The sequence below is a fragment of the Eurosta solidaginis genome, chromosome 4 (assembly GCF_040869045.1).
Source record: "Eurosta solidaginis isolate ZX-2024a chromosome 4, ASM4086904v1, whole genome shotgun sequence".
Lineage (NCBI taxonomy): Eukaryota > Metazoa > Arthropoda > Insecta > Diptera > Tephritidae > Eurosta > Eurosta solidaginis.
Genome location: NC_090322.1, coordinates 73,888,299 through 73,940,158, shown reverse-complemented (window position 1 = coordinate 73,940,158; position 51,860 = coordinate 73,888,299). Strand labels below are relative to the sequence as shown.

Below are 51,860 nucleotides of genomic sequence, written 5' to 3'. Positions count from 1 at the left end.
CTTCATTTAAATAATTGTCTCTGCCCGCATACGGTAAATATTTTGGTTGAACATTATAATTTCCACAGATAACCCATAAGCGGCTGGAATTTTAAATAATGCTGGGAATACAGCAATGCAATAAGCAACACACATAAGCTCCCATTGGAAGAACACCAAAAACATACAAACATACGTATACCAAGCCATTGCGACCAAGCACAGCAGGCATTAAAGCGAACCGTCGGGGCGGACATCGCACAAAGAGAAACGAAAAAATGCAATGTACTAGGAAGCGGTCACGTTAGCATACCAACAACACAGCGTGGGTACTAGACACAAGTTACCTACGAAGGGCAACCAACTCTTCGACAACAACAAGACCCAATAAGCAAGCAGCAGAGGGAAAACAAAAATAACTATGCTAGCTAACTGGAGATGCGTACCAACGAACTCGCATGTTAGGGGGGCAGTACAAGAGGCATTTTTACATACGCAATAAATACTTATAATGCGATATATGGGTAGAATAATACAGTTAAATGTAAGATACCTTAAGTAAATACATATAATAAGTAAAATTTATTGCTGCAGGATAACTGTCCACCTGCGCGTGGACAAGTATAAAAGGGCGACAAATTTCGCGAATTGAGACAGTAGCCAGCTAGGTATAGTAGCCTGCTAACGCCTTGTTTAGCGGTGAATGGGACTCCTGGGATTTTTCCATCTCACGAGTTCTTTATTTTAGCAACTTTGGGGGTTTTTCCAACCCCATCGTTAGAGGGATTGTGGTGGTTTTTCCACCTCCGCAACCTTCAGAAAGAGCAGGGTATTCTTAAGCTATATACTCGGTGGGGGTTTTAGCAACTCCACCGACTGGGAGGAAGTGGTGGTTCTCCACCTCCACTTTCTTTACGAAGTAGTCTGAGATTTTTAGTTTAAGCGTAGTCCCGGTGGGGGTTTTCCCAACCCCATCGGCGTAGAACCGACGGTGGTTTCCCACCTCCGTCGCCATCGCTTTAAGGGTAGTTTGAATATTTTGGAATAAAGAGTTTATAACGTTTCTATTTTAACAACAAACCGGGATCTTTCTCTTTAAAAGGAGACGATAGGGATTCTTCTCTAATTCCACAGGGATCCTGGGTGGACTGAGCATACCCCGGCGCAAGGAAAAGTCCGTCACAGTTGCATGAGTTAGGGAGGTCCAAAACGTTTGAGATGGACATTAAGTTAACGTCCGAGAGGCCGGTAGTTAGAAAACCATACGGCATTCCAATCCCTAAACAGCGTGTCCTTGAAAATATATTCGGAGAGTTGTTGGATTTGGGAATCATTAGAAAATCAAATTCACTGTATGCATCACCAATCGTTTTGGTTCGAAAGCAGATTGGCGAAGACAGACTCTGCGTAGACTACCGTGGGCTGAATGCAGTGACTGAAAAGCAGCCGTGATTGATGGCTACAGTGGATGGGGTTCTGGCAACATTGTCTGGAAAGAAGTTTTATACCACATTGAACCTTATGTCTGTATATTACCAAATTGAGGTAGAGGAAAATTCTAAACAGTTTACAGCATTCGTAACGCCCAGTGGTCATTTTAAATTTAACAGGATGCCATTCGGCTTACGAAATGCTCCGTGCGCTTTCCAGAGAATGATGTCACAGTTAATTGAACATTTAAAGAAAGCTTTTGTCAGTTACGTAGATGAAGTAATAACCGCCACAGATTCTGAGGAAGAAAATTTACTCTATTTAGAAGAATTTTTGAAAATTATTCAGAATGAGGGTTTGACATTAAGGTTATCAAAGTGTTCTTTCTTGAAAAACGAAGCAACGTTCTTAGGGCATCAAATCGATATGAGTGGCATAAGGCCAGGAATTTTGAAAATGTCTGCCATAGAGGAGTACTCAACTCCACGCAATCCATTAGAAGTTCGTAGGTTCTTGGGATTAACTGGGTCTTTCCGGAAGTTTGTTCCTGGGTATGCGCACATCGCTAGGCCCCTCACCCATCTTACGAAGAAGACCGTCGAATTCGAATGGAATACAGACTGTGAAGAAGCATTTCGATTGTTAATCAACTTAATTACCAGAGCATCAGTGCTAACGATCTATAATATTACGAAAGAGCACGAACTTCATACCGATGCATCGAGTATTGGCATCGCAGCTATACTACTACAGAGAGAGGGTAACGATTTGAAGCCAGTAGCGTATTATAGTCGAGCATGTACTCCACAAGAAGCGAATTACCATGCGTATGAATTGGAGGTATTGGCAGTTGTAGAAGCTTGCGATAGATTTAGAATGTTAAGTGGAAAGAGAAATTCGATGCAAAGCATAAAAAGCCTGTGCCCTATGAGGAGCGATCTTTAGTCTTCATTGAAGCACCGCCAGAGAGTACAGGCGAATCTCGAAAATTGCAACCTAAGTATAAGAGTCCGTATGTCGTAAAGACAGTGTTGCGATTCGACCGATATGTTAACGAAGATTTGGAGGGCATGCAGCGTTCTCAACGAAAATGCAGTACCATTGCAACATCAGACAAGATGAAGCCCTGGTGTGCCCTGTTTCCAGAAATTGATGAGGATGGTGATCCTGAAGGTGATTACGAACCAGGGTAACTCGGGACGAGTTAATGTCAGGAGAGGCCGAGCTGTCATCGTGCACTTTCATGTTCATTGGCAGCCCTGCCCTCTCACTTCTATTATTATGTACTCATTCATTATTTATATTCATTCTCTCTTTACTTTGTACTGAAATATTATTCCGAGCTTAAGTTGTATCATTTTATGAAATGTAAATGAAGTCATTCGTTAAACTGATTTCAATAAAGTTGGCCATCCAAAACTGTCGTAGTGAAATACAATAAAATCATATAAAAGTTATATGAATCGATTCGTAGGGATCAGCCACAGTGCATAGGCCTATTTTTGTTAATAAATATTATTATATTTGTTTATAGTTAATAGAAAATGTTTTTTGCAAGTTCAAACAATCTCTCCAAATATCGAAAGTTACTTTCGTGTACAAAAGCGCACCATCTGTAGGACCAATTATGTAAGTGCTCTAATTTGAAATTCAAAGACACAAACCTATTATGTAACCCCGCTCAATTCGAAATTCGGAAAGTTTCGTAGACGTGTTGCTCAAATGTTTCACCTACATACAAGCATGGTTTCCTCATTGTTGCCACTTACTTATAGTGGTCTGTTCCAAAATCCTGAAAAAATTGTTCCAAAATAATTTGTAGCGCACAAAAAAACCTTAAATAGAATTAATTTTTCACCGGCCCATTTTTCGTGGCAAATTTTACTTACACGTAAATACATAGGTATTTATTTAACAGATTCTTTGTTTTTTATTTTAGGTGCTTTCAAAAAAACATGAAATCACAAATAATGATTTAACTTTTGTTGAAAGTAACTAAATTTATTGAAGGTTCGATTCGAGCTCAAGGCCAGAACAATAATTTTTTGCTAATGATAATTATTCTTATTTTTTAAGTTTTCTATAATTTAAAAATAGTATTTTGTTTTTTAATAGAAAGTAGAAAATTTTTCAGACACCCTGCCATAGCTGCGCAGATAGATCCATTTCGAAGGGTGCTAAGCCTTCATCATCAGTACGCTTTTAGGAACGCTGCGCTAACCATTTGCGCAACCACCGCTGTAGAGCTATGGCAGGTTGTCTGAAAAATTTTCTACTTACTGTTAAAAAAACAAAATACAATTTTTCAATTATAGAAAAATTAAAAAAAACAACGATTATCATTAGAAAAAAATTATTGTTCTGGCCTTGAGCTCGAATCGAACCTTGGATTAATTTTAGTTACTTTCAACAAAAGTTAACTCATTATTTGTGATTTCAAGCAACTAAAATAAAAAACAAAAAATCTGTTAAATAAAGACCTATGTGGATGGCACAAATCCCCAACTGAACCCTCGAAGAGGGTGCCGACTGGAAATGGACACCACAGTATTGAGCCTGTGCGATGTCAGGACGGTGTCCAGCTAAGATCAGGAATCAGGGCTGTGTGCCTAACCCATTAATGGCCTGGTTATACGGAAATGATTCTTGACCATGGTTTCTGGGGTATCTTTCTCTCTTTCAAATACTTTTTTTCTCTTTTCTTTCTTTCCTGTTTCATTTCCTTCTCGGGGGCTGGATCAAGGAGTTATGCGTTTCCGTGCCGAGGATCAGCCAGGCTGGGGGCCCCTAAATAGCCCAGTCGCGAACGGAGCCCTCCTGACACCAGGTCGCACAGGGTTGTACGAAGACCTTACCCTGGTATTGCGGATCTCTGCCCGGGTGGACGTTCCTTTTCTCCGCCACTCGTGGGAACATGAACAAAAAGAATACAACAAAACAAAAAGAGACCGGCCCTCTTCAAAGGCCGGGAGGGCTTCTGTCCACCACAACGGAGACCAGTTCGATGCAGGGTCATTCTATCCGCCAGACGATGGCTAAAAAAGGGGACGGTTCAGGACCAGTGGCGATGCCGGGTCAGAACCCTGTACCCAACAAAACCTGCGGCAGTGAGGGAGGGCAAAGGGGTGTTCTCCGGGATACTCCTGGTACGAGCAGAGACGCAGTAGGTGTGCAAAATGCAGCCTCAGTTGAAGCTGGTGCACAGGCCCCGCGTGGTTCACCCCCGAAGCCCACCGCCTTCACAAAGCCGAATGAGCGGCACACTCCAGTGAAGTTGGATACAAACACAGGAGAGCGGCTGCAAAGATTCTAACCAGATCCGCACGAATGCAGGCCTCGTGAGTAGAGCGGAAGGCTACAACGTGGGGGAAATCCTGGCAGAAATCAAGTGGGCGAAAGAGGTGATACCGGACTTTCGTCTTGCAGAAGGGCGGGAGCCACAAGCGGCAACCAAAAGGGCAAGGTCGGCAGAAGTAGTGCCTGCCAAATCAAAGATGCCTAAGGTGCATGGGCTCTCTTTTGCAGAAGTGGTCAAGGACAAAATCCTGCTAGGGGTCCTTGACGACAATCAGGAAGACGGCGCAGTCAAGAAAGACAAATGGAAATGGGTGAAGAGCGAGCTTTCAAACATTACCCTGGACGTGCTTATGCATGCGGAGACGAAAGGTCCGCATCTATCTACAAATGGCGATAGAATCCGTGGGTGAAATCTACCCTTGAGCGAAGCTCAGAGCGGTTTACTTCAAGGATATACCGTCACGGCCACAAGCAAGGGTGTGGCTACCGGCAAAACCAGCTGAACCAGAGAGGATACTGAATATGATAAGGATCCTCAACCCGACGCTGCCGGCCGCCAACAGTAGGGTTGTCAACGTGGAGAAAGGGGACAGAGCCACACGTCAGGGTGCCCTCCTACTGAATGAGGAATCGCTATCGGTATTGAAGAAACCCGGAGGCGAGATTAACTATGCCCTAGACACCGTCACTATAAAGGTCAATAGTAATGACGTCAACGCTAGAAATTTAGCAGCCGAGGTGGAGCCAGAAAAAGAGGGCGAGGAGGATGTAGATATGAAGGCAGATGGGGGTGATCCGGATGCGTTGGACGTCTACCGCATCCATAGGTATAGGCGGGTTACACCTGAAATACACGGAGGATGAGCTGATGTTGGAAGATGCAGCTAACTCCACGCTCAAGGGGGGAGCGATAGTGTGCGATGTCGGTGCGGGTCCTCCAGATAAACCTGCGCCACAGTAAAGCAGCCTCCGATGCACTGCTGCTCCGACTGGCATCCAAAGATGCAGCTGATATTGTCCTAATCCAGTATCCGTTGGTGGTAGGATAAAACATTTGCGGACTCAAGTCCACCGGCTACACATTGGTAAGTTGTGGCACCTCGGGAAAGCCTAGATCGTGTATACTTGTTAGTAGAAAACTTAATGTTTTGTTTCTTCCTCAATTCAGTGATGAAGACACAACAACGATCAGCCTGAGCTTAAGTGTGGGTCAAATCGGACTATCATCAATTTATCTAACCCATGACAAGACGGTGCCGACGTTGACCGTCAGGAAGCTGGTGGAAGATACATCAGGTGCACTGATACTTGGAGGAGATGTAAACGCGCACCACTCCACCTGGTGGAACGAAAGGGGTGAGTTACTATTTGATTTCATCCTAAACTATAGATTAACCATAAGCAATAGGGGAACCGAACCAACCTTTATTACAAAAACAAGAAGGGAAGTTCTCGATGTCACCCTAGTCTCGGAAGTTGCGGAGGAGTTGGTCAAAAACTGGAGGGTCCTTGATGACCGCTCATTCTCTGACCATCGTTACATCCAATTCGACGTAGACTTTGTGAAAAAGCAGAGCGCTGCCACCAGAAATATTAAAAATACAAAGTGGCAAGACTACAATAGGAAACTAGTTAAGATATTGCCACTTGAGAGCGTACTTGAAACGCCAGGTAGCATACCAGAACTGGAAAGACTGGCAAATAACTTCACGGGGGCATGCCGCAATGCACTAGATAAAGTCTGTCCCAAGAGAATTCAAAGAGGTAAAAAGAAGCCACCATGGTGGAATTCACAAATCGAAGACCTTCGCAGGCCAAACAGGACCGCTTTCGATGCAGCTAAAGCCTCTGGCGATGAGCAGCATTGGGAAGTATACAAAGAACATCTTAGGAATTATAAGTTTGAGCAAAGGAAAGCCAGCGAGATTTCTGTAGCAGCATGGAAACAGTATCTGAAGGGGAGAGGCTCAGGAAAGTACTTTCCAGATCGGCTAATACGACCCCAGGATGCTTGCAAAGGCCTGATGCTTCGTGGACCGAAACTGGGGAGGAAACCCCGGATCTACTGCTGAATACACACTTTCCAGGTGCAACTAGGAACGAACCAGGGGATGCACAAAGCTTGACACAAGCAACAGTGCAACCTATACTGCACAACCTAATTACAAGATAAGATATCTTGGGCCATCCATTCTTTTCAACAATTCAAAACTCCAGAGCCGGACGGAGTTACACCTATACAACGTGCCACGCTAAGCCTAATGACTTCAGACCCATCAGTCTATCTTCGTTTCAACTAAAGGTGATGGAGAGGCTGATGGAAACATATATCAGGGAAGCAGTGAATAATCAAGTCTCTGAAGCACAACACGACTATATGAAGGGTAAATCAACGGAAAAGGCATTGCACGAAATTACATCGTGGATAGAGAGATAGTTCTCCTTCAAGGAATACTGCTTGGCAGCTTTCCTAGACATAGAAGGAGCGTTCAATAACATTAAACCCGACTCAATCATTAAGGGACTGACTAATCTGAGCATCGAATCTCAGCTGGTGGGTCTTGTGTCCCAATTGCTGCTATGCAGGGTAGTACAGGCAGAACTTCCAGGGGTATCGGTGAGCAGGTTCGTGAGTAGGGGAACTCCCCAAGGTGGAGTCATATCCCTCTGCTGCATCTACTCCGTGAATGCCCAGCGCTCGGTAGAAGAAGGTAACGTTTTATGGGCATTTCTCGTAGATCTGACTGATAAAGCTGAAGTCAACACACGACGCTTAGTTAGCTTCACAAACTCAACGAAGTGGTTTGATTTGGAGAGTAGGAACAAATCCGTGTGGTTTTACAATGGGCCTATAAAGGCCTAAGTGTGCCGCTCCGATGTGGACGGCAGCCACTTAAACCTAACCTAACCTAACCTAAAAAAACAAAATACAATTTTTTAATTATAGAAAAATTAAAAAATAACAATAATTATCATTAGAAAATAATTATTGTTCTGGCCTTGAGCTCGAATCTAACCTTGAATCATTTATGAATAGGCCGATAAATACAAAACCAATTAGTAACTAAATTTATTTATAACAATTAATGGCGAATTCGCCCGAAAATGTTTTTGCATTTGCAGATTTTAGTTGCTTTAAAAAAAAACACTAAATGACAAATAGTGAGTTAACTTTTGTTGAAACGAACTAAATTTATTTATAAAAATTAATGGCAAATTTTCCCGAAAATGTTTTTGCATTTATAGATTTAATCCTCATTTTAGAAAAAGTACGTCTTATACAGAACAAAAAAAAAAAATTAATAAATTTGCTCCAAAAATATAACAATTACATTTTTTATATTGTCTTTTATGGTAATTTATTTTATTATTTCTTATTTTATTTTATTACATATTTTATTATTTCAACTTAGTTTATTATTATTTAAATGAAACTTGACTGAATCGGAAAATTTCACATTGTATAAGTTATGATACCTTAATATGCCATGAATTTGTACACCCACATATAATCTATGTACCTACATATTTACGTTACTTGGTAATTCTTAATTTAGTGCTTACATATGCACATATAATACACGCACGTATGTACGTACAAGCTTTGCATACCAACTCTTCATAGCAAGCAAAACAACAACAACTAAGTCACGAGTGCACCTGAAAATTTGGTTGATCAAAAAGTACTTAACCAAAACTTCCGATTAGCACAACAACAATGCTTAACAAGAGCACGAGCCACCTGAAGAGTTGGTACGCAAAAAAGTACTTAAGGTGTGACATTTTGCATAGTTCTTAAGTTCTGTAAAATGTGTAACAAGTGATAATTAAATAAAACTGAAAACAACATAAGCCAGCAACCAAAGAGATCAGACTTTGCGAATTAATAAACAGAGATCAAAAACTGTCGTTTAAACAAAGAGATCAAATTGCTCGAAGCAATAAATAGCGATCGGAAATTGTCGTTGATACAAAGAAATCAAAAATTTACTATAGCAAGGCGGCTTATGTTATCTGGCGCCCAACAACAATTAAATGCATACAGTTATGATAAAAAAAACACATGTAAAATTACGTGGAAACTCTATACTCGAACTGTACAAAATAATTGGCCGAACAAAGACGCCAAAGTATAAGTGCAAATAAGTTTATTTGTATGCGAACATTCCTATGGTTAAACCAAAGACCTTAAACAAAAATACAAAAAAATTATTATATAAAAAATTAATTATATTAATTATATTAAAAAATTGTATTAATACTTTGCAAGTGGGAAGATTTAATAAAAACATTGGAAAAATTAACGCTAGTAGCGAACTCTACGAAATTAAATGTGAATATTTTCGAATATAAAACCCGCAAATTTTATGTGAGTGAGAAGATAAAAAATGCTTCAAAACCATTAAACGTACTTTACAAACACAAATGTGAATAATTTTTTTTAGAAAGCGTATGCAAAGAAAATTTGTGTAATATCAAACCTAAGACAATTCGACAAAACCATCAAAGTAATCGTTTACTAAACGAAGTCTATAAAAATAACTATAAACGTAAAGATTCGCGTTGTGTTGTGTGCAAAGATAATTTTGCACGTGCGAATATAAACTTCTTGTGAAGAAACATTTTTTGAGAAATAAGTCATATGCTAATTAATGCATGAAACATTTTTAATGTGAAAATACTTCCAAAAATACAACTTTATATTGAATGGAGTTTACTTTCATACCGAGTGTAAAGCAAAAAGACTTAAGAGCGAACTAACAAACAAATCGGAAAAAACAAGTAAAACGAAATAGTTACGTACTAAAGCCGAATATTAAAAATGCTTCAAAATTAATTTACGATGTTTTACTATTGTGCCGAAATCAACTCAGCTGCCTGAAAACTTTGCAAACAAATTACTTCGAAAATATACAAAACAACTACAACAAAAAACCACAAGCGATACATACTGTAAAGGTACAGCACCTAAAAACTACCGTTACACATCAGCAGAAACTTCAACTCATTAGAGACGCAGCCATATGTTTGCGGAATAAACACATCATCGACATCAACATCGGATTCAACATTTTTTTAAAGCATACAAACCTGTAAGTGTATAATAAGACTTAATAGTAGTAGTGTATTAGAGTTATTTATCGAAGCATAAAGCACCAAAATGGTGGACAGAAATGCAGATCTTAGCTTAGTAGAAACCGCAGTAGAGACTGTTCAGAGCGACCCCGAAACGAAAATTTTAGAGCTAACGCAAGCTATTCAAAATATTCTACCACAAAAAACGGAAATTTATACCCCAGTGACAATAGTTCCAGGGACCCAAAATACGCATTCAGACCTAAGTCTAATCAAGTCCTTACCCGAATTTAAAGGTGTTATGACGGAATATCCGGCATGGAGGGCAGCGGCTAGATTTGCAATTAGCTTTTATAACGAAGGGTCAGAAGCCTATTATATTGCAATGGGAATATTACGTAAAAAAATATCATCCGTTGCTAATGAAAACCTGAGCGCTTTCAACACACCACTTAACTTTAAAGCTATAATTTCGAGATTAGACCAATTATATGCAGATAAGCGTCCTCTACATATATTAGAGAATCAAATCAACACTTTGCGACAGGGACGGTTGTCTATCCATGAGTACTACGACACTGTAGACAAACAACTTACATTAATCATAAACAAGAACATCATGCATATAGTAACAACGAACAACTTTCTAACGCATTTAACGAAAGAGCTAGAGAAAATGCTATTAGTGTTTTTATTTCTGGTTTAAGACGACCACTTTGCGATACACTTTTCTCAGCCAATCCTTCTGATCTTCCTACTGCACTCGCTGTAGCAGAGGAACTGCAGCACAACCGGCAGAGATGCGAATTCGCAGAGACGTATGCAGCAGCTAGACTGCCACAAATCCAACGACCTACTACGTTATTACCACGATTCAATAATGTCACCTTACATCCTGGTCAGCTATCTCAAAGTTATCCTACTCAAAATACCGTACCAATGGATGTAGATCCCGGAAATTAAACGAGTTCGCAGTTTCCGACAAATACCCTATTCCAGACACTTCGGTGATCCTATCCAATTTAGGAAAATCACTTTGGATCTCAAATCAGGGTTTCACCAAATACGTTTACTTGAAAAAGATAGGTGCGGCTTTCAGCATAAATAACGGCAAATACGAATTTTGTCGGCTACCTTTTTGGCTAAAAAATGCTCCGAGCATTTTCCAAAGAGCAATCGACGACATTTTACGGGAAGATATCGGGAAGATTTGTCATGTGTTCGTCGATGATATTATCATCTCGAGCATATTGATTCAATATTAAAAAAGATAGCAGACGCAGGAATGCGAGTATCTTTGGAAAAATCCAAGTTCTTCCAAAAAGAATTAGAATTTCTAGGATTTACCGTTTCAGAGAAAGGGATTCGCACCTCGCCTAGCAAAGTAGAAGCTATTTTAAACTATCAACAACCGAAATCTTTAAGATCACTGCGTTCATTTCTAGGACTCGCTAGCTATTATAGGTGGTTCATTAGGGACTTTGCCGACATTTCCAAGCCCCTAACAAAATATTTGAGAAGAGAGAACGGTCATGTTAGAAGCAACTATTCAAAGAAAATTAATATATCACTCGACGTGGATGCAATAACAGCAATTAACAAACTAAAACATATATTATCCTCAGAAGATGTTCTTCTTCAACATCCGGACTATACAAAACCATTCGAAATAACGACCGATGCTTCGTCAGTCGCACTTGGTGCCGTGCTTTCACAGAATGGCAAACCCATTACCATGATTTCCCGGACGTTGTCCAAAAGTGAAGAAAATTACGCCACAAATGAGCGCGAGCTCCTTGCGATTGTTTGGGCATTTCAACAACTTAGACATTACCTTTACGGTAAGAAAAATATACACATATATACGGCCACCAACCGCTCACATTTGCAATTTCTGAAAAAAATCCCAACTCGAAAATATAACGGTGGTCAGCATTTATCAATTCTTTCGCCCCAAAATATTTTTACAAGCCAGGCAAAGAGAACAAAGTAGCCGATGCGCTTTCTCGGCATTATATCCACAACCACGACGAATTAACGGAAACCGCGCACAGCGAAATTTCTCTTTCCGATACCATAAAAACTATAAAAAATCCAGTCAATTAGTTCAGAGCTCAGCTCGTTCTTGTGACTTCAGATTTCAACAGAAAATCGACAAAACTTTTATTCCAAAAACAAATGAGACACACTATACATTTTAACGATGCAGAGTTGTTATTGCTAACACTTCGCGAAAAAATAAACCCAAATGTTGTAAACGGAATTTCTTGTGATCTCGAAACGAAGGCCAGAGTTCAGTCCTTGCTTTTGTCAAATTTTCCTGGTGTTAAATTCGTACACACGGAAAAATTGGTCATAGACCTTATCAGAAGAGAGTATCAAATCGAAGCGGCTACTGCAGAACACAGCAGAGCTCACCGTTCAGTTCAAGAAAGCTATAAAGAACTCATCTCGGAATACTTCTTCCCAGATATGAAGAAAATATTAGCAACAATCGGTAAAAACTGTAGAATTTGTATGGAAAACAAGTATAATAGGCACCCTGCGAAACCCGAGGTTGGGAAAACTCCTATTCCAGATTATCCTGGCCAAATTTTACATATAGACATTTTCTCCGTAGACAAGTATCATTTTTTTCACTTGCATCGACAAATTGTCTAAGTTCACTGTAGTAATTCCCATTCTATCCCGATCAACGCTAGATGTTAAAAATGCATTGCTAATAGCATTAAATAAGTTCAAAAGAACCACTGTTGTAATATGCGATAACGAGAAATCGTTTCATTCAAACATAGTAACAAATTTGTTAAAAGACCATTTCAACATAGAGCAGTTTTTTATACCAGCGTTACACAGTAGCAGTAACGGACAGATAGAAAGAGTACATTCTACAATTACGGAGATAGCCAGATGCACCAAAGCACAAGAAAATTTGACTGACATACAAGAACTGATTTTATTAGCAAGAAACCAGTACAATAATACTATTCTTTCAACGTTAAATGAAAGTCCTATAAACGTGCTCAATAATTTTTCAAAAGAATTTCTGAAGTCAATTAAAGACAAACTTTGTGCAGCACAAGATAAAGTAATAAGTAAGTCTAAAGGAAGCCAAAGAATATTCTGCGAAGGTGAAAAAGTTTATGTTAAACGAAACAAGCGTTTAGGCAATAAACTGAGCAAAATTTATGAAGAAAATACCCTAGAAAAAGATTTGGGTACAACTGTAATAAGAGCTTGATAATGTAACCACCATATTATATACGATTTACAATATTACAAAAATAATCGAACGCGTTTCCACCAAATGTGAACTGGCCTATACACACACATAATTTTACTAACTTACTTGACTTGTACGCTACGTGGCAAACACCACATGTTAAACTTAGAGAATTAAAGTACTATATTAAAATAACAATCGTTGTTGTCTTTAATCACTCAACATAGCACTTAACACAACCACTTGTTACATGGTGTCAGAAGTGGTGAAGTCAGCATAACGTACAAGGATTACAAAGATAAAGTTTGATATTTTTCAATATGGCCACCGAACGGGCGCTGAAAGAGTTGGACTGCACTAATATTTCGAAGGAATGGCCGGCATGGTAAAGCGAATTTCTTATGTACATGTTATCCACAGATAAAATAGGCGAGGCCGAGGAAAAAAAGATTGCAACATTCTTGTGGTTGGCCGGGCGTCAGGCCCGAGAAATATATAACACTCTTTACCCAAATGATGGAACCGCTACTAGCATATTGGGAAACCAAAATAGCAGGAGGGGACGAAAGTAATTGTGACTCAAGCGACACTGTCAGAAACAGAAAATTAGAATATATTTTGAAGGAGTTTGATAAATTCTGCATTCCCAAAAGTAATCCAACACTGGAGTCCTTCAAGCTAAACAACATTGTACAAAAGGAAGGTCAACCGTTTTCAGAATTTGAAACCGACCTTCGCAAGCAGCTCCAGTTGTGCAATTTTAGCTGCCGTTGTGAGTGCGGAAAAGTATTAAAATATGAAGAACGCATACTTAAAGATCGTATAATCATCGGAGTTCGAGATATGAAGCTGCAGTTAAAGTTATTAGAGGGTAGCAATGAATCGTTACAACGAATCATCGACTATTGTAAAGCATTTGAAGCATCAACTGCCAGTAAGGCGCTGTTAACGAAAACCGCACAACCCATTGTAAATAGCGTCATTGAAGAGGAAACATCAGCTGACAGCGTTAATGCAGTTGTTCTCCGATGTTACAACTGTGGTCAAGTTTTTACATCAACGCATTTGCGCGTATGCAAAGCAAATAATGTCATTTGTCGGGCATGTGGACGAAAAGGCCATTTTGAACGTTATTGTAAATCCAAGGGAAAACAAGCAGATGGAAAAGATGGAAAGGATAACAACTTTAAGAAGCAAGACGATAATCGGAAAACGGATAACAACAAATTGAAATATCAGCAACACTCTATTAACTGGGCCAGTTCAGGTAATGTTAAAATCATTGGTGGAAATGTGAGTAGTTGTAGTAATGTAGACAATTTTTTTAGAATAAATTCGAACGAAAGTGGGTATCAGAAAAAGCGTTGGTACAAAGAATACAAAGTGGGAAATAAAACAATTAGATTTAAGCTTGATACTGAATACTGTGAATTGTATTCCAGTCAAAACATTCAAACGTCTTAATATTGAATTGAACAATAAAAATAACCTTTTAGTATCTGATTACAATGGAAATAGAGTTAAAGTTTTTGGTACTGTGAATTTGAAATGTATAGAAAAAAAATCAAGAAATGTATGGTGTTCTCGCTTTGTTGTTGTAGATGATATGTGCGAACCGATACTGGGCCTGGAAGCGTGCGAAAAATTTGGGTTAATAGCAAGAGTGGACGTTAATTCTGTGACCATCTTACCTAAAACAAAAGAAGCCTTTGTAAAAGAAAATCGTGATATTTTCGGGGGTATAGGGAAGTTTCCTGGAACCTTTTCAATTAGGTTGAAAAATGATTCAAACCCTGTGTTGCACTATAAAAAACGTATACCTTTGCAATTGATTGATAAATTAAGAGAAGAACTTAACGTGTTAGTGAAGAATGGGATAATTTCTGAGGTTGACTATCCAACACAGTGGGTAAATAATTTACAGATAGTAGAGAATCCTAATGGCAAACTGCGAATTTGTCTCGATCCGAAGCCTTTGAATGCGTGTATCGAACGCGAACATTTTCTCATTCCTACAATTGATGATTTTACCTCACGATTAGCAAAGAAACGAGTTTTCATAGTTCTTGACTTAAGTAGTGGGTTCTGGCACATGGAGTTGGATGCTTCCTTCTTCTAAGCTCACTACTTTTATGACCCCGTTTGGTCGATTTAAGTTCAATCGTGTTCCGTTTGGTCTCAACTGTGCCCCTGAGATGTTCCAGCGTAAGATGGTGGAAATATTTGGAGACATATCAGGAGTAATCATTTATTTTGATGACCTAGCAATAGTGGCGGAAACCGAAACGGAGCACGATCGGATTTTGGCGACTGTGATGGATCGAGCAAGGAAAAACGGAATCAAGCTCAATGCCACTAAAATTCAATACCGGAAATCTGAAGTAAAATTTATAGGTCATATTTTGTCTGAAGGTACTGTTAGGCCAGATAGTAAATATAGAGAAGCAATTTTAAACATGCAGAAACCAAGAAACAAGCAAGACGTAATGCGTCTCTTGGGTTTATTTAAGTATCTAGCTAATTCATACCAAATTTGTCACAACGCTTAGCTGCACTACGGAGCTTGACACGCAACGACGTTGAATTTGATTGGACGGATGAACATGAGCAAGAAATGAAAAGTTTGTTGCAAACTATAACATCTGACCCTGTCCTAACAGTATACGATGCTGACAAGCCGGTGATAGTGCAGACAGATGCATCCAACAATGGATGTGTATTAATACAAAATGGGCATCCGGTAGCGTTTGCCTCTCGTACCCTGAGCAACAGTGAACAGAAATGGGCGTAGATTGAAAAGGAATTGTTAGCCATAGTTTTTGCATGTCAGAGATTTCACTTCTTCTTATATGGGCGGGAGTTTACTATCGAAAGTGATCATAAGCCACTTGAAACTTTGGTGAAGCATGATATTGATGACGTGAGTGCAAGACTGCAAAGGATGTTCATGTTCCTTCTAAAATACCCAAAAATGGTAGTGGTTTATAAACCTGGAAAGCAAATGCTGGTTGCCGACTGCTTGTCACGGGCGCAATTACCAGAAGCGCTGGAAAACGCAGATCTATCGGGGATAATACATTCAGTTATTAAATCAGCTTGTCTATCACAAGCCAACTATGATTTATATCGGCGGGTTATAGAGAGGGATCAGCAATATTTGAAAATATGGCGGTGGGTTGAAAACGGCTGGCCAAACTTCAATCTTTTGGATGATTTGAGTAGGTTATTTCATAAATTTAAAAATGAGCTTCATTTTGAAATTGGTCTCCTTTTTCGAGACCATCGATTGGTTGTGCCAACGGAATTACAAGACACGATTAAAACCTGGCTGCACGCAAATAACCTCGGTATAGAGAAAACTCTGGCTAGGGCTAGGATGCACTACTACTGGCCGAAAATGAATGAACACATAAAAGCTCTAGTTGAGTCTTGTAATATATGCGAGAAGTTTAGGAGGAATAATCAAAAGGAGGAGTTAGTTCAGGAAGACCCACCACAATATCCTTTTCAAGTTGTTGCCTTAGACCTTTTTGAAAAAATATTTTTTTTATATATGCGAACCTCAATCAATCAAAATCATTCGGAAATAAATTATCCATCAAATGTTTATTGGAGAATAATTTATCTACGAATAAACTATCTTTGAATGATTTTGTTACGATGAAATTTCGTTTAAATAATTATCTAAGTAAAACATTTTCCAAATAGTAATCATTAAATCTGTAATGCAAAACCTTAGTATATATCTATCAATAAGCCATCTATTTACATACATATATTGGTTTGCATAACTGAAACAACTATATGTAAAATGTCAGTGAAGGCAAAATTAAATTTTAGTTATAAGAAAACTACCGGTCCGAGGACGTCCCGAATTTAAAACGGGGAGGAGTTATGATACCTTAATATGCCATGAATTTGTACACCCACATATAATCTATGTACCTACATATTTACGTTACTTGGTAATTCTTAATTTAGTGCTTACATATGCACATGTAATACACGCACGTATGTACGTACAAGCTTTGCATACCAACTCTTCATAGCAAGCAAAACAACAACAACTAAGTCACGAGTGCACCTGAAAAATTGGTCGATCAAAAAGTACTTAACCAAAACTGCCGATTAGCACAACAACAATGCTTAAAAAGAACACGAGCCACCTGAAGAGTTGGTTCGCAAAAACGTACTTAAGGTGTCACATTTTGCATAGTTCTTAAGTTCTGTGAAATGTGTAACAAGTGATAATTAAATAAAAGTGAAAACAACATAAGCCAGCAACCAAAGATCTCAGACTTTGCGAATTAATAAACAGAGATCAAAAACTGTCGTTTAAACAAAGAGATCAAATTGCTCGAAGCAATAAATAGCGATCGAAAATTGTCGCTGATACAAAGAGATCAAAAATTTACTATAGCAAGACGGCTTATGTTATCTTATATTAAACGAAAAACGTCCCAAAAATTATTTTGGTTTTAGATCAAAACGGCAACCGGCATCATAGCGGCTTTTTTCCCATTTCAATACTATAAATGCTCGCAGCTGCCACTTGCCTGAATATTTTTGTACCAAAAAAACGCAATATACCCTACTATCTATATATTAATGCGCTAACAAATTTTCCATACAATCAATTGACAGACTGTTTTGCATACTTAGCATACGTAAAATTATATAAAAGTTATATGAATCAATTCGTATGGATCAGCCGCAGTGCATAGACCTATTTTTGTTAACAAATATTACTCTGTTCGTTTATAATTAATAGAAAAAGTGTTTTGCAAATTCGAACAATCTCTCCAAATATCAAAATTTACTTTCGTGCACAAGAGCGCACCATCTGTAGGATCGACACATTTTCATGGCGTCTTTCCGTAATTCAAATACTCAAACCAATTGGAAATTCTAAAATACAAACCCATTGTATGTGTAACTCCACTCAATTCGGAACTCGGAGTAGTCGTGTTGCTCAAATGTTTCACCTGCATACATACTATGCATACGCACCAGACGGTGGAAGAATAAAACACGGTTTCCCATTGTTGCCACTAACGTATAGTGGGCCCTACCAAAATCCTAAAAAATTGTTCCAAAATAATTTGTGGCGTACAAAAAAACCTTAAATAGAATTAGTTTTTGACCGGCCAATTTTTGTGGCAAATTTCACTTACACGTAAAAGCATAGGTCTTTATTTAACAGATTCTTAGTTTTTTATTTTAGTCGCTTTCAAATAAACTTGAAATGACAAATAATGAGTTAATTTTTGTTGAAAGTAACTAAATTTATTTATAAAAATTAATGGCAAATTTGCCCGAAAATGTTTTTGCATTTGCAGATTTAATCTTCATTTTAGATAAAGTATGTCTTATACAGAACAAAAAAAAAAAATTTATAAATTTGCTCCACAAATATAACATTACATTTTTTATATTGTCTTTTATGGTAATTTATTCTATTATTTCTTATTTTATTTTATTATATATTCTATTATTTCAACTTAGTTTATTATTATTTAAATGAAACTTGACTGAATCGGAAAATTTCTCATTGTATACTAAACGAAAAAAAACGTCCCAAAAAGTTTTTGTTTTTAAGTCAAAACGGCAACCGGCATCATAGCGGCTTTTTCCCATTTCAAAACTATAAATGCTCGGAGCTGCCACTTGCTTGAATATTTTTGTACCAAAAAAAAAAAAAAATTGCAATGTACCCTACTATATTTATTAAGAGTCTCACATTGTTGGATTATATGCCTATTATATCGGATGCTTAGATCCCATAACTCTAATTTGTCTATGTTGCTTAAAGTTATGAAATTAATTTTATTTTAGTAAATATGTTTGCGTGAATAATTTTTTATTTTGCTTTGTTATATCTTGGTATTATATCGTTCACAGACGATATTTTATGGTAGATATGGTTATATATATTCATGAAATGGAGAGTTTACAAATTTAATATAAATTAATTACGTACATAGATCTCAACTGGAATCGCAACATAAAATATCCGAGAATTAGAATTTCCAATTTTCAATGATAACATTAAAAACCGGTAAAAGTCTATAAGGAACTGCCATTCACACCACTTAATGTTTTTTTCACTTTAAGTATTTTATTTGTTTTTCTTTCGTTTAAATTTTTAGTAAACTCTGCTTTCTTTCCCTTTATATAATTTTGTATATTTTTATTTAATTTTTTATGAAGGTATCCTCAATTCTTTTCGAAATTTTCGTTTTGTGTCACACTTACATATTACATATGTACTTGTACAAAATTAGACTCGGTAAAGCGCCAATTGCATACCTAACGGGTGGTGTGAAATAGGCCAAATTCCTTTAGCACATTTTTAGTTTTTAACTAAAAGTTCGTGTTTTTTGAATTACTACACTATTCATTATTTCGACAAATTAGTTAAACTAAATTTAAATTTACAAGAAATACCTGAGAAACCCAAGCAAGGCCCTAAGCCAATAACAATCGAGGAGTACAGAAAGAGAAATAAAAAATTAAAAAAATAAATGTAAGGCGCGATAACCTCCGAAGAGATCTAAGGCCGAGCTTCTCTTCCAATTTGCGTCGTACTCCTCTTGATTTTCTCTACAAATTGGCCGGACGGGACCTACATGTTTTATGCCGACTCCGAACGGCATCTGCAAGGCAGATGAGTTTTCACTGAGAGCTTTTCATGGCACAAATACACTCGGAGCGTTTGCCAAACACTGCCGAGGGGCGACCCCGCTTAGAAAAAGTTTCTTTTAATTGAAAAACCTTATTTCTAAAATTTTGATGTTGCTTTGCCTGGGGTTCGAACCCAGGGCATACGGTGTGGTAGGCCGAGCACGCTACCATCACACCACGGTGGCCGCCGAAAGAGAAATAGGATTCAAAAAATTGAGGAACCTAAAGTTCCAAAGCCGGTCAAATTGAAAAGAAAAAGTGGAGGAAAGCAATTTGGCATTCGAAAAACAATAGCCAAGATCTATGAAAAAATAAATTTAAGCACTAATCAGGCAGAAAAAAATTGAACTAAAACAAGAAATTAAGGGATTAAGGAATAATAATTATAAAAATAAAAAACCGAATCCGGCAATGTAAACATTAGGGTGTTGAAAAAATAAATAAAATACAATTTTGTAAAACTACTGATTTAAAATTATGGAAAGACCAAGGAAAATTAAAACTTATGTAAAAGGCCCACTTTAGGACCTTAAAAATGAAATTAAAATTGTAGATGAGGAAAAAACTCTAGTTTGGTTGAAAAGTCATTGGAAACTTATTGAGATGCCTGGGGAACCAACAATATGGAATGTTAGAAACCATAGTACAGATCTACAAGTAGGATATGTAGCAGCACGCACATACACAGCCACACTCACCTGATAAAATGCTTGTTCTTGTTCGTTTTTTTTTTTTGTAGATGCTATTTGGCTCTGTTGTACTTCTTAGGTCCAAGAAAAGTGTAATAGCTGCTAACGAAAACTGCGTAAAAATTTTATCGTAAAATTACATAGAAATATCCTTATTAACTTTCAATCGAGCACTTAATTACATCTCTTTGAAATCCATATGTTTTGGATAATTTTAATTAACAAATTGTGATACTTTATTACCGGGGACGATTGCTAAAACACGACCAAAACCGTCGGGGAGGTATTAATAGACGCGTTTTTTGCCTCGCTTCCAATAATTCGTATTCTTTCCGCCTTTGGACTATTGATAACAGGACAAAACGCGTCTTTTCATTTCTTTTTGCACATTTTTGGACGGGTTATTGCAGTAGTAAAAACTTAGCACCCGTGTTTGTAGGATTCATATAGGTGCACTACATTTTCATACTAAATTCGTTCAAAAAAATTTACCATCATAGCAACCCATATCTGATATTCCGCTCCTTTTTTTTTGTTTCCCTGCGTCGCTTTCCACTACAGCAACCCCGGTAATTTTGACACTTCGTTCAGTGTCAAACGCATGTTCCACGCAGGTTCCACTGAGTTCCACAATAGTTTGACACTGCCGAAGTGTCAAACGGCAGTGCGTTAGAAAGAGAAAGGAATTGTTTCCCTCTCATACATATCATACTTGTAAACCTGTACTATGTTAGAAACCCACACGCAACAGCAGCTGAAGAGTTATATAGGTGGGAAGTCAAATTTATGGGAAGAACAGATTAAAATATTGAAAAAAAATTGTTAATGAAAGAAAAAAACAAACAAAAAATTTTTTTTCTTCATATTTTTTACGATGGGAGGTCAAGAATAAAAAATAGAAAAACCAACGGCGAACATTGTAAACTCAGTCCAAGTAGTAGACCATACTGAGGCACTAGATACTGTTAACATATTAGCAAAACTAAGGAGTGCTGCCATCTCTAAGCCGATGCTAAGCAGTGACGTGAATTCACATCCATAGATCAATCATTATGTATCTACATAAACGAAACAATAATTGCGTTTACACATATGTACCATGTACGTATACGAGCAGCGGAGAGGCAATGCACAAACACATGCATATATCTGAGATACTCCTATAAGTATGCAATAAGAAAAACTATAAAATTGTGCAATTGCAGTTACAGCTGAGAAGTTTGAGAGCTGCTGGACTAGTAGATTCTGGAAGCGCCTAGAACATGCGAAGGTTGAAATCAAAGAGTATAAAAGGCGGCAATTGTAGAGGCGCTGGAATTCAGTTTGATTTGAGTTGTCAAGCAGTTTCGACTAAGACGCTATCTAGCGAGCAAGAGCAGTATTATTTTGAATAGTAGAGTTTCATTTGAGCTATCAATCAGTTTGGTTATTAAGCAAGCTATTCGTTGCACAGTTTGAGTGTTATTGTGAAGTACTTTAATAAAGGCCATTTTGCATTATTACAAATTGGCGTTATTTATTCAACAGTTTAGTGCAGAGCCGGCCACACAAATACTAAAACAATTGCACAAGTGTGTGTAAAAATTGAGTGACAACTCCCCACAGTGTGCTAAAAGAAAATATGGACTGTGAAGTTCGAAATTAAAAAGGACTCTGGTTATTTGATTTCAAGCTAATCCTAACAATATTAACTTATATTCATATAACTAAGAACGCGGAGGTCGAGCTAGCCAGATAAAACTTTTTTATAAAATAAGGTATGGTGTTTCTTCAATGCAAAATTTACTTTAAAAAATCACTTATTCATTAAGAAAGAACTATAAAACAAAGTAAATGTAAAGATAGAAATATATATTTTCAAAACACAAAGTTATTCAATAAAAAAAAAAATGTATAAAAATTAATAAAACTAAGTAGAACCTATAAAAAGTTATATTAAATTGTCAATATTTATTAATAATTAATTTGTTGGGAATGGGCTTTTTTGACCAATCGTTTTTTAATTGCAAATAAAGATATTTATTTCAATTTTTCCACCTAACGTTTCGCTAGACTTCCTAGCATCTTCAGATGTGATCTAATTTATTAACAACAATAAAGATAAAAATATTACATTAATTTGTGGTATAAAGATTACATTAATTTATATATATTAATTTACTTTATATATGTAACAAGAACAACACCAAAATTGATTTGCATACGTACAAACATAGACAACACTTACGTAATGTATTTTAACACTGGTATCAGTGTCATACTGATTCTTAACTATAAACATAAAAGGTAAACATCTGCTTTATTCTCAGACTTTCCAATGTATTTCTGGCTCTCCCGTGTTTGTTCCTATCTATTATTTTTGTATTTGCCAGATCAGCTGAGTGTCCACTTGTTGTGATATGCTGCGCTAAGGCGATGGTGGTTTTTTTATTTTGTATATCAGCTTCGTATCAATATATTAATTAATAATATTAATATTTAAATTGTCAATATTAATATGTATGTTCAAAGGAATTTAATAATACTAACTAAAACGTATTAAAAGTCACTAACATTGCAGCATATTGTTTTTAGTATATGCCCAAAAAGTAGCATGGACTTTTCCTTTTGCATTCACTGTTGATTTTAGTGAGTGAAAAGCGAAAGCAAACGATCGTGATCGCACATCGTTAGTGTCTGTGTGAAAATACGAACTCAAATTGCACAAGGTGCAACTTTTGGCCGGCTCTGGTTTAGTGATTCCAACTTAGCAGAAGATTGCAAATAAGAGGATTTGCAAGTAAATTCGTTACAATTGGTGTCAGAAGAGGAATTGTTGAATAAATTCCGGAGGACAACAAGGACATGGCAAGGTTCAGTGAACTGAAGATCCAGCAACTGAAGAAGGAGTTGGAGAGTCGTGGATTGAATACAAGCGGCGTTAAACTCGAACTTCAGGGACGGCTACGAGAGGCAATGGAAGCAGAAGGAATTGATTTGGACGAGTATGTCTTTTATCCTGATGGGGACGAGACAACAACAAAAATTGAAGAGAAAAACGAAACATCGCAGACAGTTACGAACACAGACTTGAACATGATATTGGCTGCAATAGCTGCTCAAACATCGACAGTAACATCAATGTCGTCGCAAATATCATCCCAACTAGAATCACAGGAGGTACGCATTTCAGAAATGGCGTCGCAAGTAACATCACAATTAGAAGAACAGAAAACGTATATGTCATCACAGATGGAATCCCAAGAGAAACGAATAACATCGAAGATTGAAGCACAGGAAACACAAATTTCTACACAATACATATATGGCATCCCAACTGGAAGAGCAAAAGGCATATATGGCATCCCAACTGGAATCACAAGAGACACGTATCTCAGAGACATCGTCAGAAATAACATCTAAAATTGAAGCACAAGACGCACGAATATCCGAAATGTCGGCACAAATTTCAGCACAGGTATCATTGCAGATCTCTGCACAACTCGAAGCGCGTATGGACGAGAAAATAATGCAGTTTGAAGAAAAATTCTAGGCGGAGGTGGATGCTTTGAGAGGTCGTATACAGGAGTTGCAACTAATTCGCCCAGTTGTTTCAGCAAGCAATACGAAGGTAAAAACTCCATCTTTTGACGGCTCTGTTCCTTTCCAGGTCTTTAAGCTACAGTTTGAGTAGCGTTAAAAGGACCAGCTGGGGAAATCTTACAGACCATCCCAGAGTACGAGCGGAACAACTACGAAACATTGATGAGCGCTTTAGAGAGAAGTTACGGAAGCACGCATAGGAAACAGGTTTTCCAAATTGAGTTGCAAAACCTCTACCAAAAAGCAAATGAGACATTGCAGGAGTTTGCTTCAGATATTGAAAGATTGGCTCATCTTGCAAATGCCGACGCACCCGTGGAATACACTGAAAGGGTAAAAATCCAGAGCTTCATAAATGACATACGAGATGTGGAAACGAAGCGGGCTACATATGCGAATCCAAAACTAACATTTGTTGAAACGGTATCGCATGCACTGACTCAGGAAACAGCCTCACTTTTGAGTAAGCCAGCGTACAAAGCCCATCGCGTGGAAGTGGAAAAGCCAGACTGGGTAGACGCAATTTTGGAAGCATTGAAGGGTACGCAGCAGAAGAATAATGATGCAGCCAAATGCTTTAAATGTGGAAAGCCAGGGCATATTGCGCGTTATTGCAACACCAACCCTAACAGTTCCAACAATGTGGGTGGTCGTAAAGGCAGAGCAGAAGGCGATGAGCAAATCTTCAAGACAAATCAATCGTTAAACTAAAGCGAGTCAGCAGCAAGGGGCGACAGCTGACTCCGTCAATTGAATGCCCCATAATCTCTATCTCACAAATTGGAAGAAGGTAGAGCAATCTTACTGTCGGAGGACATGTGGATGGAAAGGAACGTTTACTGACTGTAGATACGGGTGCATCTCATTCCATCATTCGAGCGGATTTAGTCAACAAGAAGATAAGACCATTGCATGGAGCAATATTGCGTACAGCCACTGGAGAAGACAGCACGGTTCTAGGAGAAGTATCATGTGAAGTCGCAATTGGAAACGTCACGGTAGTACGGAATTTTATAGTGGCAGAAATTGTTGATGAAATCATAATTGGAGTGGACTTCTTAATCGACCAGGGCATCCAGATCGACATGCAAAGCAAGACGATGCGATATAAAAACATGGATGTAGCACTTAATTTCGGCTACGAGAGAGGCTACAGCAGTAAACGAGTGCTGGTGGAAGAGAGTCAGCAAATACCACCAAAATCCGAAGCAGTCATCTGGGCAAAGGTTGATGGAGATTGTGCGACAAACAAATTGTGGGTTGTCGAAGCAGCAAACAAATCAGCACCGAACATACTTGTAGGAAAAACCCTGGCTATGACAAAACAAGATGGACGTATTCCAGTAAGAGTACTCAATGAGTTCAAGTCACTACTCAAACTGACCAAAGGAGCTATTTTGGGAAGACGCCAAGAGGCTGAAGTAATTATTAACTGTGAACAGCTCCAGGAATACGTTTCATCTAGTAACACTGACCTTTCAAATGACATCACGGAATGGACGGAGGGGCTAGAGGAAGATTATCAGAGTAAGGCAAAGCAACTGTTCCTAAAGTACGCCAACATATTTGACCAGGATGGTTCCAAACCAGGACGCACCAATGTTTTGAAACATCAAATTGACACTGGAGACGCGAGGCCGATACGTCAAGCTCCACGTAGTGTTCCACTGGCGAAGCGGGATGTGGTGAGTCAAATTATACAAGAAATGAGCGACAGCGGCGTCATCGAACCACCAGCTAGTCCCTGGAGCTCACCGGTAGTACTTGTAAAGAAGAAGGATGGAAAAATGAGGTTTTGCGTGGACTACCGGAAGTTGAATGACGTTACGAAAAAGGATAGCTACCCATTGCCAAGAATTGACGACACTCTGGACTCGCTCTCTGGTACGAAATGGTTTTCCACACTGGACTTGAAAAGCGGCTACTGGCAAGTGGAGTTGAAGGAGGATGTAAAGTGGCATTTCGATGCCACTCATTTTTGGGCAACTAGCCCACGCACACACACACACAACACTATTTTAACATTTTATTTAAAACACAGTTTTTGGTTTTTAATACGATTAAATATCGTTTTAAGTTTTTATTTTAACAATTAGTTTTTGTCTTTTTAGTTTGTTTCACTTTAATTTAACTTAGCGTTTTGTTCTAACGCGGCGGCCGGCTTACTTCAAACTCTCCTCAATAATGAAAAACTGGTGACGCTTCCAAAGCAGCTTTGCCGGTATGCAAAAGTGCATAACGGTAAAATCGTATGATGCTATAGCTAGTAACGGGAGATTCAGCCAATGGGGTTGAATCTCCGCGTCATTCCACTCTAACATTTTAAGTGATGCCAAGTGTTAATATGAGTGTTGCATCTTTTTATTTATTAGAGGGGGAGTTGCCAGACTTAAAAGCAGTAACCCAATTTGACACTACATCATCCCCCTTTAGAAAAGAAGAATTTGGCAAGGTGATCAGTCTTGCCATATTCTTCTTTAGGCTATATCAAAAAGAGTTAAAATTGAAATTTGCAAAAAGGAATATGTAGGAAAAGTTAATTTTTAGATTTTGATAATTTAGTTTAGTTTGAAGTGAGCCGATATTTTATCTTGTATGGTAAGCTTATTGTATAAGCTACTACTATTACTACTACTTAACGTAAGGTGACATATATTTAGTAAATTAGCCCGTATCGAAACTAACATTAAAATTTTGTTTTTTTGTTTTTTTTTTTACATTCCTTGGCGCATTCTTCAAATATATTTATATTTAAAGATTAATTAGTAAAATTTAAAAGTACTATAAATTTTAATAAAATTTTTGGATACGGTTTTTATGTACAGTTTTTTCAATTTTATTAATTTCATCGTAAATTGTTACATTTGGTCCGTCGATATTCTTTATTATGTAGGGACCTTGATATATATTTCTATGTTTATTTCTCGGTTCTGTTTCTACTAAAACCCTATCAATAATTTTAATTTCTAAAGGCTTAGCCGTTTTATCGTATAATTCTTTATTTCTAATTTTATGTTTATTAATCAAATTTGTTGCCATTTTATGAGATTTTTGCATTCTATATTTTAGCTCTTTTGTATAATTTTCTACATTATATATCGGATCGATTTGTTCCTTTTGTAATTCATGTGGCAATGTAGATTTTCTGCCAAATATTAATTCGAAAGGAGTAAATTTATTATCAAAAACCGAACTACTTGTAGTATTATGTAAAAATGTAAAGTATTTCAAATACGTATCCCAATCTGAATACGTTTCATCTAGATATGCACTTAAATATTCGTTAAAGACTCTATGGTTTCTTTCAACGGTACCAACAGTTTCGTGGTGATAAGCTGTTGAGAAATCATGATTAATTTTTAAAAGTTTTGTTAATTCCGAGAATAATTCATTTTTGTATTCCGTCCCTAAATCGGATCTAATGGCTTTCATTGTACCATATGTTAGTATAAAGGTTTCAAAAATGGCACATGCGATAGTTTTTGCTGATTTATCTGGTACAGTTACTGTTACCAGGTATTTAGAAAAGTCACAAATCATAGTAACAGCGAACTTGTTACCATAGTTTCATTCTGGAAGTGGACCTATTGTGTCGATAATCACTATGTCAAATGGTTTATAGGGTGTTGGAGTAAGGACAAGATTTTCTTTTGTTTTGGGTCTTACTTTATTTAAAAGACATTTATTGCAATTTTTCACAAATTTCGCTATATAACGTGTCATGTTTTTCCAGTAATATTTAGTTCTTAATTTGGCATATAACCTTTTTGTTCCGCAATGACCTCCTAACAGTGGATCTTCGTGATAAATTGTCATAAGTTTTTGCTTCTGTTCATTGTCTGTTACGGTCTCTATAGGGTCCGTCAATATTATTTGTAATGATTTTAAAATTTCATTTCCGCGGATTTTAAAATTCGTAATTGAAAAATTATTGAAAAAGATATCATTTTTTGGCCATTCTAATTGTTTAATATTGTGATTGTCGGCTGCTTTTTCCAGCCTCGAAAGTAACTCATCTAAATTCGTTATTTCGTTAACAGTCACGAGATTAAGTAAATTATATTTTTTATGTTTTAAATGCGCATAAATTTGTAAATTGGAGATCTCCTTATTTTTATTATATTTTATATTTGATTTTACTGGCGGTATCTTTTTTGAAAAATCGTATGAAAATTTATCATATACTTGTACTTTATTATCATTAGAAGTCGTATCATTTAAACTTATTTTTTCGTTTTGTAATTCTTGTTTAGTCTGTGATCGCGTTTTAACGGCTAAAACGTGTTTTGTCGAATCTTTAATCTCGTCTATACTTATACGCGAAAGAGCATCAGCCACGACATTCGATCGAAAATGTTTTATAGCAAAATGTATTGCTAAAAGTTCTAATTCTATGATTGCCTTTTTTTGTTCGGCTTTATTGAAAGATTTTGATGCAAAGCAAATCGGTAAATCATTATCTCCATGCTTTTGGCTTAATATAGCGCCACAACCACTTTTAGATGCATCTACAGTGATAATAAATTCTTTTGAAAAATCAGGGTATTGTAATAATTGAGGAGACATTAATGATAATCTTAATTTTTCGAAAGCATTTTCGCAAGCATCATCCCAAACAAATTCAACTTTTTTCTATTTAGACGATTTAAAGGGGCTGCCAGTGACGCAAAGTTAGGTATAAAACGCCTATAATAATTTGCAAATGCAACGAATCGCCGAACAGCGTCTTTGTCTTTTGGCTTATTGTATTTTTTAATTGCGTCTATTTTTGAGTCATCTGGCAGTAGGCCTTTTGAGGTGCATTTATGGCCTAAAAAAGTTACTTCAGAACGAAGGAAATTGCATTTGTTGGGGTTTAATTTTAAATTGAATTTTCTACAAATTTCGAAAACTTTTTCTAAATTTTTGAGGTGATGTGTCTCGCTACCTCCAATGACGATAACATCGTCAATGTACATAAAAGCTTGATTTGGCGAAATGCATGAAAATGCTAATGACATCATACGTGAAAAAGAGTTTGGTGCTATATTTAAACCGAAAGGTAAAACTTTCCAACGAAAAGCTCCTCGATCTGTACTGAAAGATGTAACGTCTCTAGAATTGACATGAAGTGGTATTTGGTGAAAACCAGAAAAAAGATCTAAAGTCGAAAAATATTTGGCTCTGCCAAGATTGTCGAGTATGTCGTCTACGCGTGCCAACGGAAATTTGTCTGCGATAAGCTTTCTGTTGACTGCTCTGAAATCAACGCACATACGATAAGACTTTTGGCCTGAAGGATCTTTTTTCGGCACCAAAATTAAAGGACTGTTATAATTAGAAAAGCTGGATTCTATTAAATCAATTCGCAATAAATTTTCGACTTGTTTATTAATTTCTTCACGTTGTGTATATGGTAAACGATAATTTTTTATATAGACTGGATTTTTATCAGTTAAACGTAGCTTTTGTTCGTAAAAATTATATAAAGTCATACGATCAGTTTTTAAAGCGAATACATCGGCATATTTTAAGCATAAATCTAGTAATTGTTTTTGAGCATAACACGGCATTTGATTTTTCAAAATTTTCGTTAATTCCTCTAAGCGTTTTTGATCTTTTGAAGTTTCATTGATTTTGTAGACATTGTAGTTGGTGATATCTTCCGTTACGATATTGCAATTGTTGACATGTTTTACTTCGTTGGTAACATTTAAAATTTTTAGAACTGGATTATTTGTGTCAACAATGCACTTTGCCGTAAAAACACCACTACAGATTTCTTGCGAGTCTACAAAAACAGGATTATCGCATTTTGGTAATTTAAATAACCGATAAACTTCACATCTCGGAGGAATAACTAAATAATCGGTACTTGTGCCGTGCAAAATTGGAATATTTAGTGTTTTTAAGCCGGTATTAATAGTTATGCTATCGCTTGCATAATTAATAATGCATTTATTTAATTTTAAAAAGTCTTTGCCGAGTATTCCGTCTGAAGGTATATAGAAATCGTCGTTAACTACATGTAAGGTATGCGGTATTAAAAATTTATATGCAAATAAGTTGGTTTTTAAGGTTCCTAAAGTTGAAATTGTTTCAGGTGTTACGCCTGTTATGTTGGTTATTTCGTTACTATTAAAGTTACAATTTTGAGATAAACTTGAAATTTTGATTAAAGAAATATCTGCTTGAAAATCTACTAGAAAAGTACATGGTTTGTAGGAATCGCTACATTGAAGTTCAATAAAATCCGAATAATTAAGGTTCAAGCAGTAGATGGATTTTAATATTTTTGGAGAAGATTCGTTTAATTGTCTAAATCGTGATCCCGATCCCCCAGTGTTCGCTCCTGAGGGTCGTTCACGTTTAAAGCACGTACATTGGCATTACTTCGCGAATTTGAACGTCTATTATTATTATTAGCATTATTGTTACTACTACTAGGCTGATTGTTTCTATTAGTGCTATATCTGTCATTATTACCTCTATTAGAATTATTGTACCCGTAATTATTATTGTTGTAGTTATTTCTATTGTTGTTATTGAATCTTGCATTTGGATTGTTATACCTATTATTGAAATTATTACCCCTATAATTTCCTCATTTTTACGTTCGACTATCATTTTTGCAACTACGTCTTTTGAATCACTGAAGGTAGTTGAAGCCAGGATGGATTTGACCAACTCTGAACGAGTGTTCAACCTGCACACATTCACTACGGCCATTTCATGTGCCTTGGCTTGTGTCATACCTTCAATAATCAAAGAACGTTCCAATGCGTCGGATAGTTCTTCAACGCGCTTAGCAAAGTCCGAGTAGTTATTATTGATGACATGTAAGGACGCGATTTTACCAGAAACAACTTTCGAGTTGTCCGGTTTTATTCTATTTCTCAAGGCAGTCTTTATGTCATCGACTGAATTTATTACGGTTGGTAATGCTTCGCGTGCTTTTCCCTCAAGTTTGGATTTCAAAAATGCAATAAAAGTGCTATTTAAATTTTCATCTGAGAAGACTTCAATTAATTTTATTTTGTCGATAAAAGATGCTAATGCCAGTGGATCGCCGCTGTAGTTGTCCCTAATAATTGAGGCGCAACTGGTAATGAACACCTTTTTCTGTTCTGAGGTTGCCATGATTGAAATATTGTTATTCGATTGTAAATCTGAAGAATTATTTGTTGAAGGCAAAGTAGAAGAATTTGAAGTAGAGTGAGAATTGGAAGAGTAAGCTCCTGACTGAAAATTGGAAGTGCTAGTTAGTAGGTTGTCTGAATTATTAGACGAATTTGCTGAAGGCTGAGTGTTTATAATATTAGTTACTGACTGAAAATTTGAATTATTATTTTCTGCGATATCTGAGTCATTAAATCCTAAAATATCTTCTTGACGAACGTTCACTAGTTCCTTTAGAGCTTGATTTATCGCTGGAATTGCCCTCAGAATCGGACATGTGTTTGAAACAGGGTAATTTTATTGAAAATTATTATTTTAAAAGAAAAACAATTTTGTAAATCAGGTAAATATTTTGTAAGTGCGAGTATTATTTGTAGATCCGGTTTGTAGCGTTGAGTATTTTTTGTTTGAATATACGGTAGTGTTTACGGCCACACCCCTTTATATCGGAATTACAGAAAAGGTATTTTGTCTCATGGACGCACCGCTTTATATCAAAAGATCTTCTATTATATCACGGACTTTTAATAAAATTTCAAAACTGTTTCTAGAAACCGAGAAAATATTTTAATTTTCCATATCAAATTCACTTATTTTATATATATATATATAAAGGCAAAAATTTCATTTAATGGCATATCAGAAAATTAGGGGAGATCAGGATTTTGTGCAAATGGTCATTGTGGTTACAAACTGGTGTAGTACTGTTACAAGAAACGCGAAAAATTTATATGGCTATGCATTAGCAACATCAAAACCGCAACTGCTCAAAACTCAGAACTGCCCTAATGTAATTTTAATTACTTAAATTTTTATTTATTTTTTTCGTGTTTACAAAATATGTTACATTCCAGCAGTAATTCGCTGTGATAAACGATAAATTCAGTAAATTCAATTTTAATACATTTTAATTTAAATTTAATTTAAATTGTTATAAGTATTTAAGCTGTGCATTGTAAATTGTAAATGTTTACAAAAATTATGAAAACTATTTTCTAACTTTTTCTGACTTGGAAATTTCTAAAATTTGGAAATGGCAATAATTCAATTAAATACAAAAATTCATTATTTAAAAAGCATTAGAAAAATATTTGCATAAAACTGTAGGAAAAGCTTTAATTTAGCAAAAAATTTTCAAGAGAACGAGAAATTCTAATATTAAATTTTTAATATATTTTGAGTTTTTCCAAAAGCATTTTGTATTGAGGGTAAATATTCAAATAGAAAAGTTTATCGCTTTAAAATGCATGCGAAAAATATGTATAAAAAATCTTTATTTTAGAAAAAATTTTTTTCGCTTACGATTAAAATAAGATATGTTTTTAAAATAGAATACATACTTTGCATTAACTTCACTTCGCCAGTTGTGTTGGTATAAGATGTGCTGAGTGCTGGTTAAAAATTCCGTTGATAAATCTGGTCTGGAAAGCTCCTTCTCCTAGTTCCTCGTGGTTCATCTCCAAATTCATATGTTCACCATTACCTTGCCTTTGATTGTAACATAGCTGATGCGTAGTGTGATGATATTTTTAAATGTAATTTTCATGCCATCGTATGTATTTCATATGACTCCAAGGAATTGAGAACGCAACCGCGTCGGTATTATTACAAGTGGTGATTTTTGTTGATGTTGATATTTTTTCTTTTTGAAAAATTTTAGAATTCCATGTATGTGTTTCGTAGATTTGTTTTATAAGTGTTTAATAACATTTTTTTCTTTCAAATTAATTTAGTTTTTACTTAGTTCATATAATTCTGAATTTTTTGTATTGTTTCCAGTTTTTAAATTTTTGTAAATTTTAAATTTTACATATGTACCTTTTTTTCTTAATTTATATTTTGTAGTTTTATTTTAATTCATAGATTTTGTTGATTAAACCATATTTTAGGTTTTTTTTTTTTGATCTTCTTTTTCACGCTTGAATTTGTTTAAAAACTATGTTTATATGTATGTTGCGTCATAAAACACCACCACTTTGTGTATTCTTGGCACCGTTACTAACGCTAGTCTGGGAAGACTGCGTTTTTGGCAAAGCATAGAAAATTTTAAAAACGTTTTATATGCGTTCCGAGTTTAAAACAACGTGTAACATGATCACATTTTTCTCGCAATTAAATTTCTTCGTTGGTGAACGCATGTCACGGTCGCCATGTAAAGTGGCATTTCGATGCCACTCATTTTTGGGCAACTAGCCCACGCACACACACACAACACTATTTTAACCTTTTATTTAAAACACAGTTTTTGGTTTTTAATACGATTAAATATCGTTTTAAGTTTTTATTTTAACAATTAGTTTTTGTCTTTTTAGTTTGTTTCACTTTAATTTAACTTAGCGTTTTGATCTAACGCGGCGGCCGGTTTACTTCAAACTCTCCTCAATAATGAAAAACTGCTGACGCTTCAAAAGCGGCTTTGCCGGTATGCAAAAGTGCATAACGGGAAAATCGTATGATGCTATAGCTAGTAACGGGAGATTCAGCCAATGGGGTTGAATCTCCGCGTCATTCCACTCTAACATTTTAAGTGATGCCAAGTGTTAATATGAGTGTTGCATCTTTTTATTTATTAGAGGGGGAGTTGCCAGACTTAAAAGCAGTAACCCAATTTGACACTACAAGGAAGACAAAGAAAAAATAGCCCTCAGCGTCGGAGATGGTCTTTGGCAATTTACAATAATGCCCTTTGGACTATGTAATGCACCAGCTACTTTCGAGAGACTCATGGATAAGGTATTGAAAGGACTACATTGGAAAACATGCTTGGTATACCTGGACGACATCATCGTATTGGGCAAGAATTTTGATGAACATCTTAAAAACTTAAATGAAGTTTTCCAGAGAATAGCTGGCGCTGGTCTGAAGTTAAGTCCCAAAAAGTGTGCGCTGTTTAAAAAGGAAGTAAATTATTTGGGTCACAAGGTAACGACAGAAGGTATCCATACAGCGAATGAAAAGATAGAGGTAGTAAAGGATTGGCCAAGACCACAGAATCTGCATGAATTGAGAAGTTTCCTTGGGCTGTGCACATATTACCGCCGATTTGTACCAAATTTTGCCAGCATAGCCCATAGTCTCCACGAGCTAACAAGAAAAAATAAAGCTTTCGAATGGAAGAAGGAGCAAGAAGTAGCTTTCCAAACATTGAAAGAGCGTTTGTGCACTTCCCCAATGTTGGCATATCCAATTCCAGGAGCAACGTTTATTCTAGATACAGATGCGAGCGGATATGCTATAGGAGGCGTTTTATCACAACTGGTCGATGGACAAGAGAAGGTAGTTGCATATTACAGCCGTTCGATTGGAAAACCAGAGAGGAACTACTGCGTTACGTGGAGAGAGCTGTTGGCATTGGTAGAGTGCATTAAACATTTTCACAAATACCTCTACGGCCAGCAATTCCGTGTCAGGACAGATCACGCAGCTTTAAAATGGCTTCTGCAGTTCCGTAATCCGGAAGGACAATTGGCACGGTGGATCGAGCGACTACAAAGCTATGACTTTTCCATTGAGCATCGAAAAGGTAGTACCCAAGGAAATGCCGATGCAATGTCACGAAGACCATGTAGTTTGGAATGCAAGCACTGTTCAAAAGCCGAGGCTAAAGAAGACATTATAGATGTCCGGCTAATGACTATAACATGTGTAGATGAATAGGACAAGGAACAGCTAAGAAAGTGTCAGCTAGAAGATACAGATCTGTCACGATCATGCAAGGACTCGAACGAAACGAAAGACCAAACAGAGAAGAGATGTCAGCAGAGAGTCCCATTGCGAAGTCATATTGGGCACAGTGGAACAGTTTAGAATTGATATCCGGTTGCCTTCATCGAGTATGGGAGAGTGAGGATGGTAAATGCAAGAAGAAGCTGATAGTTGTTCCCAGAAAGAGGATTCCTGACGTGCTCAGCGAGCTGCATAATGGTCCAAGCGGAGGCCATCTTGGAATCACGAAGACGCTCGAGAAGCTGAAACAGAGATTCTATTGGGTTGGTTGCCGTCAGTTGGTCCCTGAGCGGACTGCGAACTGCGAGGTTTGCAGCAGAGCATAAGGGGCCAGAACCCGAAGTCATGACCAGATGAAGCAATATAACTCAGGTGCGCCATTTGAAATGATCGCTATGGATGTCGCCGGTCCATTTCCTACTAGCAACGGCGGAAACAAATATGTACTGATAGTTATGGATTATTTCAGCAAATGGTCAGAGGTATACCCAATCCCAAATCAAGAAGCGGAAACGGTAGAAGAAGTGTTTATAAACAATTGGGTTGCAAGGTATGTTGTACTAATGGAGTTACATTCTGATCAAGGCAGACATTTCGAATCAGCTGTGTTCCAGGAAATGTGTAATCATTGGGCATTCGAAAAACACGAACAACTGCATTGCATCCTCAATCCGATGGTATGATAGAACGATTCAATAGAACATTGGAGGAACAATTAAGGAAAGTAGTAGACAAGTACCATAAAGAGTGGGATACCCGCATACCATTATTCTTGATGGCTTACCGATTAGCAGTGCATGAGACAACGGGCCAAACCCCTGCAAAAGTAATTTTTGGCAATGACCTTAGACTGCCAGCTGATTTGAAATTTGGGATAGATACCAATGCGGAGAGAAATGTCAAGAAATCCACTAGTGATTTGGAAGAAGAGCTAAGAGAAATACATGATCTGATAAGGCAACGAACAAAGATTATGAGTGACAAGATGAAAGCCAGATACGATAAAGCAATTAATTCGGAAGGTTTTCAGGAAGATTTGGTGCTGTTATATAACCCACAACGGAAAAAAGGTTTGTCCCCGAAATTGTAGTGTAACTGGGAAGGCCCATACAAAGTTGCAAAACGGATCAACGGTGTAGTGTACCGCATACAAACCATCGGTAAACCACGAACCAAAATGAAAGTGGTCCATTTAGAAAGGCTGGCAACGTTTAGATCGGGAGATTTGTCTAATCGGGACGATCAGACTTAGGTGGAGGGCAGTGTTACGAATATTAGCAAAACTAAGGAGTGCTGCCGTCTCTAAGCAGATGCTAAGCAGTGACGTGAATTCACATCCATAGATCGATTATTATGTATCTACATCAGGGCTATTCATTTCATAGCACAATTGTGCCCTCTCAATTCACAAGTATATGATTCGCTCTGTCGTCGTTAATTGAGGTAGTCGTCGCTTGGCACTTGGTGTAGCAACATCGGTGATGGGTATTGGCTGATCAGTATCAAAATATGTACGAAAAATTATGCGCTATACATATGCTTGTTCTTAACTCGTTGCTTGCTAGTAAGCGACTAAATGCAAAATCGATTCACCCGCACGATCATCGCGACGATTGCGCTCTCACTAATACAGGTGCACTTTCAGTTTTGAATAGCCCTGATCTACATAAAGGAAACAATAATTGCGTCTACACATATGTACCATGTACGTATACGAGCAGCGGAGAGTCAATGCACAAACACATGCATATATCTGAGATACTCCTATAAGTATGCAATGAGAAAAAAAAAAAATTTTGCAATTGTAGTTACAGCTGAGAAGTTTGAGAGCTGCTGGACTAGTAGATTCTGGAAGCGCCTAGAACATGCGAAGGTTGAAACCAAAGAGTATAAAAGGCGGCAATTGTAGAAGCGCTGGAATTCAGTTTGATTTGAGTTGTCAAGCAGTTTCGACTAAGACGCTATCTAGCGAGCAAGAGCAGTATTATTTTGAATAGCAGAGTTTCATTTGAGCTATCAATCAGTTTGGTTATTAAGCAAGCTATTCGTTGCACAGTTTGAGTGTTATTGTGAAGTACTTTAATAAAGGCCATTTTGCATTATTACAAATTGGAGTTATTTATTCAACAGTTTAGTGATTCAAACTTAGCAGAGGATTGCAAATAAGAGGATTTGCAAGTAAATTCGTTACAATACTATTAAGATCATGCTTCTAATCATCTGTGTAGTTACTTACATCAGTTTGTTGCTGAACTCAACCCATAATAAATTCCTAAAAAAGCGATATGCCAGCCGCGCCGACGGTTTACATAAGGTTTAACTAAATTTTAACTGCCATCCCCAATGGGCAAATGGGAACATATCGTTAAACTACTCATAGAAGAAAAAACGATAGGAGAAAAATCTTACAAATATATTAATAAAAATACAAAAGTAAAGGCAGAAACAGTAGTAAAGCATCTTAAAATAATAGTTGAAACATTTAACAGAATAGGAAAAACAATCCAACAGTTAAACGGTAAACTAGACGGCAATCGAAAAGACCAAGCATATCAAATTTTTGCCAGCATTAGAGATAAATTGGTGTCCTCACTGGCAAGACATGATATAGAATTCATAGTACCAACGAGTTTCAAGAAGGAAATAGAAATAGACTTTAGCACATTCCATGGCGGCCACCGTGGTGTGATGGTAGCGTGCTCCGCCTATCACACCGTATGCCCTGGGTTCAACTCCCGGGTAAAGCAACATCAAAATTTTAGAAATAAGGTTTTTCAATTAAAAAGACAATTTTTCTAAGCGGGGTCGCCCCTCGGCAGTGACTGGCAAGCGCTCCGGGTGTATTTCTGCCATGAAAAGCTCTCAGTGAAAACTCATCTGCCTTGCAGATGCCGTTCGGAGTCGGCATAAAACATGTAGGTCCCGTCCGGCCAATTTGTAGGGAAAATCAAGAGGAGCACGACGCAAATTGGAAGAGAAGCTCGGCCTTAGATCTCTTCGGAGGTTATCGCGCCTTACATTTTTTTTTTTTTATTTAGCACATTCCTGCCGGAGGCAGCCTCCGATTTAGAAGAGGAACCAGGAGTAGAGCAAAAAGAAGAAGAAAAACAGGAAAAAAAGGAAATTTTAACAGAGACACCAAACTACCAAACAAGAAAAGACAAAATGGCACAAACCACAGTGGAATTCTTAAAAACGGCTTCGTCAATTCTACCTGAGTTTGATGGTAAACATGAGAACTTACATAGCTCCTTAGACGCACTAGATATCCTAGAACAAATTAAGGATACTCACGAGACCATAGCAGTCTCCATGATAAAAACTAAGCTCAAGGGAACAGCTAGAAACCTTTGAGCACTGCAAATTTAATACAAGCAATAAGGCAAAAGTTGAGCTCAGTAATTAAAGGTGAATCTGTAGAAGTTTTGACGGCAAACCTCCTAAACGTCGAACAGCGCAGTAAAACAGCTAACCAGTACACTGCTGAAATCGAAAAATTAACAAAATCGTTGGAAGGTGCTTACATATCTGACGGTCTGGCAACTGATGTGGCAACCAAATATGCCACACAATCAGCTGTAAAAGCCATGTGTAAGAACTCGGCTAACGAAAGAGTTAAACTGATAATGCAAGCAGGAACGTTCACATCTATGAACGAGGCTATTTCAAAATTCACGAACAGCTGTACTGAAGTCACGGGTAACCCAAATACAGTGTTACGCTGACGCGCTCACAAGGTAATTACCGAGGTAACTTCCGAAGAAGCAAAACCAAACCAAAGATATTACGGTAATACTAACAGATATAATAATAACAATAGTAATAGACAAAATAAAAATTTCACAAGGCGCAATTTTTGAGGTCTGTCAAGATCATCCAATCAGAGTAACACGAGCAATCTCCGTAGTATAAACCAACAGGAAAACCAGCTAACTCCACTCCAACAGTAAATTCTAACGGTAATAAAATATGCATTCAACTTGCATCTAAACAGCTACATATCTTCCAATACTACCCTAGATAAGTCAACTTCAACGTTCCTGATATATATAGGAGCGGATATCTCAATAATAAAGAAGGGCCAAATTTACAGTAATGTCACAATAAATAACTCACAGATCACAGATTTAAAAGGTATTGGCCGAGGCATAACAAGCACACTTGGAACAGTAAAAGCAGATCTAACAGATGATAGTCTTTTAATAGGACACAAATTTCACATAGTAGAAAACAATTTCCCAATCCCATGTGATGGAATTTTGGGACTCGACTTCATTAAAAAATATAATTGCATTTTAGATTATAATAAAAACGGGGACAGCCTAATACTACGACCATACGATTACCCAGAAGATATAGTTATACAAATGACAAATAAACCAACAATCAATAGCATTACAATACCCGCAAGAGCCGAAGTTATTAGACAGGTTCATATCAATAGTCAAAATAAGGAACTATTAGTACCACATCAAGAATTGACTGATGGCATGTTTGTAGCCAACACGATGGTAAACTCAAATCAAGCTTTAATAAGAATAATAAGTACAACAGATAACATGCAATCATTCAAGATTATGACATCAAAACAGAAAGTTTAGAGGATTATATAATAATTGAAAATACACCTCACTGTTACGATAATAATAGAGAAAAGTTAGAAAGACTGAATAAAAATTTTCCGCCATTCGCTAGTAAATGACTCAACACATTGTGCTCAGAATTCGTTGATATATTCTCATTAGAAACAGAACCAATCACGACCAACAGCTTTTACAAACAAAAGTTGCATCTGAAAGATAACACTCCTGTGTATATTAAAAATTATAGACTACCCCAAGCACATAAGAATAAAATAAATAAACAAGTAAAAAAACTAATTCAAGATGATATTGTTGAACCATCAACCTCAATTGACAGCTGATAAATTCCCTTTGCCTAGAATAGATGATATTCTAGATCAATTGGGAAGAGCGAAATATTTCTCATGCCTAGATTTAATGTCAGGATTTCACCAAATAGAACTCAGCCCAGAGTCAAGGGATATCACATCCTTTACGGCAGATAACGGTACTTATCGTTTCAAAAGATTACCTTATGGCCTCAAAGTAGCTCCAAACTCATTCCAGAGGATGATGACATTTGCATTCGCAGGTCTAAAACCATCAGAAGCATTCTTATACATGGACGATTTAGTCGTATTAGGATGCTCCGAAAAAATTTACGGGATGTATTCTCCACATGCAGAAAATATAATTTAAAATTATATCCGGACAAATGTCTATTTTTCAGTCAAGAAGTTACTTATCTGGGACATAAATGCACAAGTACTGGAATTTTACCAGACCCAAATAAATTTAAAATTGTTCAAAATTACCCAACTCCCAAAAATACCGATGAAGCAAAAAGATTTGTCGTATTTTGTAATTATTATAGAAGATTCATACCAAATTTCATGGAATACGCCAGGATTCTAACAAGACTTAGTAAGAAAAATATAATTTTCAATTGGACAGACGACTGCGAGGAATCTTTTAACTACCAAAAAATGCATTAATTAGTCCAAATATTCTACAATATCCCAATTTTGATAGAGAGTTCTTTATTACAACCCACGCAAGTGGTTATGCTTGCGGTGCTGTGCTAAGCCAAGAATATGAAGGAAAACAATTACCCATTGCCTACGCCTCAAATCCATTTACAAAAGGCGAAATAAATAAAGCGACGATCGAAAAAGAATTGGCGGCCATACATTGGGCAATTATATATTTTAGACTATATGTTTATGGCAGAAAATTCACAGTGAAAACGGATCATCCACCTTTAACGTATTTATTCTCAATGAAAAACCCTTCATCTAAATTAACTAGAATTAGGTTAGATTTGGAGGAGTATGACTTTGGGGTGGAGTACATAGCCGGAAAATAAAATTACGTGGCAGACGCTCTGTCACGAATAGATATCAATGATCTAAAAGAAATGTCAGTACAGGCATGTAAAATAATGAGTCACGACAAGATCGCAAACTAAAAAGAATTCCAGTAATAACAGTAATATAAATGAAGAGAAGAAAAGTCACAAAGAGAACCCTATAATATACGAAGCACTTAACAAATGTGAAGTAAAAAAAGTACTCTAGGTCGTTTTCGACCCTCCGAAATTATATTTCAAAAAAGGAAAGAAATAAATATAGAGAATCAAATTGTTGAGGCGAAGATTGACTTAGGCCAATTCTTTACCAGGCTTATGGAAAAAGCCCACAATTTGGGAATTAAGAAAATACAGTTGTCCTTAGGAGACAAATTGTTTAATTATACTCGAGTAGACACATTTGAGGAGATAGGTACCAAGGTTCTCAAAAATTTAACTATTGCATTAACTCCGGAGGTTGTGAAAATGATAAAATTAAAAAGATTCTTCAAATAATCACGATGATCCTGTTAATGGTGGCCACCCAGGAATCAATCGTACAACTAATAAAATAAGACAAAAATATTACTGGAAAAATATGAAAAATGGTATAAGAAAATATATAAAGAAATGCGTTAATTGTAATAAAAATAAAATTTATAAAAATTTAAAAGAACCAATGATTTTGACTGAAACACCACCGAAAGCGTTCGAAACAGTACAAATAGATACATATGGACCTTTACCAAGATCATTAAATGGAAATGAATACGCTGTCACTCTGATATGTGATTTGACTAAATACTTAGTTGCAATTCCTATACAGAGCAAACATGCAAAAACAGTATCCAGAGCCATATTCGAAAATTTCATTTTAATTAATGGAAATATGAAAACAATAATAACGGATATGGGATCTGAATATAAAAATAGCTTGTTTGAAGAACTATGTAAGCTTCTCGATATTGAGCGCAAAACATCTACGCCGTATCACCACCAAACTTTAGGCACTGTTGACGTAGCCATAGAACTTTCAATGAATATGTGCGTTCATACATATCCATTAACAAAGATGACTGGGATGAGTATCTTAAATATTTTGCATATTGTTACAATACTACCCCATCTACAGTCCATAACTATTGTCCATTTGAATTGGTCTTTGGCAAAAAACTCCAGACTTACGAATTTTTACAAGAAAATACGATAAGCCCATTATACAACTATGAGGCTTACGATAAAGAAATTAAATATAGGTTGCAAATAGCACAGGATAGAGCTTTTAAATTAGTAAAAGAGGCTAAAGAAAAACAAAAGATTAGTTATGATAAAAATATTCACTATAAGGAAATAAATATAGGAGATGTAGTGTTAGTAAAAAATGAAGCAGGGCATAAGTTAGATAGTAGATAAAAAGGGCCCTATAAGGTAGAAAAAGCTATGAAAATAATAATTTTACTTTAATCCCTATAAAGTAGAAAATACTGATAAAAAATTACTAACACTTTAATCCCATCTAGAATAGGAAATGGGGATAAGCAAAAATTTCCCAGTAACATAGAGAATAGCAATATCATAAATAATAATACACAAAAATAGACTTAAATTAGTAGAATAAGAAAATTTTCAACCTACAAACATAAAATACAAAAGTAGGAATTAATTTATACTTAACTAAATAAAAATAGAATGCTCATGCATTCTCCAAATGCATAAGCATTCTGAAAAAAAGAGAGATGTAGTGTAAACAGCCAACAATTTAATTCCAAATATTTAAATCAGCTAATATGCTACCCTGTAACAAAAATAGTCTAAATGTTCATCAACACATAAAAAGGCATCTGATAATTGTTGCTGACATAGCCATTCACACGATTTAATACAGGTGTGTGTACAACACACAACCAAACCAAATTTGCATTCCAGCAAATTTGCGAACGTTGCATTTCCCACAGAAGTCACAACTCAACACAGGTATGTAGGTACATATTTTGTATCGAGTTGTATGTAGGTATGTAAGTATGTATGCTTAAGGTAAATATGCATGTACGTATGTATGCTTAAAGTAAATATGTATGTAAGAATATGTTTGGAATAATTTAGTATAAATAAGCTGACAATATTTGAATAAAAAGATTCGCTCATTGATGTTAAAAACTTACAAAACCAATTACTTCATTTTAATCTTTTATAGTAGCGCGCCAACGGCGTACCTCCCGGGTGGTGTGGAAAAAGCAAATTTTAAATTCAATTTCAAGTCATTTCCCCGTAATCGTATGTCATTTTCATTTGATTGTACATATGTTTTAGACTTTTGTTTAAGGAGCTTCATCCAAAACGTTATAATTACACTTGAAAAGTTTGAAGAAAATTTAAGAAAATGCAATCAAAAAGTATAACGTCTTAGATCAAATTTAAAATTTTAATGAGAACTTTAAGTAAGTTAGACCAGTTTGCTATATTTCCACTCACTGCACAACTATTAACGCATTATTGCACTACCCCCAACACTGGATGCATAGACTCAGTTCAAAAAAAAAAAACAAGTCGGTCGAATTTCGACCACAGGCGATACTAGTATATATTAAATCAAAGACGTTTTACAAATTATTCGATTTATTTTAATGTAACAAAAATATGTACATATATATAATATGAATGAAGTATTAAGATGATTAATAAAAATTCAAGCTAACTATGTAACAGGGGTTATTTTCCTTTCAATTATTTTTCCTCGGACTTTTGACCTGTATTCGTAACGATGAAAATATGGTCAGTGTTTAAATATAAAGTCTGAAAGTCTTTAAGAGAAGACGAGAGCAAGATACATATGTATTTAATAATCACACATTAGGAACTACCGCTTTAAGCAAATCACCACCTCCCTTAAAAAATCATTGCACCCAAGTTACAAAAAATGGTTCTTTATTCTCCTTGTACGCGTACAAACCGATTTAATAATGCTCAGTAGGTAAACGACGTAGTTGCTGGACCAGATGTGCAGCAAATGCTGTATTATCCCCAAAATCAGTTAATTCCAATTGTAGAGATTTGTGTGCATGGTAAGCAGCAGTGAATTCTTCTCTGCTTCAGACATTGTTTCGGATTTGTTTGTTTAATCCATTTCGAGCTTCCACTCAAAATGTTTTTATGAGACCAAAATTTCTTGTAATGGCACGGAGAGTGATACGAGAAAATTTAAAAATAAATTCTATTGTATTAATTAGTAAAAAGTTAAAAAAAAAACTGCGAAATATAAAATTTTTACAACAAATGTAAATAAACAAAAAATATAAACACAGTTTGACAATCTATCACCAGCCTTGAATGAAAAAACCTATGAGATGGAACTCTGATGCTTTTACCTTATAATTGAATAATGTGATAATGGTAAGCAGTATGGCGAGATGGTCGTTTATAACCAAAACATAACTACGGCATTGCTGCTCAAATAGATTTTAAACGCACTGGTTTACACTACGCAATACATGTGCCGCTGCATGCTAAGCAGCGCGCTGCATGACCTGTTCAAAAAAAATTAGCTACGTAAAATCAGTGTTGTGTAATTGAGTTTGTTGTTAAATTAATCACGAACAAGCACAAAATAAAACACCAAATAAGCAAATCTTTTTCCGCCATTTAAATTATTTTGTATTTAAAAATGGATTTTCGATAAAAAAAAACATCAGTATTTTGTGAGTTTAAAGATACTTTAAAATTTGATATAAGTCGCTATATTGAGCAGCAATATAAATATAGCTGCACATGTGTCTAAAAAACTATCAAGCACCAGCATGTGCTTTGGGGGGGTTAGACGTTTGTTGTTCATTATTCAGTGTTTTTTATGGTTTATGTAACTGTAAAGTTTCGAATATGAGTGATTCAACAAAGAACCCCAAATTCAGCCTGGAATAAAATAAGAAATGAAAAATTATGGAAAAAAAGTGTAGCATCCGAGAAAAGGTAAATATGTTCTTTTTTCGCCTAAAGTTCTTCGGTTATAAGCGATTCGTATTACGGATGTGCAGCTAGGAAACCACCTAGTTTTCCCGTATGCAAACATTGTACAAATTAAATGCCGTTCCTTATCTAACGTTACACATTTTCATGTAACATTTTACTAGTATCCTGTCAATAAGGATCAAGATACGTAATCAACTACTGCACTATAAGGGCTCCAAAGAGAAGGCGACCATTGCAAAATAAGCGATCTTCGGATCTATGGATTATCGGTAGCCTTTCTGCTGCGCGGACCTGTTTTCGATTGATGTAAAATCTTTTATTATTTTTTACTTTTGTAAACAATATAAATAAATCATATAAGCTTTATTAATTGAATACAGTTCAATATTAGCTTAAAGTGTATAAAATCTCAAAAAAGGCAAAACATATTGTGGCATTTTGTGCTCTTTATTCCATGATTATAAACTCCCCCAACAATTGTTCAGATTTATCAACTATGTACTCGGAATAAACAACAGATTACTTTTTATCAATCTATAAATTCGTACTTCTTATACCTATATGACACTACTTTATTTTCGTGTATTTTTTCTTGTATTTTATCTTCAATTTTTTGTCGCACTCCCTCCTAATACGGCTTCAGTACTGGTGTAAGTGTGTAAACTATATTTCAAAAAACTAACGAAATACAAGGAAAATACAATCTAGTTCATTAAAAACAAACGAGCCAGTTTGTATTTCGATAGATTTTTTTGACATTCGGCCGTTTTTTCATTATTTTTTTCTGACACATGAAAATTTTGTTTTTAGTTTGAAAACTTAGTGAATAAAAACAAAATTAAAACCAACTTTCTTGTGAAAAAAGTGAACCAATAGAGACCCAAATAATTTTCGCGTGTTATTTGCATTGTTTTTATTATTTAAAGTGTCAATGTAAAAATAAAATGTAAAACACAAACAAAAACATGTCAAACTCACAAATTTTTTGGAATAGTGGTCTCGCTTTTTCATGATAGAAATTGTTGTTGTGTGTTGAAGTTCCGATAAAGTTTCATCAGTTTTTTTAGCTTGGAATCCAAGCAAAAATAAAGTAGTGTCATATATGCTTTACCAAAGATGACTTGATACGAATCATTTGTTTAAGCTCTCATGTTTTTCGCTCTCACGAGTTATTTATCTCAAATTTGTGCTGGCAACAATCACAGATAAATCCATGGTACAATAACCAGGTAAAAGCATCAGAGTTGCATTTTACATGTTTTTTCATTCGAAGCTAGTTATAAAATGTCAAACTTTGTTTATGTTTACATTTTTTGTTTATTTACCTTTGATGTGAAAATTTATTAGGTTATTCTTTACTTTTTACAGAAATTGAAAATTTTATTTCTTTCTAGATATATTTACAATAAAAGTTGAAAATTTTCATGTGGCTGTTGTAATTTTGATGATGTTGTTTACCACAAAAAAACTGTGGGTAAAAGTGTTTTGCGCGGATATAGATTTGGTCTCCCATTGTAATTTTTTATAAGCGCGGCAGAAGGCCGCCAAAGGTGATCTGCGCAAAAATACTATGGATTCCACCCCCGGTTTCGGAGCGCTCCGGTACCACTTTTCAGTTTTTGGGAATATTTTTTGACAGAAATAAAATTTTTAATTTTCGCTTTCGGATTCGTCGTCCTGAGTCCAAAACGCATTTTCTGACACCTATCCCGATATTTTTGCACGAGTTTTTGCAGTTGCGAGCTAAAGTAAAGAATTACCCCGCAATATCAAGGAAGAGGAAAAATTGGGAAAAAGCTTGTGGCGTTAGCTTCCCTAAAATGGCTTAATTTTTTCGCTCCATTTTCAGGTCTGTGACCTTATTCTGGGAGCTCAGAGAGTAAATTTGATGCCCAACTCCACTCCATCGCTATATTTACCGTCTTTGATGTAAATATTCAGTTTCCCGAATGTTGTAAAATAAAAATGAAATATAATTTTATGTATGTCTTAGCAGTGCTAATCAAGAGTTTGTAAAAACGAAAGTTGTCTCATCGTCCCCAACGGTCATTCCTACAGTTAACTACCAAAATATCGAACAATACTTTTGCCGCTACAACGAAGGACGAAGGAACATGAAGGAAAAGTAAGATAATATATGCTATTTGATAAAGTCCCTTCTACATGTTCGCTTTTTTTTAAGTGACACCGTTGGAACGAAAGGGCAATACTTGGCACGGAACAGCTGCAGCACACAAACGGATATGCATGATGTACCACGAATAAGTGTGAAACCCAGACGCAGTAAGCTTACCTAGTTTAAGGGCCACCATTACTTTACAAAGAGCGAAAATATGCTATACAAGTATACGAAAAACGGCCCTTATCAGGGCCACCACTAGTCAACAAAGAGAAAAAAATTGCTAAACCATTATACCTACGAAAAGCGGCCTTTATAAGGGCCACAAATAGTTTACGAAGAGAAAATATTGCTAGACAATTATTACTAAAAAAAATATTGCTAGAATATTATTACTATAGATTTACTTTTGGATTATTTATATCATCCATATGATGACAAGAAAAAAACTAGAGTATAACCGATACTGGAGTTGAAAACGGAAATATTCCAAGCCGAACTTTTGCCATAGTAGGTACCGATATCAGATCCAGCCTAAAGCCGAAATTGCTACAAAAGCCTCCTGGCTAGATCCAGAAGGAAAACCCGGAACCGTAATTGAAGTCAGTACTACAACCGAACTAGTATCCAAAAATTAAACCGAAAGCAAAATCGGTTGCGGACAGAGCCAAAAGAAAAATTGGATCGAAACAACCACGCAATGGCGCTGAACCCAAAAGTTCTGTGGTATGGCGACTCAATATGAAAATTTCAACACACCCGTGCTTTTTTTAATTAAAAAAGATTACATCTCAAGACATGGAGTACATATCCTTTAAAGAAATCTGCACCTCAAATACCGACACGACGAGTTTCCAACGTTAAACGTTATTATGTATATATATCTTCGATGTTTATTAGGTTACTAAATTACTTAATTTTTACTTTACTAAATACATGAATTTTTAAAATATATCAGTACTTATTCATGAACATACTATTTCAGCATTTTATATACAATCTCATCCTAAGTTTTCAACATCTTTTGAAGACAGTAACGTTAGCACTCATACATACATGTATTGAAAATAAGGTCCACTACAAAAACATTTAGCAATAGCATTTCCCAATATAATTTTAATACTACAAAATAACGACCTTAGGCAAATAAAGTAGGAACTATATACTTCCTAAAAAGTTGTATCTCACTTTACATTAAACTGCTTTGGAATATAAATACAAAAATACATACATTAAAAGATGCATACAATACAAAACCGTCCCTTATTTATATATCATAAACAAAATTAATGTTGCGACCATTGGATATTTTTCAAATCAATTGGTTCTAGCACCATCTCCTATAATGGAGACATTTCACGTAAACGTTCGACATGGTTGATGCATGTATCGGTAATATAATCAATAGACCGGGTCGATTTGTGGGGAGGCAAAAAAAATCGCGCATAGCTCTATGAAAATCCTATTCTAGGGATCAAAATAAGAAACTTTGCCGAAGGAACCACACCTCTAAAACGAATTCTGATGTCCCCACCTTTGGGTCGAACTTTTGAGTAGGGGCAATTTCCTCTTGATTTTCCCTACAAATTGGCCGGACGGAACCTACATGTTTTATGCCGACTCCGAGCGGCATCTGCAAGCAGATGAGTTTTCACTGAGAGCTTTTCATGGCACAACTACACTCGGAGCGCTTGCCAAACACTGCCGAGGGGCGACCCCACTTAGAAAAGTTTTCTTTTAATTGTAAAACCTTATTTTCTAAAATTTTGATGTTGCTTTGCCCGGGGTTCGAACCCAGGGCATACGGTGTGGTAGGCGGAGCACGCTACCATCACACCACGGTGGCCGCCGATAAATTAAATATATATCATTTAAAAATCAGCTAATTTCCTCTATTTTCCGTTAAAAATGCCTTTTTCCTCCAGCTTCATCAGCAAACCAACTTTTTTTTTTGTTTTGGCTTTGTTGACGAAAATGACATGTGACATTTTTCTTCTTCCATCACTTTTGACAGAAGAAATTGAAAAAACTATTGACAGTTTATGTACGATCGGCCACAACAAAATAAACAGGAGGGTTGCATTTTCACTTCTGCTTCTACCTGGTAATTGTACCATGGATAAATCCCTCGCGATAAACGGGCCAAAAATTTCAGTAAACTTTGGTTTGACCTACTACTGTAGAAATGCGTTCAAAAATTATGATGGAAAAGATAAATAAACGTGTTTTAATGTAAATATATTTAGTTCGAGGCGGAGGGTAAATATTATTTCCCATTCAAAAGTTATCACTAAAAACAGTTTTTTTTCAAATATGAAGTCCCGATGCAACCAGTTAACTTTGATCACAGAACCTGGAACTTCAGACATGTAAGATAAGCCCTATTCACTACATGATGTTAAGTCTTATATCCTAGGTCCGATTTACTCAAATTTTCAAATGAAACTTTGGGTTTCACTGTGAGTTAAATGCGTTACAATATTTTACTAACGTATTTAATTAAAATGTAAATTTTACTTTGATTTGTTTATATTTAACTCTAACTAGTCATATTATTGTAAAATAAGTTCAAAAAATGAATATTTTTTGACAACCATTTCATTAGCTGATGGAAAAAGTGCTCAGCGATCTTATCAAAAATGTGAAAGACGAAGCAAAGAAAAAAATGTACACTACAAATATGTTTGGGTCAAAGATGCAAAGTGTTAGTATGAAAAGCCAACGACATTGCTGCTATACAAATAAAGGATTTAGAAGATATAAAAAAACTAGTGTAGTAAATCCCGTTATCCCGAAAATCCCGTAGTATACATATTTAAGTTTATGTTCTAAAAATTCATGGATTTTGTTAATGAAATAAATAATACAGCATTTAAAGTTGATGTAAAGTACGAATAAAGAAATAAAATTTTATCAATAACAATATTAATATTTTATATCTAAATATACAGAGTATTAGAAATAAATTACTTGACCTTGGTAAGATGATTCATTAACACGCAATCGAGGGCAAAACTATTCATGTAATTGCTGTGAGTGAAGTTTGGATATACGAAAACAAAAATAAGTATTTCAATTTGAGAGATTATAATGCTTATTTTGAAAATCGTATAACAAATAGAGCAGGTGGATGCGCAATTTTTGTACACAAATCGGTTCCATCTTCTCTAGTATCTGAATTAGAATATGAAGGAAGTAGCTTTTTGACCATAAAGTTAGTTAAAGCAAATATGCACATCTCGTGTCTATAGATCCTGGCGTCCGATATTAGTTCTTTCGTGGAAAAATTCGAAAATGATATTTTGAGATTTAAGAGATATATCGTAGTTGGAGATTTTAATATAAATTTATTATCGTCCAATAGAGAATTAAGTAACTATGTGAATGCGGTATTAAATAAAGGGTTTCTCTTTTTGAATAGAGAGATGTATACAAGAAAAGGCAACGGTTCTAAAACCATCATTGATCATCATGCTCTAACTGATTTAGTTGATTACACATATTCGCTTCCCAAGGCAGTCGGTTCTATGTACCGGAGCGACTCGGGATTATTCCCGACAAAGGACTGTCATTTCAGTGTTCCTTGGTTTTAGCCGCGTTGAGGCAGGTGCGTATTTTGGCTGCAACGAGATAATGGTCCGAGTCGATGTTAGGTCCTCGGATCGTGCGCACATCTAAAACATTGGAGGCATGCCGTCCGTCTATCACAACGTGAACGATCTGATTACGAGTATTTCGATCAGGAGACAGCCATGTAGCTTCATGTATCTTTTTATGCATGAACCTCGTGCTGGATATGACCATGTTTCGAGCACCGGCAAAGTCAATCAGCCTCAGTCCGTTAGGAGAAGTTTCATTATGTAGGCTGAACTTTCCGACTGTAGGGCCAAGCACGACTTTTATATCGTGACGGGGGCAGCGCTCGTATGTGCGTTCTAATTGTTCATAAAAAGTGTCTTTCACCTCATCGTCTTTCTCCTCTGTCGGCGCATGGGCGCAGATGAATGATATATTAAAAATTTCGCTTTTATTCGGATAGCGGCGAGACGTTCGTCCACAGGTGTGAACGCCAGAACTTGGCGACAAAGTCTCTATCCCACCACGAATCCGACGCCGAAACTGCGCTTATTCGTATGGCCACTCCAATAGATGTCACAATTTTTGATCATCTTTCTTCCTTGCTTCTTCCAACGCATTTCTTGGATGGCGGTGTGTCAGATTTTGTTTGACGAGGACGTCAACCAGCCGAGCATCTGCACCAATCCCATTCAGGGAGCGGACGTTCCAGGTGCATGCCCTAAATTCATTGTCCTTCAAACGTTTGCCATGGTCGTCATCAAATAGAGTGTATTTATCCGAGGCTTGTTGTTATATTTCATTGGAGTATGGTTTTACGTGAGTGGTTTTACGCGCACAACCCGCTCAGCGGGGGTGAAAATATTACTTGGCAAGTTTATATAGCGAGCCGCTTGCTCCAAGACAGACGCCCGCTTGCAGCCGCACCTAGAGGTGTACAGACGCTGCCGGTGAGATCTCCCCCGGCTAGCCCTTAAACCGATTATGTCAGAGTGGCCTAGCCAGGTTGTCGCCTTCTCACATTAGCTCACCGCTAAATGGATGTTTAGCGGCTACCCAGAGGATACTTGGCCGCAAGCGACCGGCAGTAGTGAGCTGCTTTAACCGCATGCAAAATAATCGCTCTGGCCATTCCCAGGTGAATGGCGGTCAGAAGCTTTCCCCACTTTCGGGGACTTCTACACACGGCTCCACCCTCCACAACAATTCCCATTTCACTTTATTTCGTATATGAAGTTGTGTTGTTGTTCCTTCTCTACTTTGTCTTTTGTTCTTGTGAATATTTTATTAAGTGTTAAGTGTAGCTTGTTTTTGTCCAATAAACAGACTTCCTGAGGAAGGTGCAAAATAGCACCGAAACATGTAGAAGAAAAAAGAGAAACCCTTGTTTTTTGCTTTAAAACCAACGGCCGAAAAGCTCCATAAGACATAAAATTGAACAAATTAT

General features: G+C 36.4%; 1 protein-coding gene across 1 annotated transcript; it reads left to right on the top strand.

The window, feature by feature from the left end:
• The first annotated feature begins 13,157 nt into the window (after positions 1-13,157).
• LOC137248015 (uncharacterized) lies at positions 13,158-47,282 on the top strand. Its single transcript, XM_067778912.1, has 4 exons — positions 13,158-14,273; positions 46,568-46,647; positions 46,715-46,843; positions 46,901-47,282. Exons 1-2 carry the CDS (start codon positions 13,520-13,522, stop codon positions 46,573-46,575), a joined length of 762 nt encoding a protein of 253 aa, XP_067635013.1. The 5' UTR covers positions 13,158-13,519; the 3' UTR covers positions 46,576-46,647; positions 46,715-46,843; positions 46,901-47,282.
• The last annotated feature ends 4,578 nt before the right edge of the window (positions 47,283-51,860 follow it).

Coding starts and splice junctions, on each gene's coding strand:
- LOC137248015 (XM_067778912.1), top strand. CDS start 13,520: ATGATGGAACCGCTACTAGCATATTGGGAAACCAAAATAGCAGGAGGG.